The sequence below is a fragment of the Solanum dulcamara genome, chromosome 7 (genome assembly GCF_947179165.1).
Source record: "Solanum dulcamara chromosome 7, daSolDulc1.2, whole genome shotgun sequence".
NCBI classification, from domain to species: Eukaryota; Viridiplantae; Streptophyta; class Magnoliopsida; order Solanales; family Solanaceae; genus Solanum; species Solanum dulcamara.
Genome location: NC_077243.1, coordinates 21,674,702 through 21,746,790, shown reverse-complemented (window position 1 = coordinate 21,746,790; position 72,089 = coordinate 21,674,702). Strand labels below are relative to the sequence as shown.

The 72,089-nt window shown below is 36.2% G+C and overlaps 2 long non-coding RNA genes across 2 annotated transcripts; one reads left to right on the top strand and one right to left on the bottom strand.

Annotated features, from left to right (window-relative positions):
• Positions 1–50,649: 50,649 nt before the first annotated feature.
• LOC129895445 (uncharacterized) lies at positions 50,650–54,031 on the top strand. The gene is made up of 2 exons (XR_008767776.1): positions 50,650–53,206; positions 53,527–54,031. It is a non-coding gene; the product is annotated as an uncharacterized LOC129895445 (long non-coding RNA).
• A 5,060-nt stretch (positions 54,032–59,091) lies between these two features.
• Positions 59,092–61,219, bottom strand: LOC129896383 (uncharacterized). The gene is made up of 3 exons (XR_008767959.1): positions 61,156–61,219; positions 60,545–60,588; positions 59,092–59,214 (listed from the first exon to the last, which is right to left on the bottom strand). It is a non-coding gene; the product is annotated as an uncharacterized LOC129896383 (long non-coding RNA).
• Between the last annotated feature and the right edge of the window lie 10,870 nt (positions 61,220–72,089).

Genomic DNA, 72,089 nt, shown 5'->3' with positions numbered 1-72,089 from the left:
AATATGCAAATCACCTTCGAATTATGTTAGGTATTTTGGGAAGACAAAAGTTGTATGCAAATTTGTCTAAGTATGAATTTTAGCTGCCTTCAGTTTCCTTTTTAGGCCATGTTGTTTCAAAAGAAGGGGTAATAGTAGACCCACAAAATATTGAAGCAGTTAAGAATTGGGATAGGCCTAGTTCTGTGACCGAGGTTAGAAATTTTGTGGGGATGGCTAGTTAATATCGCCGGTTCGTGAAAAACTTTATTTCTAGTGCTACTTACTTGACCAGGTTGAATAAAAAGGAAGTGTCATTCGAGTGGACTGACAAGTGTGAAAAGAGCTTCTAAAAGCTCAAGACTCTTCTTACCACAACACCAATTCTGACCATATCGGTCAAAGGTAAAGATTTTATTATTTATTGTGATGCTTCACATTACGGTTTGGGTGTTGTGTTGATGCAGGATAAGAATGTTGTAGCATATGCATCACAAAAATTGAAGGTGCATGAGAGTAACTACCTGACTCATAGCTTGGAGTTGGTAGCGGTAGTGTTTGCATTGAAAATCTGGAGACATTATCAGTATGGCATTAAGTGTGAAGTATTTACTAATCACTGCAACTTACAATATGTGTTCACCCAGAGGGACTTAAATTTGAGACAGAAAAGGTAGATGGAGTTGCTTAAAGACTATGACATCACCATCCAATACCATCCAGGTAAGGCTAATGTGGTAGCAGACGCATTGAGCTGGAAACCAGTGAGCATAAATAGTTTAGCTTGTTTGGGGATCTTAAGCGGCCCTTGGCTAGAGAGATTCAGGCCTTGGAGGCAAGGTTCATGCAATTGGGCATCTCAGAGAAAGGTGGGATAATGCCAGAGTTGATCTAAGGCCCACTTTTATAGAAGAGATTAAGACCAAGCAGTTTGAGGATGTGAACTTAAATGAAATTAGAGAAAAAGTGTTGATGGGCAAGGATCAAGACTCAACACTTGATGGAGGTGGGGTTCTTCACTTTAGGGGAAAGATTTGTGTTCCCGGGGTAGATGGACTAATTCAGATTATCTTGTCTGAATCTCACGGTTTACGATATTCTATTCACCTAGGAGTGACTAAGATGTATCAAAACTTAAAACGATTGTATTGGTGGCTTGGTATGAAGAAAGACATAATCAACTATGTATCCAAGTGTCAGAACTGCTAATAAGTGAAATATGAGCACCAAAGACCTGCAGGTTTGCTTCACAGAATTCTTATTCTTGAATGGAAGTGGGAGAGAATAGCCATGGATTTTTTGGTGGGGCTTCCCAAGACTTTAGGAAAGCATGACTCTATTTGGGTAGTATTTGACAGTTTAACAAAGTCAGCACACTTTATTCCAGTTAGAGTGAACTATAATGCACAACAACTAGCAAGGATTTATGTTAAGGAGATAGTAAAGCTGCATGGGGTGCCCATTTCTATTATTTCAGACCGTGGTACAAAGTTCACTTCTAAATTTTGGGGTAAGTTGCATGAAGATTTAGGTACTCAACTCACTTTCAGCACAGCTTTCCATCCACATATAGATGGGCAATCAGAAAGGACTATCTAAGTGATGGAAGATATATTGAGGGCATGTGTGATGGACTTCGGGGGGCATTGGGATAAGTTTTTCCCTTATGTGAGTTCTTCAATGACAATAGCTACCACTCCAGTATTGATATGGAACCATTCGAAGCCCTGTATGAGAGGGGATGCATGTCTCTTATAGGGTGGTTTGAAGCTAGAAAGTAGATCCATTGGGGGTTGACTTAATAAGGGATGCTCAGGATAAGGTAAGAAACATTCAAGCTAAGCTTCTAGCAGCTCAAAGTCATTAGAAGGAACATGCTGTCCGAAAAGTAAGGCATATGACATTCGAGGCGGGTGAACAATGTTATATCCCACACTTTTGGGCATGCAGAAAGAGGAAAAAAAATAGTTTTGGCTTGCAAGGAGTAGAGTTGTGAATTATTTTATTCATTTTAATTAGTACCGGTGTGATGTTCATGGAAAAATTGGTGTGAAAATACGGAGGAAGGCCGAGGGCAAAATTGGAAATTTTGGAAACTAGTTGGTGAATTACTAATACGACTTATGGTTTTGTTGGGCTCAAATAATGATAATAATAATAGGAACTAAGTGATTGGGCTTGGAAAACAAAAAAGGAAAATAATAAGAGAGGCCCAACACAAGGAAAGGGCCAAAGTCTTGGAACTTAGCCCATGAATTAAGTGGCTTATATATATATATATATGTTGATGACTTTTAAGTCATATTTATCCATTAAGTTTTCTTTATCAACAAGAGGATTCAAGAGAGTTCTAGAGAGAAAGGAAGAGAAGAAACTTGAAGCTAGAGGAAGAATGGGTTCGGCCAAAGGAAAAAAAAAGGTAAGTCTCCGATTTTGCTTCGCGAATTAATTATCTAAGGTGTACCAAGATGTTATGAAGGTATTGGTAACGTAAATTTATGGTTTGTAGCATCCCAAAAATGTTACCAAACAGCCCCAAAGTTTTAGCCGCGCTAGAAGAGCTTCCGAGGTAAGTTTTGGAGAGTTTCGGTAAAGGTAAGGTCTCTCCTTTAAAATTGGAGTTTATGATGTTGTTATGAGGTGTATTACGTGTTCTAAATATGGCTGGAATCAGAGAAAATGTATAAGGAGGCATGATGTTGGAAACTACTAAATTAAAGTCGTAGTAGCTAAATCGAAGTCACGTAGTGTATGGTCGTTGAGGCGCTGCGGGTGCAGCTGGTTGGATTGTATGTTGCAGGGATTTAAAGTATTTTAAAAAGGGTGTGGTTGCTTCTGGTTGCAGCCACACGACCCCCCGTTTGGTATGGTTAAAGATTTTACGAAATAAAGGTTAAAAACTCTATTTTGGTATCGTAGTTTATGCTAGTTGTTTGGAGCTTGTGTTGTGTAAAGTTGAGGTGATTTGATTGTATATATACTGCTGGTTGTTGTTGTTGATATGGTTGTTGACATGGTGGCCGAGTTGAAATCTCGGGGATGGTGTATTTATAGGGGAGATGCTGTCGAAATTTCGGCAGATTGGAAATTAATTTGTTTGAAGGATTGAGACAAGTATATGGTGATGAATCTAATGACTATGTCAACTCTCTTGAATGTAGAAAAACAAGTTGGACATAAGCGTAGCTAGTAAGGCGCGGCACAGGTACGTAAAGCGAACCTTTCTTTCTTTTGGCATGTCTTTGTCATAAGTACGTAAAGCTTATACTTTCTCTTCTTTTGGCATGTATTTGTTATAAGTATGTAAAACCTTTCTTTCTTTTGGTATGTTTTTGACATAAGTATGTAAAGCATATTCTTTTGATTTTCATGTTTTGACATAAGTATGTAAAGTCCAGAATTCCTTTTGGCATGTCTTTAGCATAAGTATGTGAGGCTTACCCTTTTCTTTCAAGGCATGATCCCAATGTTATGGTTTCATAAGTTCTTCCATATTTTTTTTTGTTTCCAAAAGTTAGGTGTCAATGGTCCCAAGGGAATGACTACTTTTTCTATAACCCGTCAATGTTTTCCAAAATGTCTATAGCTTTCCAAGACAAAGGTTTATAGTATTACAAGCTTTTATGATAGTAACGATAGATATGTTTTACAACGACATTGATGATGTCGAGGATAAGAATATGTCTATGATGGCTATGATAAGAACGGCTTCATGTATGTAATATTTACTCTTCTTTATCTTGGCATGTTTTGACATAAGTATATAGAGCTACACTTTCTTTTGGCATGATTTTTATGAAACAAGTATATGTCATTTTGTACAATTTCAAGGAAGTCCTATTCGTAGAGCCACTAGGATGGTCAATTTTCTTGAGTTTCCAAAAGATATTTTTCTCGTGCTTAAATACATGTATATGATTCCAAAAGTTTTATGTTGATATAATCCATGGTAATTTTTGAAAGGTACTTGACATGACTCTTATCTTGTTTTGTTCATCATAGCTCATTTCGATTATTCTATGAGTCTTGAAAATTGGTCCTATGTGCATATGTATACGATTTGGCGTCTTATGAGATTGTGACCTTATTCTACGTTCTCTTAATATTATCTTTCGTTGATAGTCTCATCCTATAATAATTGTTCCTTCAAGGTGAGACAAAGCGACCATGGTTAGTCTATAATACAATCGGAGGTTACCGACCTTCCGTCACTCCGATAAATATACGACTTTCGTTGGGCTCTCGTGCATGCTGTCTATATGTATAGGTATATATATATATATATGGGGGATATGGGGAGGTGTATATGTGGCGCTATAGACGCATTCCCACCTGATCAGTTGGAGTAATTTTCATCCTGGATGCGGGATGCCCGGACGCAGGAAATATGTGGGCACGCCGACGTTGTTCGGTGATATGACTTCTATTTTCTATGCATATGAAAAAGATATGTTTTATATGATAAGACAAGCATGCATGGCATCCGACCTAAAAGGGCACTCATATGTACAGGTTACTCTCTTATCTCGCTATATGTCTATGATTCTACGATATGGTTGTTCATACCTTATGTTCTTTATTATGCTGATTTTTATGCCTTACATACTCAGTACATTACTCGTTCTGACCCCCTTTTCTTTGGGGGCTACGTTTCGTGCCACGCAGGTACACACAGACAAGTAGAAGCTACTATAGAAGATGTTCCAGCGGGGCTGGCAACTCCACTTGTTCTGGAGTGCTGCCGAGTCAGAGTTTATGCGCTATGATGTTTCGTTCGAAGTTAGAGACTTTGCAGACAGAGTTGTGGGTATAGAGTGTCATCTTTGTAAGCGGCGTCACCAGCCGATATGTTATTATGTCGTATGTTATGAGTTTTATGGGATGATAGATTTTGGAAAAAAATAATTCACGAAGCTTAGTTATGTTTTTCATTTCTTGTTGATGTAAAAGTCTAAGAGATTAAGTATGTACTATGAAGCAGCGGGTTCGCTCGGCTCCAAGCATGGGGTCGGGTGCCCATCACACCCTGTTGAGATCGGGGTGTGACAAACAAGTACTTCTAAAAGTGTGACCCATTAAAGGGGTGATGATATTTGGCAAGAAAGGCAAACTCAGCCCTCACTATATTGGTTTTTTTGAAATTCTTGACTGTGTAGGGCTAGTGGGATACAGATTGTCTTTACCACCTAGATTGTATTGGGTGCACCCGGTGTTTCATAGGTCCATGCTGAAAAAGTACCATGGGTATGGGTATTACATTATTAAATGGGACTCAGTATTATTTAGATAAGGAACTTCAGTATGAAGAAGAGCCAGTTGTAATTCTTAATCGTGATGTCCAGAAGTTAAGGACTAAGGAGATTAATATGGTTAAAGTGTAATGAAAATATAAAGGACATTAATATGGTTAAAGTGCAATGAAAACATCATTCGGTAGAGGAAGCTACTTGGGAGACTGAGAAAGACATGCGAGTCAAGTTTCCTCAATTGTTTGATGAAACAGGTATTACTCTATCTTTACTTTAGCCATGTTTCCCTAGTTAGTCACTCGGGGATGAGTGATGGTTAAATTGGTATATGTTGTAATGACATATCTCCGTCGTTAGCAATAGGACAATGGGGAAGGATTTTTGGGCTAGAAAACTTCGGGTAGTAACTTTCGAAAAAAATAGCTTAGGCCAGACTTAGACAAATTTTGAGTCAGGCAAAGTCTAGGGTGGTTATGTAAATCATGGGAGGTCAAATCTATAATTTGATTAAACATTTTGATAGCCAAGACGATATGAGCATTTACGACTTTGCGAAATTGCATTCGGGTGAGTAAAACTCATGGAACTGAATTTGGCGTGTAGGGCATATTTTAATACGTCCTTGAAAGGGGGTGTGTTGTAAAATGGGGGTTTGGAGAATAAAATATGATCTCACTATTTTTGCATACCCCACCAGAGCAAGATTATTCCTGCCAGAGTGGGGCCGCCAGAGCGGGATGGGTCCCGCCAGAGCGGGGCAATCGTGACTTAATTCGTGAAAAGCCCCAAAAATGATTTTTTCTGCAAAATTAGTTTCTAAAACTTCAAGAGGCAACATAGGGAAAATTTTACCAATTTTTCACAGATTTTCATATTTAAGGTAAGAATTTTACTCCCTAAATTTATAATTTAATTCCTAGAACCTAGAAAGTGTGTATGGTAGTTATTGGGGGAGGGTTTGAACTGGAAACTAATGGTGGGAAATAGCTCTAGGGTGAGGTTAGGGTCATGGGTTGGGCCTAGGGTGTGAATTATACTATATTTCATGGTAGTTAGACTATTGTGTTGATCCTTTATATGTATTTACTGTTCTCTAGACCAAAAATGAGAAGAACGAACCCGAAAAGGAAAGGCTCTTGCATTGTAAGGTTGTATGAAATTATAACATGTGAAAGATTGCTGAATGTAGTTGAGCTTAAAATTAGTGGACTTATTCTGTAATCGATCAATCTCATCTGGAAGCTTATCTCAAATGTATGGTACTCTGTGATTATTAATGGTTCTAGGATGGATTTTTTTACTTCAGGTCAAGGGCTTGAACAAGGTGATCCACTATCACCATCTCTATTCATCTTGGGTGATGAAGTGTGTTGACACCCAATTTTGGCTCTCTGTACTCAAAATTAACGTTTTCAGGCTACTTGATCGTTAAAGAACACAAAATATAATATTTGTTTTTACACATTTTTTTTTAGTTTTTTTTATTTATAATTATCCTTATTTTTAGCATTTTCATGAATTTGTTTTCTCATTTTTTTTTATAATTTATGAATAAGCATTCTTAGTTTCGTAAATAATAGGATTCTTATCCATGTTGACATCAATCCTCCACAATGCAAATTAATCATCGAGCTTCTCCAATTTAAACAATTTGAAATAATTAATCTTTTAAAAATCCAAAAAAATATATATTTTAAATACTTTAAAATAACTTTGTCATTTTATAATTTTTGAATGATATATATAGTTATATATAATAATTTATTACTTTTTATCATTATTCAAAAATAATCTCAAAAAGATTTTATTTTAATTAATTATTTCATAAATTAGTGTTGACATCCAATTTTGATCGACCTATAACCCATTTTTCGATTGCTATTTAATTAAATGTGTATTCTTTAAATTGTTATTTATTGTATGTTTGAGCTTACATTTGGTATAATATTTAAAATTTTATTATTGTTATTATTATATAAATAATATTATTATTTACTTCATTGGTTATTAATTTAGAATATTGATTCCAATCATCCATCTCCTTTTGACTAATCCTACATAAAGAAAAAGGAAGACAATCTTGTTTTTTTTCTTCTTTCAAAAGAAGACTAACACATACTACTCCCTCTATTATCTTCTCTTTTCCTCCCTCACAAACACATCACTCTCTCCATTCTCTTATCTTTTTCTTCCTACAAAATACACCACTTTCTCCATTATCTTCTCTTTTTCTCCCTCAAAAAGTCTCAAAAGAAGCTTGTCCTTTCATCTAGAACAAAGCAACTCCTCCCTTGTGGTAAGTAAATCAAATTCGATTTTTTGAAACTGCATAGCTGTTAGTAATTTTGACGTATCTCATTGTATAGATCTTTGTTTTTAGTAAATAAATATGTTTTGGAAAGATGAAACACGTACCTACAACTTTTATGTTTATGTTGGAGCCTAGATCTGCTTTTATTGGGTCGAAAAATAGGACGCAACATAGGACAAGTTTTGTCCAGATTTTTTATTTAAAATTCCAGCATGTACAACCGCTAGTATTTTGATCATATCTTTTTGTACAAAATGTATTTTGTGATGATTCTTTTCTTTTTGCAAGCTTAAGACATATATATACAACTTTCATGAAGGACATAAAGTCCAGTTTTGCCGTTTGAAGTTTTAAATTTTAGGTACAACATGAGGTACATTTTTGGTCGAATTTACTGTTTTGATAGCCTTAAGTGTTGTTGTTTGTTGTTGTTGTTGTTGTTGTTGTTGTATAGCCTTAAGTGATAATATGAAATATTACTTCAAATTTATATATAGTTCAAATTGTAATTGGCCAATGAGAAAATCTTTCCGTCTATTTTCGAGGCCTCCCCATTTTAAAAAGACGGAAATTTTAGTTTAAGTTTATATTAGACGTTATATTTTGCAAGTTAAAACAAAGTCCAATAGTGTTAAATCAATAACCTCCGGGGTGGCTCCATCTTCGGAAAACAATAAATAGCTATCGCGATGGTAAATTCGGTAAGAAACTAACAAGTAACACAACTCTATCTCTCCTTTGTTTTTTTATTTTTTTTCATTGTTATTTTACTTTTTTTTTGTTTATAGATCTACTTTGTTTTATGATAGATATAATTATTGTGATGTGTTTCTATTATTTTTTTACTTTATTATTGTTGTCTCCATTATATCTCTTTATTAGTGATGTCTATTGTCATATATGTTTGATTTTGATTATTTTAATTGATTGTTTAAAAGATATGATAGTTTTGATCTACTTTGTTTTATGATAGATATAATTATTGTGATTTTTTTTCTATTATTTTTTTTACTTTATTGTTGTTGTCTCCATTATATCTCTCTATTAGTGATATCTATTGTTTGTTGAGTGAAAATTATTATTTTGTTTTTGTTTGACTACTTTTGTTAATAGTTTAACTTCATTTGTTTTGGCTATATTTATTCATCACTTTTGTTTGTTGGTGGATTATAATTGATGATTAGTGTATACTTTATTTATTTATAGTTATCTTGTATCTATTTTTAACTTTGTTTGACTACTTTTGCTAATAGTTTAACTTCATTTGTTTTGACTATATTTATTCATCAAAGGATTATAATTGATGATTAGTAATAATTTATTTTCTTTAATACATGATTTCTTATTTAATGGATGTTGATATTATTGTTTTTATTCTTTTTGACTATGTAGGATATACTAAAGCTAGGTTGATTCACTTGTCATTAACTTTAGTATTACTATTTTATTTTTTATATTATCATGTGTTTAAGTTAATTGATAAAATCTTCTCACTTATTTTTTTTGTCATATTGTACCTTTATTTTTGTGGGTGTTGGTGCTTGATGATGTAAATATTCACTAGTTGTTTTTTTTCTTTTGTTATTTTGTTTATGTTACTATTTTTGTTGAATTATTGTTGTTGGTTTGAATTTTACGTCTTTTATCTAGTGTATTTCTTATTATGTTATTAATTACACTATTATTGTTTCACTTCTCAAATATCTTATATGTTGTCTCTATTATGTCGATTGTTTCATCAATTATTGGTTGTCATGGCTTTTACGCCATTTTATTGAAATAATTTTATTATTTTTAATTATTATTGTAATTCATCATATTAAATAGAGATTACATCTAATAGGTCGATGAAGAAATTACCGTCGATTTCCAAGGCCTTCCATGTTTATAAGACGGATTTTATTTTTAGTTATTATTATTATTATTATTATTATTATCATCATCATCATCATCATCATATTTATTCCTTACTAACACTTCTATTAAGTCTTTTACAAGTACTCAGAATTGCTTCCTGAGAAAGCTATTCGAATTAAGTTCGAATAATATATTTAATTTATTATTGTATATATTATTGACGTTAGGCAAACATTAGGCCGTTCCTTATATTATTGTTTTAATTTTATTCTTTATGTATATTTCATTACATATTTGCGCAATATTTTCATCTCCTCAATTTAAAAGCTGAGTTTAGCTGGGACCTGCAGTTGTGGATTTCGAAGGATGCTGATACCTTCCCTTTGAAATAACTTGAACCCCTTACTTAGGATCCATTGAATTTGTAGACATTTTTAAATAATTAATTAGTTTCTAATTGTCCTAAAATTATGGTGACTCCTTAAATTAAACTATTTTCTTTTAAAATCTCTTTTGAACAATTGAATTGATTTTTTTATGAATCACCATGACGTTCTAATAGGAATGTAGCACTTATTACAGTTACGCCTCTGAGCTTACTATAAAATAGAATTCTATTTTTTGTAGTATATATACACACATATTCTAAAATTATTTTGATAATAATTTATTCATTATTAATATTTTACCAAGTGTCTGTACATGTATTCAGAGATATTTTCTGCAAATGATATTCAAAATTATTTTTCTTTTCATATGATAAAAGAGTTCTTTGTTCATATGAATAAAGGGTTATTCTTTTAATATTGCATAAAAACTACCTTTTTTATATACATATACCTTTCTCATATTTTTCTACACATAATTGGTGATAATATACTTTACTTACTTAGAACATACTTTTTTTATACATATATTCTTATACAATTTTAGTTTATATATTTTTATATATATGTTTGTTATACTTGCAAATAATAATTTTATCTCCTCCCTTTTTGATGAATTAAGTCTAGCTGGGTACCACATTTTGTGGATTTCGAAAGATGCCTAACACCTTCCCTTTGGAATAATGTAAACCCTTACCTAGAATCTAAACTGGTTTTTCGCAGATTGAAACGTGAGTCATACAGGTCATGCATCAAATAGGTTTTCCTTATTTTCCTTAATAAATTAGGTGGCGACTCTATACAATAATTAATCCTTTTAGAGTCTGTATGTTGTGCTTTATCTAACCTCAGTTAAAAATAGGGCATAACAAAGTGTTGAGTAGAATGTCAAATTGACTTCATCCCATTCTCTATGAGCGCTAAGGGGACAAATATTAATCATCATTCCTATGCAGACGATATTGTGATTTTCAGCAGTGGAAATAGTAGATCCTTGAAATTAATCATGAAGCAAATCCATAAGTACGAGAAGAGCTCTATCCAGAAGGTCAATGATGTTAAAAGCTTTTTCTTAACTTCTCTTAAAGCTGGTGCTTATCAAATCAACAAAATCTCTGATATTACCTATTTCAGGAAGAAAGACTTCCATTTCACTTATCTTGTATGTCCTATTTACATTGGTATGAAGAAGGTCGAATACTTCGATAATATGTTATCCAAGGTTGTGAAAAAGCTTAATGGTTGGCAGGGTAATATGTTATCCAGCGATAGTAGGTTGATTCTGATCAAACATATGCTCCAATCTCTTCCAATCTACACCCTGACTGCTATGAAACCTCCTAAAAGCATTATAAATCTCATGGAAAAGCACTTTTCTAGGTTCTTTTGGTGTTTTAATGGGGACAAGACTAAATATCACTGGAGCTCTTGGAAGAACCTATGTTATCCCAAAAATGAGAGGGGTATTGGTATTAGGAGTATGGAGGAGATAACTGATACTCTCATTATGAAAAGGTGGTGGAGATTTAGAACTCACCACTCCTTATGGTCCTCCTTTCTTAAAGCCAAATATTGTTCCAAGAAATATTCAATTTTTAGGAAATCTTGTGCTAACACTTCTTATGAATGGAAAATCTCATGAATATTAAGAATATTGCAGAACCCAATATGATATGGAATATTAATGCTGCTAACTGTAGTTTCTGGTGGGATAATTGGACATGAAAAGGTGTGTTGGCTAACCTTTATCCTAGTATTAGTACCCCTACCAAAATTCTAGTCAGCAATTTTATTGATGACCACTAGTGGAATGTTAATAAATTAGAGGCAGCGGTTCCTTCTCAGATGGCTCTTCAGATCATGAACATCAACGTTGGTCCCAGATCACAACCAGATTTCATTATTTGGAGTATCTCTCCTAATGGGCAATACTCTAATAATTCAGCATGGAACTTGAATAGAAAGAAGAGACAAAAGAGCCTTTTACTTGCTAAAATATGGCACAATCATGTTCCTTTTAAATTGTCTTTTATTGTTTGGAGACTTATTAAGGGAAATTACCGTTTGATGATATTGTTAACAAGTTTGAAAATCAGGTTGTTTCTAAATGCTCTTTCTAGACAAGGCCTACTAATGAATCCATACATCATGTCTTCATGGAGAGCGACGTTGCTCAATACATGTGGATTACTTTTGGATCACCCTAGGGGATAAAACACCATTCTTGGCTAGTTATAAGAACCTTAACTCATTGGCGGGACATGAAAGCTACTAATATTATTCATAAATTGATTTTGCAGGTTACTCCAATGATGATCCTTAGGGAAATGTGGAAGGAAAGATGTGCTTGCAAGTATGGGAACCAAAAGATCGTGTCTTCAGCTAAGATGAAACATCAAGCTCTTTGGACTCTCAAAGCAATACTGGGAAAAGAGCTTAACCACTATGATTTTGATATGCCATAGATCAAAATTTGTGAAGTAGTTGCACAACTCAAGCCAGTCCCTAGATGGAGGCAAGTGATCTGGGAGAAACCAACAAAGGACACAATTAAAATTAATACAGATGGAAGCTATATTCATGACACGGCCAAAGAAGGAATAGGTGGAGTCACGCGAACATGGGGATCTTGTCTTTGCATTCTCAATTCCTGCCTAGTGTTATAGTAATAATGAAGATGAAGCACTTGTTGCTATGTACAAAGTTAATTGGTGCATCCTGAATAGATTCACCAAGTTATGGCTCGAGTTGGATTCAAAAATTATCACAGATATGTTGACAAATGAGTCTACTAAGTACTTGAAGCTTAAAACCATTATAGATGCTATTCTACATATGTTAAATAAGACTACTTCTCAAGTTTCTCATTGTTTTAGAGAAGAAAATCAAGTGGCGGAATTTATGGCAAAGCAAGCATCAGAGAGAGCTTTTGAGTCCTTTTATCAGTCTTTCCACAGCTTGCCTAAGGAAGTTAAAGGAATTTTCCAGTTGGACAAATCTCAACTCCGAAGTTTTAGATTAAGATACGACAAAGCTAACTTCTATGTCAGCTAATCACTTATAATTTGATATAGGCCAAAGGTTGAGAAAAATAAATGCAGAATATTCTCTCCTGTATAGAACTTCCTTTTGCTCTCTTTATAATAGATTGAGCCATATAATCTGTTTTTGTATCTTAGAGTAAGGTTTGACCCCCCTCTTTTGCACTTCTAAGATATAATATACTCTCTTAGGTCCTCTCACATGAGTAGTTTTTTTGGCAAAAAAAAAAAACTAAACAAAAACATGAGGCTATTGGACTGTTGTATTTTGGAGGGACAAGTCAAGAATTATACTATTGGATTGCTGAAGATTCTCGTTACAACAACAATCTAACCACATTGTGTAAATCAAACAAATCTGAATTAATTGAAGAGTTCAAGGTTTCACCCTTAAGAACATTTTCCTTCAAAAAATCGCTTTATTTGAAATTTTCAAAGTTGGAATTGGAGAATTGTGTTTGGCCATAGTTTTTGCGGTTAATACTTAGATATAAATATATATATATATATATATATTAAAGTATAAAATATTATTTGAACATGAAATATAATTTAAATGCGGTTATTTATGAAAATTTAAAAAATAGGATTTTTTTGAGAAAATAAATTTAAAATGATAAAAATAATAGTGAATACAATTTTGGTTGTTTTCCAAATTCTAAATTTGACTTCAATTTATATTTGAAATTTTTCATATTTTGTCCATTGAACGAAAAAAAAAAATCACTTTATTTGAATTTTTTAAATTTGGAGTTGGAATAAACTGGTTGTGTTTGACCAAAGTTTTTGAAGTTAATAATTAGAATTTAGATGTGTTTTTGAAAAATAAAAAAATTAGGATTTTATTGAAAATAAAATAATTTTTTGAAAAACGAAAAACGTGAAAATAAGGTTTTTGTTGTTTTTCAAATTTCAAATACAACTTTAAGTTGTATTTGAAATTTTCATCGTCAAACACTGTTTTGGAATAACGTAAAATAACTTTTTGAAAAAAGTGAAAATCCTTATGGGCAAACGGGCAAGACCGTTTCACCATGAATATTATTCACTTTTTTTTCCAGAATATTATTTCACTTTATTTGAATTAGAAATATAATACACCAACCTTATTATAAATGGATAAATACACAAAATGTACTCTTTAAACAAACTATTTACTATCGCATACCCCATCCCTAAATAATTTCTTTTTGTACCCATTCATCCCAAACTAATTACCCTCCTGTGCCCCCTTTAGTCTAGGCCTAATTCACGTTTATGATACCGTCATAGTATATATATATATACTATGATAGTATCATTCAGTATTTGTGCAATTTTTTTTTAAATGTTTGATTCCTTAATGATACCAAACATATGCAATATATTGTTATGGTATCATTGAGATTTTAAAAGTGCCTCATTAAGGATTTTTAATATCATGATAATATATGAAATTACCGTGGTAGTATCATTCATGTAATATCAAATGACTTAGGAAAATTTTTATGATACCATCACAGTATATATATACTATGATGATATCATTCAACATTTTTGATGGTATCATGTCAGTATATGATATATACTTAAAGGACTGCTCATTGGTGAATGATATCATGCTATTATATATGATAGTATGTGATGGCATCATTGAGAAATTATGAATTCCTCACTTGAAGGGCTGCTCATTAGTCAATTATGACAGTATATAAATATATTGTTATGGTGTCATTAATGAATAAAAAGTTTTGTGAATAAATGAATAAAGGAAACCTTAGTGCTACCACAATAGTATATTCACATACTGCAATGGTATTATACATGGTTTGAGGAGTGTTACTAATTATATGAAATAATCCTTAATGATACCATGACAGTATATGATGGTATCATGGAGATGTCGCTGAAGGATTGAAGTAGATATCAATGATACCATGACAGTTTATAGATATATTGTAGTGGTATCATTGTGGACTGAAACAAACCTATCAGTATATTGATACTACGATGGTATCATGGTCACCAATCTCATGCTTTAGGGGTATGAATTGTAAAGGGATATTTATCTGTAATTATTTTGCTTTTATGGGACTTAGTTTTCCCAATCTATATATATAATACAATGTTCTTTTTCATCTACAAGATATGCTTTTCATCCTTCTCATCTTCACAACACAAGGAATAAAACATTCTTTATATAAGTGTAGAATTTTTTCCACAAGTAAAGTCAGGAAAGTAGATAATAATTTGAAGTATATTGGAGTGATTAGTAGGATATAAATTATAATACAGAGAGCATGTCATAGTAGTTACATAATCAGTTATTAGGAATAATAACATCACTGTTTCACTTAATGCCCATTAATATATCATGCACGTAACATTTTAATTTTCATATTAACTAACATTTAAATTACAAATAACACCAATAATATGTTACATTTTACCTGTGCACACAAATAGAATTGTTTCAATACATGTGTTTCAACTCATCTTGGTCCTCTTAAGTACTCATTAATCTAAGCTAAAATGCAAACTAAGACGTTATAGTAATTAATTTTCTGTAGTACTGCATATTGTTGTAAATGTTCATGAATTATACAAGTGTTACACGCCTTGTTCCTCTTAAATAGCACTCTAAATTGTTGGTGCAACTAAACAAAACACGTCACAAAAGAGCTGTAAATGTAGTTCAAGTTCTTTTACTGAGTTTTGAGTTGATAGTTGAGCATGGAGAATTCATGATCTACTGCGTGTTTGTATTCTCTCCAGTTGAAGTTCCACATTAATTAGGTACGGGAATATTTATCCAATTATTTTTTTACTTCAGTGTTGACATAGAGAACATCTAACAATACATTTTGTAGTTTGCTACTTGAAGAAAATGATTAAAAGTAACTTGACTTTCTATTGCAGCCAGACAGACTAGAACGTGCCCTAATAGAGGCATATGGAGGCCGAGTTCAAGGAATTCTCAGCATATATAGGGAAACAGGTAACTTGTTTTTCCTTTTAAGTGATTTCTCCATGCAATGACATTATTGAAGTTGTCAATTGAAACATCACTTGTCTCCATACAATTAAAGCTTAATATTTTGTCTCGCTAGATTTCTTCCTTGATTTAAGGAGATTAGCATCAAAATTGTTGCTTTATTTGTGATTTACTTTAATTTTAAGGGGCTCAGAATGCAGATTGCCTCACACATTGGCAAGTGTATTTCCTCTTCAGACAGTAATTAATATTCACTCCTCTATAGAACCAATCACAACATTGAGCTAATAAAGTTTTAACTGGTTAGATATAGAGAAGACTGAAGCAAGCTAAAACACCATTATGGAAAGCTACAAGTTTCAAAGTCACCCTAGCTTAGCTTCCTGCAGAAGTAATCAATTAGTTAAGTTCTAGTGAAAAGAGGATGTGCAGATTAAATAAATTTCTATCATATGTCTTTAGATATTTTTTTTGTAAAAAAGGATCTCATGTTAGTAGGGTATTATATATCATGAGATAAAGTACAAGAGGGTGCTTAGACTTACCTCAGAATACAATGCAACGATAAAAAAAAATTATCTTTACAAAAGGAGGGTTAGGAGACTAAAATCTATATACTAACCCCCCGAAATATGAAACTAATCCATATTTAGATAACAGGATACTCAATGGCAAGAGGATCCTTGTCATTCTAGTTGTTCCATTACAAACAACAATTTCCATTGTTCACTTGCCATGACTTGGAGGGAGATCTTTCATATCTTTCGAGATCCACCCTACAATATGGGGGTAAAAAAGCCAAACTAAGTGATTTTAGACCTTATAAAAAGAAAATTGATTCTTGAACCCCTTTCACACTCATGTCACGTCGAGGTACTGTGGAAAAATAAACAGCAAAATTCAATCCAATGTTTTTTTTGTGCAATTCTGAATGTGAAGTAAGTCTTCGTATCTTATTGGTGAAATTGAATACTTGAAATTCAACAGATCCTTTCTTTTCTTCTTGAGAAATAATTGAAATGATAGAATTTTATACCATAAATGAATTTCTCCTTTCTTTATTTTACAAATATAGATTTTTTAAAATTTTATTGATCAGTAATAATAATGTCAATAATTTGAACGTGATATATAGATCTAATTTCTTTATGAACCTCTAATTTTATCCGTCACCATCTCTTTAAGGCTAGGACTTCACTTTGTTCTTCCATAGACTTCTATTACCTATTCCTCCTTCTGATTTGGAAAAACATAAATTTCGCTAAGATCTATAATAGTATTTGTTATGACCATATGAAGAAAGTTGATGCCTTCAACTATTCTAGTAACCAAGTTCTTAACTTGAAGTTTAAACATAATTCACAATTAAAGAACACACTAATTTAATCGTGGAAAACCTCCTTGCCAAAGGACTAACAACCACAACTTCAATTTCACTAGCACTTCAAAGTTTATGATTACAAACTAATAACCAAAGAAACAATCTATAGTACCTAACTTCAAACAATTCACTCAGATTGTTTCTAAGTGTAAAAACTCTCACAAGAAGTCAAACCCTCTCATTGTCACAAGACTCTCAATAAAACAATAAAAACAACCTAACTCTAATCCTTGACGAACAACTTTGCTTCTGCTTAATGCCTTTAAACACAGGTCAATCTTTATGCGTGCAAAGGGTGTTGAACTTGTCCAGCCAACATGTCATTTATAGATGCAAAATAATCTTGACCTTCTCTCAATAGGAAGCCTTTTCCTAGTTGAACGCAAACTTGATGGGAAGGAAATAAGTCTTTCCTAGTTGAACATTATTTCCTTCTTTGCCTTGGACTCCTGTTGTATTTCAAATTCACTCAGATTGTTTCTAAGTGTAACAACTCTCACAAGAAGTTAAACCCTCTCCTTGTCACAAGACTCTCAATAAAACAATAAAAACAACCTAACTCTAATCCTTGACGAACAACTTTGCTTCTGCTTAATGCCTTTAAACACAGTTCAATCTTTATGCGTGCAAAGGGTGTTGAACTTGTCCATCCAACATGCCATTTATAGATTCAAAATAATCTTGACCTTCTCTCAATAGGAAGCCTTATCCTAGTTGAACGCAAACTTGATGGGAAGGAAATAAGTCTTTCCTAGTTGAACATTATTTCCCTCTTTGCCTTGGACTCCTGTTGTATTTCAAATTCATACCATACACGAGATTTACCAAAAATAGGTTTTATCTAATTATCAAAACTTGTTGAACAAGTATTCTTCAATTTCCCCCTTTTTGATGATGGCAAACATATCTACCACAAGGGTCTATTGTACGCAGCCTTACCTTACATTTCTGCTAGAGGTTGTTTTTAAGGTTTGAACCCGTGACCTCCTGGTCACATGGCAACAACTTTACCGGTTACTCCAAGGCTTCTCTTCATGGCAAACATATCTAATTTTTTGGAAATCAAGAAGCTATATCAATATTAATAATATGATATTTCTAACATAGACCTGCAATACCTGCAATTATCACACAACAACAAATACGCACATACAACAAGAGAACTCTTCCCCCTTTTGACATCATCAAAAATAGGAGTAAGCGAATAAAATGTTAAGTACAAATATACAGGACACATAGCCACCTGCAATAGAAGCACACTTAAGAAACAAAAGTCATGCATTCAAGGAGGAAAAAAGAAAACTAAGGAGTTAAAATATCCAACCTACTCAAGATAGGCACAATTTTAGCCACATTATGGCCCTAAATAAAACATTACTAAATATACACAAAAAACTTAAAATATTGTCTTGTCAAAAGATAACCAGGAAAATGAACAAATTGTCCTTGGGATAGGGTCAAGAAAACTGTATAGGAAGACTTGGCAAGATCAAGTGGAGGGTTTTTCTTTGGGGAGAAGGTTCATCAAGGCTTGAATATGCTGGAGGTGTTTGCTCTGTTGCTCAATCATATCAGTCTTTAAGGAGTCAAATTGAGCTTGTGATGCATCCAATTTGTCCTTTAGGCGAGCATTTTCTTGCCTTAGCTCAGCAATCTCCTTCAATGCAGCCTTCAAATCCAATTGAGATTGTGCCATAGGACTAGAACTTTTTTTCTTGGAGACAGACGTAGCTACACAATCACATTCTTCTAATATAGACAGAGTAATCCTGTCATTCCTTGTGCCAGCTACCCTTTTTCCCAAGGACACGCCAAAGCTCTTGAATACCTATGTTAGCAAAAATCCATAAGCTAGCCCATGAAGACCAGTCTTTGGTGCATTCACCCTCCCCATATGTTTTATTATGAGTGTAGGAAGATTAATCTTTTCATTGAGATTAAGGGGATTCATAATACCCATGTCTCTAAAGCTAGCTTCATGATGTCTCCCTCCCCTAGAAAGTATCTCTTTATTCACAATCTCGAACAAGAGTTTATAAGTAGGAGACATTTCCCCCTTCAATACCTTCCTTTCCACTTTGATTTCTTTTCCTTGCAAGAACTTGCTTGTAAGCAGACAATCCTCATCCTTTTCCATACATATTCCTCCAAACCTTTCAAAGGAACAATCAGAATTTCCCCTAATTTTTCACAATCAAAAACTATATCTACCCCCTTGACCATACTTCTCACGACCAAACCATCAAAACTCTTAAAATTAGCATAGAATTCAATAACCTCATCTTATGAAACATAGGATTCAAAGAAACAAACAAATGATCCCAACCCTAAAACCTAAGTCTACCCAGCAAGCTTTGAACAAAGGAATTTGTCATTACCTCGTTATCCAAAACTCTTCCTTTGAGAAATGTTTGGGTTGCATAGTATGCATGAGGCCCTAGACATAGGTACTTATCGTAATATTTGTTTCTTCCAACCTGTGGAGTGCAAACCTCTTCCTCAATTTCCTCTTCATCAACATCGATTGGTTCATCATCATCAACAATATTTTTCTTCCCCTCGGCAAACGAACTCTTAACATCTCAGCTTCATTTAGGTCATCAACAACCCTTTTTTCTAGTAAATGGTACTCAAGGAGGGAGAGATGGAGATGGTGCAGAAGACACTGAGGGTTTTGACCTTTTTTGGGGGGTTTGATGACCTTTTTTTTATAGTTCCTGAAAAAAAAATGGACTCTATTCTAGTGTACTTAGGGTTTGATATAATATCATCATCACTGTCTATTTTGACGTTGTCAGGAGATGAGGGTTTTGACTCTGTGAGAGGGGAAACAGTGGATTTGAGTTCATCAGATGTCCAAGTGTAACTTAGGGAATCAGATTTTTGAGGTGTGAGAGATGGTGATGGTGACCACGATTGTCGATTGGTGATTTAGGTGGGAAAAATGGAAGCTTAGGCGATGGAGGGAGTGAATTCTATTCTTCCTGAGTTGTGGAGGGGACATACTCCTTATCATCGGAGTAATCAACTAGTCGGACTGAAGATTTGGAAGAAGAAGATGTCATTGATAGAGGTAGGTCTTCATTGTATGAGAAAGATGCTAGAGTTCCTCCTTTTTTTTAGAGTTTAGAAGAAGGTAGTGTGTTCTGGAGAGGGTATTTCTTTTGTGATCAAGAGGAAAGTGGAATTAACTTTTGCTATTTTAGGACATAAATTAAACATCACTTTCCATTTTTGCTATTTTTAGTCTATATAAAACTATTTTTAAAAATAAAAATAATTTAAAGTAAAATCATAAATATGAGCAATTAGTTCTCTTGAACTTATTACCTAAAAAATATAAATGAAGGAAAAAAATAGAAGGAACTTTCAATAACTCCCTTAAATATTGAACAATTAACTTATTTTAAATATTAAATAAAAAAATAATTCTTATGTGATAAAGAGAAGATGTATTTATATTAGACGTGTCATTTTCATGACTCAGAAACTGAAAAGTGGTTGTTGCACCTTGTTTTCACACTCAAAAAACAAGTACTAAGTCTTAACCCAATATAGTTTCTCTCAAAATCCCTCTTTTGTCACTAGTTTCTTCCTGCCACACGAATTACAAAAATATATGTATTAGACAGTTGTATCATAAGTTTTAGGTCATTTACGAATTTCTTCCTGACACAGAGATTATAAAAATACATGTATTTAACACATGTATCATGCGTTTTGGGTCATTCACAGGTTTCTTCTTGCCACATAGATTACAAAAATACATGTATTAGACACTGCTAGGATATACTATTTATTTATTTATTCGATTCAATAAAGTGTTAAATTAAATAGATCACTTTGTCATATATGTGTCCTCAACTTATATAGTAGATGATTTGGTGTATAGAATTTGAGCTTATACACAAAAGATTAAATCATCGGTTCTCATAAGTTAATAGTTATAGTTCACAATCGTAGATGGAAACTTGGAAAAACCATCAGAAAGATTGTAGCATGAGATTGAATGTAATTTATCTTGATTATGAGAATGATATAGTTCTAAATTCTCGTGCTAGTGTATTTTGTATGTATTGAACAAGATCGAGTAGAGATAAATGTTTTAGACTAACAGATAAGAACATATTCTCTAAACCATTAAATGTACTTATATTCTGAATCTTGATATAACGATTATGAGCTGCATATATTAATTATCATTTTGATTTATTAAAAGGTGAGATTCTGAGATGGATCAATATGCCTGGTAGATTGGAAGATAATGATATATATTGGTGAAATAATTAGTTAGTTGATGGAATCCATGTCTCAATATAGAGATTGATGATACACTTTTTTATGATAAGCTTATAAGTTTTCATGTGCATGCAAACCCAGCCGGTAGATTTATGAATTTGACGCATAAAATAAGTTAAGTATTGCTCTAAAAGAAATTAATCAGTGAATTAAATTTGTCAGTAATTTAATTTATATATGTAATCTTAACATGGAGAATTCCATAAGTGTTTAATAGAGAATTTTGAAGTATAAATAGGGAGTGCAATTACGAATGTTCAGTGGAATAATTTGTAATTTATTATGGTAAGAATAATTCAAAGTAATTTTTGAAATTATTTCCTTAATAAGAAGCCTCAGTAATTAATTTTGTGGTCCCTACAGTGCCCATATTTAACTAGAACTCAAAATTTTATTTTCTAGGGGGAAAAAGAAAAGTAGCGTGGTTTTTTCTCCTAGAAGGAAAAGGATCGTGTCTTTCCTCTCCTTTTTGGATTGGGGAGAAATCTCTATAAATTGGAGTTTTTCTAATCAAGAAAGACAATCACTTTTCTATGCAATAGTTGTCCACCCAAGCATTGAGAAAGTTTGTCTGTTAATTAATTTGGGATCAATGTAGAAGATCGTAAAACTGGAGTCTGACTTGCTTCAAGATATCTCATCACACTTAAAGAGGTATTCCTTGAGATAATTGTAACCCTGAAATTCATTTTTAGAAATTTTCATAAAAGATCATTTTACCCCTCCCAGTAGTTTTTTCAAGTCATATTTGGTTGATATCTAATGTCGGTTCCGTGATTTTTTTGAAAAGTTGAGATTTTTGGTAAACTTTGAGTTTTAGAGGTTTAGAATGACTGAAAAGTTGTATTTGAGGTCATTCGGAGTGTCAAGTTCCGTACCAGAATTCCACCGATTCCATCAATTTTGAAATGTTGAAATTGGTCTAGGAGAGTTAAAGGAATCATATTCGGGGTCATATAGTAGATTTGAGGGGTTGAGTTGGAAATATTTGAGTTTTTGGCAATAGGCATGACTTTGATCAACATTTAGAGATCAGTTGCTCGGAATAGAATTGCGATGACTCCGTTAGATTTGGAGGGTGATTTTAGGTCTACGGAGAGTTCTTGTGTATTTTTCAGAAGCTCTGAGGGCGTTTTGGTCATTTGAGGCATAAAGTTGTTTTAGTTGTGACTTTTCGATTTTCGAATCAAGGAAGGCTCGAAATCAAATTTTGATGGTTTCGTCGAGTCCAGAACATCTACTTTAGTAAGGTTGCATATATGGGTTGTCTACACGGGATCCTGAAAGAAATTCCAAGGGTCAATTCGAAACTTTGAGACTTGGTGAGTTGAAACTTCAATTGATGCACTGGTGCAGGCCTCGCGATAGCAAGAGGGTGGTCGCAATCGGCGACTGGCAACGCTCGCTTAAGCAAGCCTCTTTCACAAAAGTGAAGGTAAGAAGGGGAGGTGAAGTGCCGAAAGCGAAGATGCGAGGGTCGCAAAAGTGATGTAATACCCCTCAAAAAGTTTCCCTAAGATTCGGACCCTTCTTGTATATGGGTAGAGTCAAACCTGAGTATTGAGGGGCATATGCATGAGCTAGGATGAGTCCCCGAGAAATTTAAGGATGTTGGAGGTGATGTGGGGTCACGAAGGACCCCTAGGACCAAGCTAAGTCCAAAAGATTCGTCGTGGCTAAGTTTTAGGATGAGTTCATATGAGGGGTCGACTTCTAATGATCCTATCTTCTGAAAGACGACAATCTGGGTGGCCTACGACCCATCAAATTAAATGTCGTCGAGTCTTCTTTCCAACGCCACCAAGAATGTAATTTTTGGAGTTCGGAATCAAAAGATATGACGATCCTAAGATGAACTAGCACAGTAGAGATTTTCAGGCCTGGGTTGCAATGGCTGGAAAACTGAACTTGGCGCCGCAGTAGCGCGACGCACCACTATCGCGCCAAAAACATGCCTCAGTAGTTTGGGCTCTGGCGCGGCGCGCCACTAAAAGGTGTGCAGGGTTTTTCAAGCCAATATCCAGAACCCAGAAAATATTGGCCTTGGCGCTGTAAGGGCGCGACGCGCCACTATCGTGCCAGAAACATGCCTCAGTAGTTTGGTCTCTGGCGCGGCGCGCCACTGCAAGGTGTATAGGTTTTAGGCGTAATCTGCCTGGCGTTGTAATGGCGCGATGCGCCACTATCGCGCCAGGTGCATTTTTGCCTATTTTTTAGAACTTTGAGAAGGGGCAATTTGGGAATTGTCCCAAATTATATATGTATCCTCCTTGAGCATTTGGAGACACATTTTTTAGCCCCCACTCTCTCTCTAGAAAAGCCCTAGAAAACTCTCTCCTCTTCATCTTCATCTTCTTCTTCTTCTCCATTTCCAATAATAGATTGTTCCAAGATCTTCAAGACTTCAAGTTTTCCATTGAAGACCCAACAACAAGGTTTCTTCAAGAGTCTATTCTAAGGTATGTAAGGCTATCTAAAACATAGGTTGAGTCCACCCATGTGCCCTATACCTTCTTTAAGGATAAATGCCCATAGAAATGGAGTTTCTTGCTAGGGTTGTGTTCAAATGAGTTTTGTTCTCCATTAGAGTAATTTTTGCTATGTTGATGAGGTTTAGTCAATAACTCCCAAAAAGAGTCTTTGCGTGAGTATGAGTTGATGAAGATGAGTTGTTAAATATGTTTTATTGATTTTCTTAGCTATGTGGATTATGATAAAGCATGCTATTTTCTTAAAAATGATGCTTATCTTGAATTGTAGATTTAAAGCCTTGGAATTGTGATGAGATTCAAAGATTGATTAAATGAATAAAGGAAATGATTGGTTATGTTTACATGTTGCTATAAATGTGCCTTTAAATTTCTCTTTAGAAAGATGTGATTTAGGGATGATTGATTGAGCTAGAGTGGATGAGTTGACAAGGTTTAAATAAGACTTGTCGATATGATTTGATTGAGTCGATTGGATGGAGTTTTATGAGTATTGAGTCTTGGGAGGAGTATCGAACACCAAATTGGGTAAGAGTAAAGTCCATACTCGAACCTAATAACTACGTCGCCAAACGTAGGAGGGGATTGAACTGTTAAAGTCGGATGTTTCCCTAAATGTTTGTCCTGACATTATAGGACTTGGTTGGATTGGATCCATGATTGGTTGACTCATTCATGCCCTGGCAAAGTATGAACGGATGCGGCAACAACGTCGGCTTGTTGTACTGTCACTGGCTCATAAGTGACGGTTGTCGGATAAGAGAAACTCCCACATAAGTCTTGATAGTACTCTGAGTCGGATTGAGTTGAATGGTATGTGATTGGTCCCGTCTAAACCGTATTCTTGTTTAGATCTAGGACACTTGATTGAGTTGCTATTTTCTCTTGAGTTGAGTTCTGATAGAATTGATGTTTTGAGTAGCCCCTTTTAAAATTTCTTGTCGAGTTGATGGTTGTTTGGCCTTCGGCCCTAATTTATAAACAGTATTTTATTAATTGAGTTTTCCACTAAGAGAAGGTGATTGAATGAATGTGTGAATGGACCAGGTGGTTTGCTCGGGGGTCAGAAATGGCCTTCGAGTGCCGGCCACGCCTAGGGTACCCTCCCAGGGCGTGACAAACATGGTATCTGAGCCCAGAGTTCAAGAGTCCTAGGGAGTCTATGAAGCCGTGTCTAGTAGAGTCTTTCTTATAGGCGTGTTGTGCACCACACTTATAAGCAGGAGGCTATAGGACATTAGGAATTGTTTCACTTCTTTCATACTCTGACTTCGTGCGATAGAGTTAAACTCTATAAAACTTCCTTTCTAATTCGTGCGTTTATACATTACAGATAATACCTCCTAAATGTACGGCTAGCTAGAGAAATATTGATAACACCGAGATGCCCCAGTCAGAGGTACGCCCAGCAAGGGCTAGAGGCCGACCTGCGAGATATGCGGAGACACCTTAAGTGCATGCTACTCCGCCTGCAACCACATCAGAGGCAGAATTTTGAGGGGCAATTGCAATGCTCACTCAATTAGTGGCTACCCAAAATGGTAACCAGAGTTCGCCCACTCTTAGATATAGTCCCCAAGATTCATCTGTTACCGCCAGAATTCGAGACTTTCTGAGAATGAATCCGCCAACATTCACGAGTTCGAAGGTTGATGAGGACCCCCAAAATTTTATTGATGAGATGTGGAAAATTTTGAAAGCTATGCATGCTACTGAAATTGAGGGGGTTGAGTTGGTGTCTTATCAACTCAAGGATGTGGCAAACATCTGGTATAACCAATGGGAGCAAGGTAGGGGTGAAGATGCTGAACCTGCTAAGTGAGATGAGTTTGAGGGAGCTTTTCTTGACCACTTCTTTCCTCGAGAGTTGAGGGAAGCGAAAGTGGAAGAATTTGTGAATCTAAAATAAGAAGGCATGACTGTTAAGGAGTATGGCCTGAAGTTCATCCAGCTGTCCAGGTATGCTCTAGAAATGATCCCAGATATGAGGTCAAAGATGAGGAAGTTCATCTCCGGGTTAGGGAGGCATATGAAGAAGGAGTGCAAAACGGCATTGCTAATCTCCGATATGGATATTTCCAGACTAGTGGTGTATGCTCAATAGGTGGAGGATGAGAAGAAAAAGGACAGAGAGGAGCATCTGAACAAAAAAGCAAGATCAACTTGGCATGAGAATGAGCAGAGGCAAAACAAGGGCAACAGCTCCTTCTTCCAGAAGAGGCCTCCCAATTATGCCTCATCTATCGCAAGTGCACCTATGCCGCAGAACAGGTATGACCGGCAAGGACAGAGTCGCTAGAATTTCAGACCCCAGGGTTCTCAATCACAAGCTAGCGTCGGTCAAGGTTCGCAAGGGAAGCCACCATGCGTCCAGTGTGGTAAACTCTATTTGGGAGAGTGTAGAGCAGGGAGGGCCGGTTGTTATAAATACGGCTAAATGAACCATTTTCAGAGAGAGTATTCGGCATGGGGAGACAGGGCCCAGTTCTCTACTACCGCACCACTGACTAGGGGTGAGCAGAGGGGCACTACTTTAGGCACGAGGGGAGGTATGAACTGTTTATATGCCATGGGTAGTCGCCAAGATCAAGAGAACTCTCCAAACGTTGTGACGGGTATGATTCGAGTCTCTTCTCTTGATTGTTATGTATTGATGGATCTGGGTGCCACCCTATCCTTTGTAACTCCTTACGTGGCTAGTAAATTTAATAAAATTCTTGAATGTCTTCTTGAGCCTTTCAGTGTAACCACTCTTGTGGGTGATTCTGTCTTAGCTGAGAGAGTCTATAGAGATTGCACTGTGTCAATTCATCACAGGGATACCTTGGCTAACTTGGTTGAGTTGGACATGGTTGATTTCGATGTGATCCTTGGCATGGATGGGCTTTATGTCTGTTATGCCTCTATTGATTGTAGGACTCAGGTGGTTAAGTTCAAATTCCCGAACGAAGCTATCATAGAGTGGAGGGGTAGTCCCGTTATGCCTAAGGGTAAGTTTATTTCTTACCTTAGGTCCAGGAAGCTAATCTCGAAAAGGTGTAACTATCACATTGTCCGAGTGAAATATGGTCATGTTGAGTCTCCATCTCTCGAGTCGATCCCGATTGTCAATGAGTTTCCCGGCGTTTTTCCTGAGGATCTACCTGGAGTCCCTCCTGATAGGGAGATCAACTTCGGGATTGATGTTCTTCCTGATACCCAGCCTATCTCAATTCCTCCATATAGAATGGCCCCAGTAGAGTTGAAAGAGTTGAAGGAACAGTTGAAGGACTTGTTAGATAAGGGATTCATTAGGCCGAGCGTCTCACCATAGGGTGCTCCAGTCCTATTCATGCGAAAGAAGGATGGGTCCCTTCGAATGTGTATTGACTATAGGCAGCTGAATAAGGTCACCGTAAAGAACAAATACCCTCTCCCTAGAATAGATGATTTATTTGATCAACTTTAGGGTGCTACGTGTTTCTCAAAGATAGACTTGAGATCCGGCTACCATCAGTTGAAAGTGAGGGAATGTGATATTCTGAAGACCGCTTTTTGGACTCGTTATGGCCACTTTGAGTTTTTGGTCATGTCCTTTGGGTTGACAAATGCCCCCGCAGCTTTCATGGATCTCATAAATCAGGTGTTTAAACCATATCTTGATATATTTGTGATTGTATTCATAGATGATATTCTGGTCTACTCCAAGAATAAAGAGGAGCACGCCTATTATCTTAGAGTCGTTTTACAAACTTTGAGGGACCAGGTATTGTATGCAAAGTTCTCCAAATGTGAATTTTGGCTTGCATCAGTGGCCTTCCTAGGCCACATTGTATCTAGAGATAGTATTCAGGTTGACGCTCAGAAGATTGAAGCGGTAAAGAATTGGCCCAGACCCACATCCCCGACAGAGATAAGAAGCTTCTTGGGTTTGGCTGGCTATTATCAAAGGTTTGTGGAGGGATTCTCATCCATATCATCACCATTGACTAAGCTGACTCAAAAGAAGGCTAAGTTCTAATGGTCCGATGTTTGTGAGGAGAGTTTCTAGAAATTGAAGACCGAGTTAACCACTGCTCCTTTCCTGACCTTGCTCGATGGAACAGAGGGCTTTGTGGTCTACTGTGAAGCATCTAGAAGTGGTTTGGGTTGTGTGTTGATGCAAAGAGGGAAGGTGATAGCCTATGCTTCAAGACAGCTTAAGGTTCATAAGAGGAACTACCCAACTCATGACCTCGAGCTGGCAGCTATGGTGTTTGTGCTTAAAATCTGGCGCCACTACTTATATAGAGTGCATGTTGACGTATTCACCGATCACAAGAGCTTACAATATGTCTTCAGCCAAAAGGAACTCAACCCTGAGGCAAAGGAGATGGCTCGAGCTACTTAAAGACTATGACATGAGCATCCTCTACCATCCAGGTAAAGCTAATATTATTGCTGATGCTCTTAGCAGGTTGTCTATGGGTAGCACTGCCCATGTGGAGGAGGGAAGGAGGGAGTTGGCGAAGGAGGTACATCGATTAGCCCGATTGGGAGTTCGACTCGAAGAGAACAATGAAGGTGGAGTAAACGTTTGAGATGGGGCTACGTCCTCACTTGTAGCAGAGGTAAAGGAGAAACAAGATCAGGATCTTATCCTCCTCCGGTTAAAAGAAGTTGTTCACAAACAAGGGATGATGGTTTTCACCAAAGGGGGAGATGGTGTGTTGAGGTACCAAAGTAGATTATGTGTACCTGATGTCGATGATGTTCGAGAGAGGATTATGGCCGAAGCACATAGTTCCAGATACTCTATTCATCCAGGCTTTACAAAAATGTACCATGACTTGAGGGAAATCTATTGGTGGAGTGGGATGAAGAGGGATATTGCGGAATTTGTTTCCAAGTGCCCGAATTTCCAACAGGTGAAGGTTGAGCATCAAAGGCCATGTGGTTTAGCCCAAAACATAGAAATTCCAGAATGGAAGTGGGAGATGATCAACATGGACTTTATTATAGGCTCGTTGAAGTCCCAAAAGCAACACGATTCCATTTGGATGATTATGGATAGAATGACGAAATCAGCTCACTTCTTGGCGGTTAAGACTACTGACACCGCAGAAGATTATGCAAAGTTTTATATACAGGAGATCGTCATATTGCATGGGGTCCCTTTGTCTATCATCTCAGACAGAGGAGCCCAATTCACTTCCCAATTTTGGAAATCTTTTCAGAAGGGATTAGGTTCGAAGGTGAACTTGAGTATAGCCTTCCACCCCCAGACAGATGGCCAAGCAGAGCGCACCATCCAGACATTGGAAGATATGTTGAGGGCATGTGTGCTTGACTTCAAGGGAAATTGGTATGATCACTTACCTCTCATAGAGTTTGGATATAACAATAGCTATCATGCAAGCATCCAAATGGCTCCTTATGAAGCTTTGAATGGGAGGAGGTGTAGATCTCCCATTGAGTGGTTTGAAGTTGGTGAGATTGAGTTGATTGGGCCTGACTTTGTTCACCAAGCCATGGAGAAGGTGAGGGTTATCCAAGACAGGCTAAAGACATCCCAAAGCTGCCAAAAATATTACACCGATGTGAGGAGGAGAGACTTGGAGTTTGAGGTGGGTGATTGGGTGTATTTGAAAGTGTCACCCATGAAGGGTGTCATGAGGTTTGGAAGGAAAGGGAAGCTCAGTCCTCGATATATTGGTCCTTACCAGATTTCGAGGCGAATTGGGAGTGTTGCCTATGAGTTGGAGTTACCTTCAGAGCTAGCCTTTATTCATCCGGTGTTCCATGTTTTGATGTTGAAGAAGTGCTTGGGTGATCCCTCGTTGGTAGTCCCCATTGATAGCGTTGGAATTAAGGATAGCGTATCTTATGAAGAGGTTCCGATCCAAATTTTCGATCGCCAAATTTGCAAGTTGAGGAACAAAGAGGTCGCCTCAGTCAAAGTCTTGTGGAGGAACCAATTTGTTGAGGAAGCCACATGGGAAGCGGAGGAAGCCATGAAATCTAAATATCCACATCTATTCGTGCCTACCAAGGAGAATGATGAAGGTAATGTTAATTTCCTTGACTTGAATTCACTTGTGCATTATGAGTTTGATTGGTAATTTGTTTGAGAAATTGATTATTGATTGACTGAATTCTGATTGTGATTTGTATCCCGAGTCCGTTCTTGGTCACTCGTCATTCGAGGATGAATGATCCCAAGGGGGAGATAATGTAACACCCCTCAAAAATTTTCCCTAAGATTCGGACCTTTCTTGTATACGGGTAGGGTCGAACTCGAGTATTGAGGGGCATATGTATGAGCTAGGATGAGTCCTCGAGAAATTTAAGGATGTTGGAGGCGATGTGGGGTCACGAAGGACCCCTAGGACCAAGCTAAGTCCAAAAGATTCATCGTGGCTAAGTTTTAGGATGAGTTCATATGAGGGGTCGACTTCTAACGATCCTATCTTTTGAAAGACGATAATCTGGGTGGCCCACGACCCATCAAATTAAAGTTCATCGAGTCTTCTTTCCAACACCACCAAAAATGTAATTTTTGGAGTTCGGAATCAAAAGATATGATGATCCTAAGATGAACTAGCACAGTAGAGATTTTCAGGCCTGGGTTGCAATGGCTGGAAAACTGAACTTGGCACCGCAGTGGCGCGATGCGCCACTATCGCGCCAGAAACATGTTTCAGTAGTTTGGGCTCTGGCGCGGCGCGCCACTAAAAGGTGTGCAGGGTTTTTCAAGCCAATTTCCAGAACCCAGAAAATATTGGCCTTGGCGCTGTAAGGGCGCGACGCGCCACTATCGTGCCAAAAACATGCCTCAGTAGTTTGGTCTCTGGCGCGGCGCGCCACTGCAAGGTGTATAGGTTTTAGGCGTAATCTGCCTGGCGCTGCAATGGCGCGATGCACCACTATCGCGCCAGGTATATTTTTGCCTATTTTTTAGAACTTTGAGAAAGGGCAATTTGGGAATTATCCCAAATTATATATGTATCCTCCTTAAGCATTTAGAGACATATTTTTCAGCCCCCACTCTCTCTCTAGAAAAGCCCTAGAAAACTCTCTCCTCTTCATCTTCATCTTCTTCTTCTTCTCTATTTCCAACAAGAGATTGTTCCAAGAGCTTCAAGACTTCAAGCTTTCCATTGAAGACCCAACAACAAGGTTTTTTCAAGAGTCTATTCTAAAAGTATGTAAGGCTATCTAAAACATGGGTTGAGTCCACCCATGTGCCTTATACCTTCTTTAAGGATAAATGCCCATAGAAATGGAGTTTCTTGCTAGGCTTGTGTTCAAATGAGTTTTGTTGTCCATTAGAGTAATTTTTGCTATGGTGATGAGGTTTAGTCAATAACTCCCAAAAAGAGTCTTTGTGTGAGTATGAGTTGATGAAGATGAGTTGTTAAATATGTTTTATTGATTTTCTTAGCTATGTGGATTATGATAAAGGATGCTATTTTCTTAAAAATGATGCTTATCTTGAATTGTAGATTTAAAGCCTTGGAATTGTGATGAGATTCAAAGATTGATTAAATGGATAGAGGAAATGATTGGTTATGTTTACATGTTGCTATAAATGTGCCTTTAAATTTCTCTTGAAAGATGTGATTTATGGATGATTGATTTAGCTAGAGTGGATGAGTTGACAAGGTTTAAATAAGACTTATCGATATGATTTGATTGAGTCGATTGGATGGAGTTTTATGAGCATTGAGTCTTGAGAGCAGTATCGAGCACCGAATTGGGTAAGAGTAAATTCCATACTCGTACCCAATAACTACGTCGCCAAACATAGGAGGGGATTGAACTGTTAAAGTCGGATGCTTCCCCAAATGTTTGTCCTGACATTATAGGACTTGGTTGGATTGGATCCATGGTTGGTTGACTCGTTCATGCCCTGGAAAAGTATGAACGGACGCGACAACAATGTCGGCTTGTTGTACTGTCACTTGCTCATAAGTGACGGTTGTCGGATAAGAGAAACTCTCACATAAGTCTTGATAGTACTTTGAGTCGGATTGAGTTGAATGGTATGTGATTGGTCCTGTCTAAACCGTATTCTTGTTTAGATCTAGGACATTTGATTGAGTTGCTATTTCTCTTAAGTTGAGTTTTGATAGAATTGATGTTTCCTTTATGTCCTTCTATTTGGCCATTTTATATACCAGTACATTCTACGTACTGACGTCATTTGGCCTGCATCATTTCATGATGCAGAGACAGGTACCAGAGATCATCAACCGGCGCTCCATTGAAGATCTCTACCCCCTCCCAGCTAGCGGTGAGTCCTCCTAGTTCTGGAGGATGTTGAGCTCTTCTTGTATAGTTCTGATGTCACTTGTTTTATTTTGATTGTTGGTAGCCATGGGCTTGTCATGGGCACCTTCCAAATTGTAGATAGAGGCTTCATAGACCGGAGTGTAGAAATGTTGGATTGCTTTTGAGTAGCCCCTTTTAAAATTTCTTATCGAGTTGATGGTTGTTTGGCCTTCGGCCCTAATTTATAAAAAGTATTTTATTAATTGAGTTTTCCACTAAGAGAAGGTGATTGAATGAATGTGTGACTAGACCAGGTGGTTCATTCGGGGGTCAGAAATGGCCTTCGAGTGCCGGCCACGCCTAGGATACCCTCCCGGGGCGTGACAAGTGACCAAAATATCGCGAAAGTGACGGTTCGCTCAAGCAGAAACAAATTACTTAAGCGACACCTGACAGGGGATTTGGCCTAGGTTTATGCTATTTTCTCGATTTTTGAACTTTAGATCTCGGTAGGAACGATTTGGAGAAGAATTTGTCGTGGGATTTCATTAGGTAATTTATTTTGACTCTATTTCATCATTTCCAATGATTTATTGATGATTTTAACATGAATTTGGGGGTTTCAATGGGTGAAAATGGTCTTTTTTCAAGAACTTGTGAAAAATCTTTAATCATTGATTGTGACTTGATTTGGGTTGGATTTTTGAAGCGGTTTTCACTAGTGAGTTCCTAAGACTAAGAGGAACAATTTCATCCAAAAATACGCAGGTTTAAAGCCCTATTTTGCGAAGTCGGATTTTGAGCCTTTGACTCTCTTTTCCATCGAATTTCATATTCTTAGTATTGTTGGATTTGGTTTCTGATTGTGAAATAATATTTGAATAGATTGTGGAGATTCAGAGTATAATCGAAAAGGCAAGGCACACATAGTTTGATTGATCGCGTCTTGGCTATGGCAAGTGGACACTTAAAACTCTGTGAATATCTTAAAATTCTCGAATATCCCATTGTATATGTATTGGGGCGTAATAAGTATGAGGTTACAGGTTTAATTGTGATATGAACTAATCTAAAATGAATAGACGGGGTTAATAAAAAATGATGTGTGATATTGTTGAGTATTGAATCTTACTTGCCGTAATCTAGATATCTATGTATATTTGATGAAATACTTGATAGTCCAATTGTGATTGCGGTTTGTCTAAATTGATTATTCCTCATTACTTATGTGAGCATACTGTTTGCATTGGTTCTGAAACACAGTGATGAGAGGCATATGATTGTGAGACCGAGGTTAGTTTAGTTCAAAGATATGATATTGTCGAGGTCATTTCTTATTGAATTATTTAGTATGGACTGTTAGTTTGGGCTGATTTCTATGCAGGTTGTAGTCTGGAGGCTCGATTGGATTGGAAACGGAGTTCATGATTCCTATTAGATGTACTTAGTTTTTCTAGTTAGCTTGCTGGGTACCGTGTTGTTTGGTACTTACCCTAGCTTCTACACTTATGTAGGTTCTGAGTCTGGACTTTGATCACGTCTCTTTTTGATCATTCAAGGCTTCTGGGAGTTTGAGAGAGGTAGTCATTGATATCCAGCAAACTCTCGCACTTCTTGTATTTTTATGCTTTACTCTATTTGAGATTTGAAGACATTAAGATTTGTACTTTATTTTTGTATCGTTATTTTAGCGGCTTGTACATGTGATATCCAATCTTTGGGGTGTATTTAAGTTGAAAGACTTCCGTTTTTGTTTATCACTTACCTATTTAGACTGTTTCTGCTTTATTCTCTGTAAATATTGAGTTTTAGGCTGACTTGTCTGGTAGAAAAGGACAAGTGACATCTCACCCGGATTTGGATCGTGCCATTAATTTTCAACATACTTTGTATGTGATGTGTATTTATGGTTGTTGTCTATAAGTCATGTAAGCAGTAAAATTCTAAAATACTTCCGTTGTGTGCTATTTTCCAACAGACACATGTATCATATATTTCGGGTTATTCACAAGTTTCTTCCTGCCACACCGATTTAAAAATACATATATTAATTATAAACACATATATCATACATTTCGGGTCAGTCACGAGTTTTTTCTGCCACACAAATTGCTAAATACATGTATTAGACATGTATCATACATTTCGAGTCATTCAATAGTGTTCCTTCCTACTACACAGATTACAAAAATTCAATAATTGTATTTGGCACTTTTCCACACGTCTCCTATAAATGTCAATCTCTCTGTAACACTTGCACCAACAAGAATTAATCTCAGTAACGATTCTTCCAATAAATGCTGTAAAAATTCGAACAAGAAACTTCTGCAATCGAAGATTTTTTTGTCCATATATATCCCTCTTTGTTGATTTAATCTTCCTCATTAATGTTGGTTTACCAAAGCTCACGAATACTATTTCTAATTCAGCAACATCAAGGGCAGGCGCATCAAAAGAACTAGTTTCGGCTTCTACAATCAAAGTTTATAATTTGAGGTTGGTGTAGTTAAAAACAGAGTTGAGATAATAAAAAATATGCCGAGTCTCCAACTTATTCACTATACAAAACATAGTAATTTTATAATAAAGAAAGATGTTTTTTTTGATAGTGAACTAATTTGAAGTTGTTTGAGTTACATGAGGTTATTGGACATGTCAAGAATTATAATATTGGATTGTTGAAGATTGTCGCTCCAACAACAATCCAACCACGTCGTGTAACTCAAACAAATCTGAATTAATTGAAGAGTCAAAGTTATTTTCCTTCAAAAAATCACTTTATTTGAAATTTTCAAAGTTGGAATTGAAAAACTGTGTTTGACCATAGTTTTTGCGGTTAATATTTAGAATTTAAATATATTTTAAAATATATATATAAATATTATTCAAAGTGTCACGACCCTGACTTTCTGTGACTGACACCCATACCAACCCACCAGTGGGAGAACCATTTACACAACCCAAGATAACACATTTGTGGGATATAACAGTTAAAGATTTGTGGAAGCAAGAATAGTCAAGAATTAATACTGAGTCCCTATAAACTCAGCGAACAATCTAAAAAATAAACTGAAATGCGGAAACATCCTAGAAATTGAAAGTCGTCTATACCAAAACTCTAACCAAATATTAGTCTAAGAAAAGGGAATACACTCCCAAAACGTAGTTATGAAACTAAACAGTGTTTGAAAATCTTAGTCTTGAAAAAAGGACTAGAACAAAGAAGAGTCTACCGCAGCTTGAAAGAAACACCTCACCCTTGAACTCGAATGAATCTCACTCCTCTAAACAAGGTCTCTTCACAGTCGGCTGAATATGTCATGTACTCAAAAAAAGATAGAGCAAGTGTAGTATCAGTACACAACACAACAGTGTACTGGTAGGATCACACGTTTAGCCAATAAACGGATCATAGATAAGTAAACTCAACAAATTAACACATATATATACAGAATAAGTTAATCGTTGCCATCTCAAATAATATTCAGCAAGATCACAGTTCCACAACTTTAAGATGATGTAACTTCACATAAAGGTCCTCTCATGAAACCTACAAATATTCAACTTTGAGTCGAAACGTAACACTCGATCCAAGATTTGTGTCGGAATATGAAACCCAATACAAATATGTGTTGAAACATGACACCCAATCCAATTTATATGTCAAAATGTGACACTCAATCCCAACATACAAACAACCACAATTTCATTCATTATTCATCATTATATCACCAAGAATAGGTTCATCACAAAATAGGCCAGCAAGTGATCATTTCATATATAATCTAGCATGTTTACCTATTCATATATACATGCATATTATGAATCAATTTAACAAGTATATGAAACACATACGAGAAATAAAACTATCACCTACCTCGAATTTGAGCTTCAACCACTCTAAGATACAAGAGATTTCCCATTTCGGGTTCTTTCTACTAGTTCTTGATCTAAAAAAGAGGCACATATACACAAGGATAAATGAAATAGCCTAATTCACAAGAATTATAACATAACTCTATCCTAGAAAAAAATCCATGATCCTAACCCCACCCTAGGGCTATTTCCCACCATTAGTTTCAATTCAAACCTTCCCCTAATGATTAGCAATCATAGTTTCTAGATTCTAGGAATCAAATAATGAGTAGAGGGAGTAAAATCCATACATTAAGCGTGGAAATTCGTGGAAAATTAATGAAAATCTCCCTAGGTTGCCTCCTGTCATTGTAGAAATTATTTTTGCAGAAAAAGACCATTTTTGGGGCTTTTTCTGACTTAAGTCACGACTGTCCTGATCTGGTAGAACCCATCCCACTTAGGAGGTCCCACTCTGGTGGGAATAATCCCGCTCTGTCTGGTTGCATGGAAACTGAGAGCTCGAATTTTGAGTTGCAATCCCCCATTTCGCAACACACTCCCTTCCAAAGATGTATTAAAATATACCCTTCATACCAAGTCCAATTCTAGGAGTTTTACTCGCCCGTATGTGATTCTACAAAGCCGTAAATTCTCTGTATCATCCTAAGCCTCACCTGACTCAAATAGGCTAAATTTTTCTGAAATTACTACCCAAAATTTTCTGGCCAAAAAAACTTCTCCATTTTCCTATCCATAATGACTGGGACAGGTCATTATAATAGATATCAATTTATCCATCACTCAGGCACGAGTTATTAACTAGGTAAAACATAGCTAAAGTAGAGATATAGTAGTACCTGTTTCATTGAACAGTTGAGGATACTTGTCTCGCATATCCTTTTTAGTCTCCCAAGTAGCTTCCTCCACCGAATGATGTTGCCATTGCACTTTAACCATCTTGATTTCTTTAGTCCTCAACTTTCGAATATCATGATCAAGGATTGCAACTGGCTCTTCCTCATACTGAAGTTCCTTGTCTAATAACACCGAGTCTCATTTAATGATATAGTCCCCATCCCCATGATACTTCTACAGAATTGATACATGGAACACCGGGCATACCCTAGAAAAGCTAGGTGGTAAGGCCAATCTATACGCCAAACCCCATACAATCAAAAAATTTAAAAGGGCCAATATAGCGAGGATTAAGTTTGCCCTCCTTACTAAACCTCATTACCCTTTTAATGGTGACACTTTTAGAAGCACTTGCTTACCAGGATTGAATTTGATATCCCTCACCTTACGGTCAACATACTCTTTTTGACGACTTTGAGCTGCTAGAAGCTTAGCTTAATTGTTTCTTACCTTATCCTGAGCATCCCTCACTAAGTCTACCCCCAATGGCTTCACTTCTCCAGCTTCAAACCACCTTATGGGAGACATGCATCCCCTCTTATAAAGAGAATTAAATAGTGCCATATCGATGCTAGAGTGATAGCTATTATTGTAGGAGAACTCACACAAAGGCAAGAACTTATCCCAATGTCCCTTAAAGTCTATCACACATGCCCTCAACATATCTTCCAACACTTGGATAGTCCTTTTTGACTGTCCATCTGTCTGTGGATACAAAGTTGTACTGAAAGTAAGTTGAGTGCCCAAGTCTTTATGCAACTTCCCCAAATTTTAGAAGTGAATTTTGTGCCTCGGTCTGAAATGATAGGAAAGGGCACCCCGTACAGCCTTACTATCTCTTTCACACAAATTTGAGAAAACTATTGTGCATTATGGTCCACTCTAACCCGAATAAAGTGTGCTGACTTTATCAGCCGGTCGACCACCACCCAAATAGATTCACACTTTTCCAAAGTCTTGAGAAGTCCAACCACAATGCCCATGGCTATTATCTCCCGCTTCCATTTAGGAATGGGCCTTCTTTGTAGCAACCCAACAGGTCTTTAGTGCTCATATTTTACCTGTTGGCAATTTTGATACTTGACTACATATTCAACTATGTGTTTCTTCATACTCGATGACCAATATCGATGTTTCAAGTCTTGATATATCTTAGTTACTCCCGGATGAATAAAGTATCGTGAACCATGGGATTCAGATAGGATTTACTGAATTAAGCCATCTATTTGGGGAACACAAATTCTTCCCCTAAAGTGGAGCACCCCACTTGCATCAAGTGTTGATTCTTGAGCCTTTTTCATCAACACCTTCCCTCTAATTTTATTTAAGTTAATATCCTTAAACTGCTTGTTCTTGGTCTCTTCTATAAAAGTGGGCCTTAGATCAACACCAGCCATTATCCCACATTTCTCTAAGATGCCTAGTCTCATGAACCTAGGCTCCAAGGCCTGAATTTCTCTAGCCAGAGGCTGCCTAAGGATTCCCAAACAGGCTAGACTACCATGCTAATCGGTTTCCAGCTCAACGTGTTCGCTACCACATTAGCCTTACCTGAATGATATTAGATGGTGACATCATAGTCTTTGAGCAACTTCATCCACCTTCACTGTCTCAAATTCAAGTCCTTCTGGGTGAACACATGTTGTAAGCTGCGGTGATTGGTAAACACCTAACACTTGACTCTATACTAATAATGCCTCTAGATTTTTAGTGGAAATACTACCACTTCTAACTCCAAGTTATGAGTCGGCTAGTTCTTCTCATATACCTTTAACTGTCGAAAGCATAAGTTACAACGTTCTTATCCTGCATCAACACATCATCCAAACTTGAATGTGAAGCATAACAATAAATAATAAAGTCTTTACCTTTGACCGATAGGGTCAAAATTGGAAGCTTTTGAAAGCTCTCTTTGCACTTGCCAGTCCCCTCGAATGGCACCTTTTTTTAGTCAGTCTGGTCAAGTGAGTCGCAATAGAAGCAAAGTTCTTCATGAACAGGCGATAATAACTGGCTAGTCCCATAAAACTTTTAATCTTGATCACAGAACTAGGCCGAACCCAGTTTTTAACTGCCTCAATCTTTTGCGGGTCTACCATTACCCCTTCCCTTAAATCAACATGGCCTAAAAAGGCAACTAAAGGCTACTAGAATTCACACTTAGACAATTTTGCATACAACTTTTATCTTCTCAAAACACCTAAAACAATTCGGAGATGGTCTGCATGTTCCTATTCACTCTTTGAATAAAACAATATATCATCTATAAATATTATCACAAACGAATCCAGGAACGGCTTGAACACCTCATTCATCAAACTCATGAAGGTTGCAGGTGCATTGGTCAGCCCAAAGGATATCACCAAAAATTCATAATGCCCACACCTGGTTGTAAAAGAAGTCTTGGTCATATCCTCTAGTCTAATTTTTAATTAATGGTATCTAGAGCTGATATCAATTTGAAAAGACTGATGCACCTTGCAATTGATCAAAAGGGTCATCAATACGAGGCAAAAGATATTTATTTTTTATGGTCACCTTATTCAGTTGTCAGTAATCAATGCACATTCTCATACTACTATTTTTTCTTAACAAACAACACCAGAGCACCCTAAGATGGAGCACTAGGATGAATGAACTCCTTATTAAGAAGGTCCTGGATCTGAGCCTTAAGCTCTCTCAACTTTTTCGAAGCCATACGGTAGAGAGGAATGGAAATTAAATGAGTACCCGACTCTAAGTCAATATAGAAATCTATATCTCAGTCAGGAGGCATACCAAGCAAGTCTGAAGGGAATACTTCTGGAAATTCACACACTACTAGGAGAGGCTCAATAGAAGGATACTTTACATCCACATTTTGAATATGGGACAAATAGTCCAAACAACACTACCCTACCATTTTTCAAGTCTGGAGAAAAGATATGACCTTAGCTAGCTTAGGCTTCTACACCCTTTCTCACTCTAACCTTTCCTTTCCTGAGATCTCTAAAGCCATAGTTTTTGTATTACAATTAAGAAAAGAAAAATAGAAGAACAACCAAGTCATGCCTAACATCACATCAAAATCTGTCATATCTAAAATCACTAAGTCAACCCAAGTTTGGTATCCCATAAACATCACAGAGCAAGCATGATACACATGAGTAACTATGACTGACTCTCCAATAGGGGTAGAAACGTGAACAAGGGCATCTAGCATATCACAAAGTGCATCAAATTCCAAAACATATTTTATAGACATATAAGAATAAGTGGAACCCGGATCAAATAAAATAGTAGCCATCCGATCACAGAAAATAGTAGTACCTGTGACAACTATGTCAGAAGTCTCTGGCTCGGTCTTGCCTGGAAATGCATAAAACTGAGTTCGCTCATCCTGACAAGCTACCTCCCTGCCTGGCTGAGCTGCTCCTCGACCTGTACTACTATTACCTTGGCTACCACGGCTTCTTGGATTTCCTCCTCACCCACCTTATGGACGTCCTCTACCATTTCTCCCCTCAGCTACTAGTACTACTACTTTGGTCTGCTGGGGTGTTAAAACTGTCTCACGGGGGTGAGGACGCTCCTATGTATATGTCCCAGCTCTCTATAATTAAAACACTCGCAATCAAAACATGGACTGCTACTTGGGAATGATGCTCCCTGACCCTTATGGGTGGGATGCTACTATGGAGTACCTAAAAAATAGCCAGTAGAAGTGGGCAGAGCTGACTGAATTGGCTGATCTGCAACTATTGGCCTGCCTTACCCTCTAGAATAGGAACCTTGGAAATTATTTGCGCTCTTGGGCTTCAAAGCCAAATAAAGTCCATAACTTCATGCCTAATGAAATCATATAGACGGATAGTACCTACAACTCGAGGTTCAATCCCTTCACAAACAACCTGATCCTCTCCTCTTCTATAGTGACCAGCTGAGTAGCATACTTGGACAATGCATGAAACTTGGCCTCATAAGCACCCACTGATAACCCTCCCTGCTTCAGTGCAATAAACTCATCCTTCTTTCTGTCCCTCAAAGTATAGGGCACATATTTTTCTAGGAACATGGCATGAAACTGAACCCAAGTGAATGGGGGAAACACTAACAAACGATATTCTACATAAGCCCTCTACCACTGTTTGGCCTCAATCTTCAGATAAAATGTCACAAACTCTACTTTATGCTGATGCATTATACCTAGTATATGCAACCTCTTGTAGCAATCAAGGATAAACTCATAAGCATCTTCATTATCAGTACCATAGAAGACTGGAGGTTTGAGCTTTAGGAACTTGGAGAGCATGTCATGCTCAGTACACGTCACCACTGGAAACATGAGTGGTCTAAAGAAAGCATCAGTGCCTACCACCTCATCTGCTAGCTGATCTACAGTAGCAACAAGACGAGCAACAAAAGTTGGTGCTGTGAAAATGGCTTTAGTTCCAGCCAACCCACTCAAGAAAGCCATGATCTGCTGAGCTATTATGGGGTCTAGAGGGGAAATACAAGCAGCCCTAGTTTAGGTGTCTTCTTCCTACTCAGTATTCCCCTCTTCTTCTCCAACTTTTACATTTACCTCTAACTCATTATGGGGAGCGGGAAGGGCCTCACCTACCGGCACCTTTTCAATCTAGACCTCTACTCTGGGAGGTGCTACTCTCCCCCTTCCCCTGCCGCATCTCCCTCTCCTGCCTCTACCTCGACCTCTCCCTCGAATAGTGGGCTCTTCCTCTAGCTCCACTAGAGCTATGAGCCATACACCATTATAGCATATGTTAACCATTTATAGGTAAGAAAGTGAAAAAGGTTAGATACCAATTTGGAATACTAGATACCAATTGGAATCGAATTATAACACGAAGAAAAGAAGATAACAAAACTTTTCCTAAAATTTCATAGCTCCTCGAAGAAAATTACAAATATCTCCGTACCATTCTGTAAGATTCTACTAGACTTATTTTGGTACAATGAAATCAATGAACCTAGGCTCTGATATCAATTTTTTCATAACCCTAGTCCGCCGTGACTAGAACCCACACCAACCCACTAGTACGAGAACTATTTACGCAATCCAAGCTAACATATTTGTGAGATATAACAGTTATAGATTTATAAAAGAAATAATAAATCAAGAATTAATATTGATTCCCCATAAGATAAACGAACAATCTAAATAACAAGCTGAAATAAAAAACATCCTAGGAACTGAAAGTCGTGTGTACCAAAACTCTAACAAAATATCAGTCTAAGAAAAGGGAATACACTCCCAAAATGTAGTTATGAAACTAAACAGTGTTTAAAAAGCTTAGTCCTAAAAAAGGAATAGAATGTAACACCCCATTTTTTTTTCCGCCAAGACTCGAACCGTTCTTCTTGTGCGTGTAGGATCGAACTCGATGACTTGTAATTTCATATATGAGCTAGGATCAATTCCTATGTATTTTAAGTGTATTAGATGTGTTTTAGGATCATAAGGGATCTCTAACACCAAGCCAAGTCCAAAGAATTTCTGCCATCTAAGTTTCCGAATGAGTTCATATAAGGGTCAACTTCAAATGACCATATCTCTTAAAATATAATGAATTGGGTGGTTCATGACCTATCAAATTAAATATCTTTGAGTCATCTTTCCAACGCCACCAAGATTGCATTTTTAAAGATTCGGAATCAAAGGTTATGACCATTTTACTACAGACTATCACTGCAGGAATTTCAGGCTTGGGGTTCCAGTGGCGCCCACGCCACTATAGCGCCCAAAACTAGCCTCAGTAGTTTGTCCCTTGGCGCGATGCGCCACTATTGCAATTGTAGGTTTTTGGATGTGTTTTGCATATTTTTTTGGAGAAAAGGCCTTTATGGACCTTTCCCACCCATCCTATATATAAAACACGACCCTAGCTATCACCATTTCCTCCCCATACATGAATTTCTAAGGGTTTTCTCTCCAAAAACACCCAAGAACTTGAGGGAAAGAATTGGAGAAGAGAAGGAGGGCTAGAGTTCAAGTTTTTCAAGTAAGGCCATCAAATCTTTGAGTTGTTCTTTAAGTCAGGTATGTAAGGCTAACCTCAAAATATGAATTGAGTTCTTTCATATGCCCCATAGATGTGTTGGATGAAGATTGTGAAAGGCTTGAACCTTCTATGAAGGTTTTCTTGAATTTTTCCTAAATTATAGAATACTTTTTATATACTATTAATTGATTGATGATTTTCATGATTTGAATTACTAAATAGTTTTCTTTCATATTATTGACTACAAATGATTTTTGTACATAAATTCATATGTATTGATGGTGTTCTTGAATGGAGTTTTGTTGAGAGTATGGATTCATGTTTCATTTACATGAAAACCAAGATGAGATTTCCTTTTTGGTCATAATTTGTCTTGAGGTTGAGATGGATGGTTTTTTTGTATATGTATTAATTGGAATGAAAATAATGAATTGGGATAGTTATGAATGTGAATGGCATAAAAAAAGAAATGAAACATGGTTAGAGCTAGAATGTCATTTTTGTTTCTATAAATGGAATATATAATTAAATAAGAATTTTGGAGTAAGATGTTTGATAATGATGTGAATGATGATGTTTGATGATGATGTGAATGGTGGTTATTTAACATGGGTAGAATGATGAAGAGGTATGTTGATGATGATGTTTGAGGTGAAATGGATTGGAGTCATATGAGTATAAATTATTGTTTGAGAAGGAGTTTTAAATAAATGATTTGTGAACATTTTTGCATAAACTATTTATACATTATTTTGAGTTTAAAGAATGATTATTTTCATCTTGGATTTAAAAAGAGTTTAAGCAGGAATTGTGTTTGAGAAGTCTCTAAATTATTATTTTTGAATATGAGTATTTTGAGTATAAAAGAGTTAAACATTTTTACATTAAAATGTCTATTTTAAGTTTGAGATGAGGAGTTAAAATTATATTTTAAATGCATCTAATATTTTCAGCATTCATTGAGTTGAGATGGTATCAAATTCAAAAAGAAGAGTTTGATGATTGAGATGAGTTGATTGTGAATGAAAGTCCAATGAGACCAGATTGAATGAGTTTTGAAAAGAGTCCAATGAGACTAAATGAGTTGATTTGAAATTAAGCCCTTAGAGACTAAATGCGTATTTTGAGTATTTTACTCACTTGATAGATATGAGCATATTAAGTCTTAGGAGGAGTATCGAGCACCGAATTGGGTAAGAGTATAGTCCATACTCAAACCAATAACTACGTCGCCAAACGTAGGAGAGGATTGGACCGTTAAAGTCGGATGTTTCCTAAATTACTGTCCTAACATGATCATAGGACTTAATAGGTTATAGATCCATGATTGTTGATTCGTTCTTACCCTAGCAAGGTATGAACGGATATGGCAACAACGTCGGCTTATTGTACTAACACTTGCTTATATGGTGATGGTTGTCGGTTAGAGAAACTCCCAAATTGAGTGGATTGTGCATGATATGATTGGTTTGATTGTGATTATAGATAATTGAGTTGAATGGTAAAACATTGTTAAATTCTAATTTGCATATCTATTGAGTTGAGTCCTTTGACTTGATTGTTGAGTTGATTGTATATGATTGGATTGGATTAGATGATATGTGATTGGATTAGATTAGATGATATGTGATTGGATTGAATTAGATGGTATATGATTGGATTGGATCATATGGTATATGATTAGATTGGATCGGATTGTATATGATTGGATTGGATCGGATTGTATATGATTGGATTGAACTGATTGTATATGATTGGATTGGATCGGATTATATATGATTGGATTGGATCGGACTGTATATGATTTGATTGAACTATATTGTACCTGATTGGATTTGATTAGATGGTATATGATTGGTCCTTATCTAAATTGTATTCTTACTTTAGACTTATGACACCTTGATTGAGTATCTCTTATCTTTATGACATGAGATATTTGAACCGGTATTGTTTCATTCTGTCATATTACATACTCGTACATTCCACGTACTGACGTCCGTTTGGACCTACATTGTTTCATGATGAAGAGACAGGTTTAATAGATCATCAATAGGCGTACCATTGAGGATCTATTCACAATCAGCTTATTGGTGAGTCCTCCCCTACATTCGGAGGACACCACTTATGTTATTCTTGCATTGAGTTTAGTCTTTTTCATTTTGATTTGAGGTAGCCATGAACCTATCATTGGCACCAATTAGATAGAAGTGATAGAGGCTTCATAGACTAGATAGTGATGGGTTGATTGAGTATTTTAATTCCTTGAATTTTTCTTGTCAAACTATTTAACGACATAGATTGGAGTTCGATTTGTTGGCCCATAGCCTTTGTTCTTCGAGATAGATTGTTGATTGGGATTTGCCCACTTAATTACCTATTTATTTTAAGTATTCTGCTGATTGAAAGAATGATTGGATGTGTGATCAGGTCAAGTGGTTCGCTTGGGAGTCAGAAATGGTTTCTAAGTGCCGGCCATGTCTAGGGTACCCTCCCGAGGTGTGACATAGAACAAAGAAGAGTCTCCGATAGTTTGAAAGAAATAGCTCACCCTTAAACTCGAACGAATCTCACTCCTCTAAATGAGGTCTCTCTGTAGCTGACTGAATATGCCCTATACTCCACAAAATACAGAGTAAGTGCAGTATCAGTACACAAAATAATAGTGTACTGGTAGGATTATGCGGTTAGCCAGTAAGCATATCATAGACAAGTAAACTCAACAAATTAGCACATATATATACAAAATAAGTTAACCATTGCCATCTCAAATAATATTCAGCAAGATCATAGTTCCATAACTTCAAGATGATGTAACTTCATATAAAGGTCCTTGCATGGAACCTTCAAACATTCAACTTTAAGTCACGACTGTCTCGCTGTGGTGGGACTCATCCCGATCTGGCGGGAATAACCCTATACTGATGGGTTGCACGGAAATAGAGAGCTCGGAGTTTGAGCTCAAAACCCCAATTTCACAATACATCCCCTCCCAAAGACGCATTAAAATATACCCTTCACATCAAGTCCAATTCCAGGGATTTTACTTGCCCGAATATGATTTTGCAAAGCCGTAAATGCTCTGTATCGTCTTGGCTACCAGCTTACCCACTCAAATTAGAGATTCGACCCCTCCCCCCACCTTCTCAAATTATAGATTCGCCCCCCCCTCCCCCCTTCCTTCCGTCATTCACATGATCACCCTAGACCTCACTTGACTTAGAATTTGTCCAAGTTTGGCCTAGGCTAAATTTTTCCAAAGTTACTACTCAAAATTTCTGGCCCAAAAACCTTCCCCATTGGTCTATCCATAATGACGGGGACAGGTCGTTACAAAAACATGAAATACAATCTAAATGGGGTTATTTAATAAAAATAAAAAAATTAGGACTTTTTTGAAAACAAAATAAATTAAATTTTTAAAAAGTAAAAGTGAACACAATTTTGGTTGTTTTCAAAATTCCAAATACAACTTCAAGTTATATTTGGAATTTTTGGCTTTTGTCCATGAAAAATAAAAGAAAATATCTTTATTTGAAATTTTTAATGTTGAAGTTGGAATAAACTGGTTGTGTTTGAGCAAAGCTTTTGCAGTTAATAATTAGAATTTAAATGTATTTTTACAAAAAATGAATAAAATATTATTGGAACATAGAATATAATTTAAATGAGGTTTTTTTTTTGTGAAAATAAAATATTTAGCAATTTTTTTAAAAAAAATAAATTAAAAATAAAAAATGTGAAAACAAGGTTTTGATTGTTTTTCAAATTACAAATACAACTTCAAGTTATATTTAAATTTTCATGGCCAAATATTTTTTTTGGAATAAAGGGAATAATTTTTTGGGAAAAAGTGAAAAATTATCATGGCCAAACGGGCGATCACTGTTTGGCCATGAATATTATTCACTTTTTTAAAAATATTATTTCACTTTATTTGAATTTTAAATATATACAATCTTCTTTTTTATCTACAACATATACTTTTCGTCTTTCTCATCTTCGCAATACAAGGAATAAAGTATTTTTTATATAGGTGTAGAATTTCTTCCACAAGCAAACTGTTAGGAAATTAAGATTTATCTAAGAAACTCCTACTTAGTAGATATTTTTATGTAGTAACCAAGTCTTTTATTTAAAACTATGTGGTGGTTAGTTGGTCACATATGTATTGTGTGAGTTTTTTTTCTGTTTGTTTTGTGGTTTGTAGTCCTCATACACACACTATATATATGTGTGTAGCCTATGTAATTAACAATCTAGAAATAAGAAGAATACTTAAAAAAATTCAGTTTTCTCTTCTTCTTCCCTGCAGTTTTGTAGCAATTTACAACTACATTTTATTCACTGCTTTAACTTTCTATTTTCTAATCCTTCTTCCCCTTATTGTAACATGGTATCAGAGCCCATTTCTTACGGGATCTGAATTTGTTTTTTTATTGATTGGCTTATCTTTTTTTAAGATTTTTTTCTTGGATCTGTTTTCTAGAAAACATGACACCAGAAAATCAACCAACGACGGGTCCTCCGATTTTTTTTGGCGATAATTATCATATTTGGGTCATTTAAATGAAGGCCTATTTGAAGGCTCTCAACTTGTGGGATGTCATTGAGAGAGGAGAACCTATTGTCCACTCATTGAGAGACAATCCAACTCTCAATGATATAAAAAAGTATGATGAGTTAGTGACTAAATCTCCAAGAGCTCTCACTTGTATACATTCCAGCTTTACTGAAGTAATGTTTACAAGGATTATGGCTTGTGAGACAGCCAAAGAAGCCTGGGATAAGCTAAAGGAGAAGTTTGAAGGCAGCAATAGAGTTAAGTCCGTTAAGGTCTTAGCTTTGAAGAGACAGTTTGAGCTCTTGAAGATGAAGGATTCGGATAGTGTGAAAGAATACTCTTCCAAACTGATGGATATTGTGAACTAAATAAGGATACTTGGTGAAAACTTTTCAGACCAGAAGGTTGTAGAGAAGATCATGGTCAGCCTTTCAGACAAGTTTGAATCAAAAATCTCAGCTATTGAAGAGTCTTGTGACTTGACTACTCTTTCAATAGCTAAGTTGATCTCTAAATTGCAAATCCAAGAGCAACGGATAACCATGAGAAGCGAAGGGATAGTCGAAGATGCCTTTCAAGTAAGGCATGAATTCAAACAATAAAAGGAAGAAAAAAGTCTCTTTAGACCACTTTGGATAGGTGAAATCTGGTGGATACCAAGGTGAATCGTCGAGGAGAGGTAAATTTCCACCTTGTGGTATTTGTAAGAAGACAAACCACTTGGAGAAGAATTTTTGGCAGAAGTCCAAGAGGTCCCCTATTCAATGCAGATATTGTAAGAAATATGGGCACATTGAGAATTATTGCAGGCAAAAACAAACTCAAAGTGTTCAGTCTTTCCAATAAGTAAATTTTGCGAAAGATCACCAAGTTAAAAAAATAGAGGAGGTATTCATGGCTTCACACACATCACATGTTGATCGATGCAATTGGTATATCGATAGTGCGTGCACAAGGCATATGGCAATTGATGAAAATCTATTTGTTATCTTGGGCAGGTCTGATAGGACCAAAGTAAAGCTTGGAAATAGTGCACTGGTGCAAGCTCAAAGTAAAGGGTCCGTAAATTTTCCTGTCGATGAAGGTATGAAAATCATAAATGATGTTCTTTATGTTCCAAGCTTACCTCAAAACTTGTTGAGTGTTGCTGAGTTACTTCATAATAATTACTCACTTATTTTTAAGGATAAAAAATGTGTCATTTATGATCCTAAAGGTTGTGAAGTGTCTAAAATTAGCATGATTGGCAATTCCTTTCTAATTTCATGCTATTCTGCTGAAAGTTGCTCTTTCAGTGTTGAAATGAGTGATACTTGACTTTGGCACAAAAGATTCGGCCATTACAACCTTAGTTCATTGGTGTATATACAATTCAAGGGTATGGTGCTTGATGTACCCAAAATTGACATGTGCCGAGATGTTTGTGAGTCATGTCAATTTGGTAAATTGCATAGACGATCCTTTCCTTAAGGAAGTCTTTGGAAGGCGAAGGAAAAGCTAGAGTTGGTTCATACAAATATATGTGGACTAATAACCTACCTGAGCTCCAAGCAATTGTAGAAGGATTATAGCATAATTCCTGACTTTCGGAAGGAGAATCCATGGAGATGGCCTAAAATCTGTGGGTTGTAGCCTTCCTTGCATTAAGAATCTCTTCTCCCCTTCTCTCCAAGCCTAGAACAGCTTCTTGGGGGTTTCTAAGGTAACCCTCATCTATTTTAGCACTTAGCAAAAGAATGAGATAATAAAAAGATGCGTCTTTTATATTCTGGATCGTTGGATCTCACTCTGGCAGCCCAAATCCCTCTCTGGAGGCCCAGCACGGAAAGTTCTCAGTAAAATGGGAATAATTATTTACTCCAAAATACAAATGAGGCAAATTTGGTGGCATTGAAAAGAGCACTCACAGACCTTTAATTTGATAGATCATGGGCCACCTAATTCTTTATAGGCTGAGAGTTATGGTCATTTGAAGTTGACCCTAGTTTAAATTCAAATCCGAAACTAAATTGAAAAGATACTTTCCACTTAACTTTGAGATAGGAGCATAGTATGACCGTAATTCATAGCTAATGCACTCGCATATCAAGAAATTGATCCTAGTTTTATGACGAATGAGATTCCTATATCTTTACGGCAGATATTTTTAATAATGACGGGCTAGGTCGTTATATTTTTTGACCAATCTTTTAGGAGGAAAAAAACTATTTTTAAATTAGAAGCAGAAGGCTGAAAAAAAGTAGTTTCTCCCCCAAAACTATATTTTTTAACAGAATTTATGAAATTACACTTAGAAACATTTTTTCTAAAGCTTAGACAAACATTAATTGTTGTTACCAACTATTAGTCAAATAAATTACTTCTCACCAAAAGTATTTTTCGAAATAAGCTTAATATTAGAAACAAACTATAAGTCCTACAAAGATATCTAAGCTTATTGTAAGTCTCAATACAAAATAAATTGATATCCCATTGTAGGATAACTTGGTTAGTAAGAGGAGAGCCAAAGCAACCAAATTAACCTCTGATATATTATATCTAGCTTGATCCTTGGAGCACCTTCCTCTATCGAAGATAGAACTTATATAAGCTAGGGGTTTTATAAATGGTAACATAATTGTGAAATTTTTTTAAAATTAAAGTCACGTAATCATTTTTTCTAATAGAAAATTTACAAAATTTTCACCATACTAACATAAAAATCATAATCACTCAAAAAAATCAATCTTGATGTGAATGATATTTTTTACTCTATATTTTAACTCTTTAATTTTAGGGAACAGAACACTTATATCCCAAAAAGGGAAAGTATTTATCTTTAAATGTCCTATTGCTTTCATACCCTCTTTTTATTTTAAAATGGCATAGATTTATTTTAAAATATGGGGTATCAATATATCGACGGAGTAAGTCTGATCCTATATGATATCGATAGGATATCAATATACTGATAGAGTATCACGGAGAATTAAGTTCATTCCTATATGATACCGATATGGTATCAATATACCGATAGAGTATCACATATGATTAATTCATAGCAGTGATGCTGACGTCATGCGCGAAATAAGAAATAAGAAAGTGGGGTAAGAGGATAAATAGTTTAAGTCATGGGTCCATTAAAGATAAATAGTTTGGTTTGGATCTAATTTGAATAAATAATTTCACAATTAGATTTATCTTGTGTAGTTTTTCCTTATTTTTAATCATATAAATAGACTCAACTAAAAGAGAACTGAGCCCACCAGAACCAATTTTTGAAATGTGTTAGTATATATTGGGAAGAGTATAATTCTTTTGGATGGTAAGAAATAGAATTTTATGGAGTAATAGTTACTATTACTAGTTATGAACATTGAAAATAATAATTTTATGACAATTTTTTTCAATTCATTTATCCTTTTAGTTGTTCGATTGATTAGAGTTGTTTTATTGGAGTATCTTACGTAAGAATCTAAGAAGAAAAAAGGGGGAGGGTATGTATAAGAAGATGTATACTCATAATCAAAGAGTTCTGAAGATAATAATCACTAGTATTATTATTTTGTCACCTATATTCTGAAAGAACCAAGTTCCTTCATCAATTATGTAAGTAGGTAAAGTGTCAAATAGTATATCAATACAAGAATTTTTACATGAAAAAATTCTTGCTCAATAGAGACAAAAACCATAACTTATCTCCAATATAATTTTCCAAACTCTCTACTATAACTCGATCTATTTTAGGTTACAACATTTTATACTCCTAATAAATTGACTCTAACAACACCTACTCCAATTCTCAACAATTCTCTCTAATCATTGGTACCTTTTCCAACTCATTCAAACACTCTACCTAGTCTATGATGTCCCGTTATAATATAAAATCAACACTTAATATAAAAATTTATGAATGTACATAAAGTTTTGGGACCACAAAAATCAAACTATTACAACTCAAGAATATTCATGAGAGTTAGTTAGTTATCACAATTAGTTAGTGTGTCATGATTGATTAGTGGATGATCAAAGCTAGTTAGATTAATAACTAATTAAAGGATGAGTTGGACAGAGCTGGAGTAGTCTATAAATACTTACATTGTACTCATGCTTCATAGACTGAATGAAATATCAAAATCCCTTTCTTCTCTCTGAGCTACTCTGTTAGATTTCCGCCATTGATGTAGCTCAAATTGCTAAGGCTAACATGATATCAGAGTAATCGTGACTGGATCACACAAGCTCATACGTAAATCATCAGTAGCCTTCATCATGTTCTCCAACTGGGGTCGGAATCACAATCACAAACAGTTACCGATCAACAACCTCAATCAGTTGCTGAAAAAATCAACAACACTCATCCGTTGTATGTTCATCCCTCTAATACCCCAGGATCGATACTCATTCCGACGAAATCAAGGGTAGCTCGGTGCACTAAATCTCCCGCTATACGCAGGGTTCAGGAAAGGGCCCGACCACAAGGGTCTATTGTACGCAGCCTTACCTTGCATTTCTACCAGAGGCTGTTTTCTAGGCTTGAACCCGTGACCTTATGGTCATCTGACAGCAACTTTACCAGTTACTCCAAGGCTCCTAACAAAATTAACGGGATCGGAAAACTATGGTTTGTGGCATATATCTATGACCATTGTGCTACAAGCTGAGAAAATTGATATTTGTCATAGGTACCTGCTGGAAGGATCAATTTATGATGAATTGCATGAAAATTGGGAGACTTGTAATGCGATCGTGTTATCATGGATCATGAACACGGTTTCTGCCTCTCTCCTTAGTGGAATTGTATACTTATCTAGTGCGCATCTGGTGTGGAAAGATCTAAAAGAGCATTTTGAAACGGTGAACCGAGTCCAAATTTTCCAACTACATAGGGAAATAGCTATGATCTCGAAGGGCATAGATTTTATTGCTATATATTTCACTAAATTGAGTGAACTTTAGGCTGCATATTATGCCCTAGTTCCTACTCCTGGTTGTGAATGCAGCAAATCGAAAGAGTATATCAAACATTTATAGAGGCAGAGATTGTTTTAGTTTCTCAGTGGGTTGAATGAGTCCTATGAACAAGTTCGTCGCCAATTATTGTTAAAAACTATGGAACACTCATTGAATCAATCTTATGCTATGTTAAACGAGGATGAAAATCAAAGATCTTGTCCTTTTCTAGCCTTGACAAGCAAAGGAGAACCACTGCCTATGCAATTTAGTAAGAATCAGTCGTACAAAGGTAAGAAGCCTTTTATCAAATGTGACTGGTGCAGCAAAGGCGGATATGTTCGAGATTATTGCTACTGGTTGATAGGTCATCCTGGACAATCTGAAGATCCTACAAGGGCTCATGATGATGAAGATAAGAAGAAAAAATATCCAACAAATACTGAAAAGAAGCCTTACCACCAACAATTTGATAAAGCTGTTTAATTTGCATTTTGAGAAGAAGCGGAACTTTGCAGCAAACAATGTTATGAACGACAACAGAAGAGCTGAGGTTAATGATTCTAATGGTCCTGGGAAGACTAGACATAGTGGACAAGTTTTTTCTGATGAACAGTACAGACAACTACAATAATTGTATGGGAGGAATGGTCCTAGGTTCTCTGATGAACAGTATAGACAGATTCAGGACCTCATGAATGAGAAAAAGGAACCAACTGATCATCACGTCAACCTAGCAGGTACTGTTACCTCATTATTTGCTGAATTTGGTTCAAAAGAGTGGATCATAGACTCAGGTGATACACACCATATAACATCCTCTATTAACATGCTAAGGGACATAATTAAACTCTCATGCTCTAATAGTCCACAAGTTTATTTGCCAAATGGAGGAAATTCTGACATCACGCACATAGGATCTGCTTATTTTCTAGGGTATATGACTGTGGATAATGTCTTGTATGTTCCAAATTTCAAGTATAACTTGATTTCAGTCTCCAAACTAACCAAGAGCTTATCCTACTTTATCACATTTTTTGCTGATTTCTGCATATTTCAGGATCTTTACAGTGGCGGAGTGAGGGGGATTGGTAGGGAGGAAAGAAGTCTATACATTGTCAAGCAAGGTTTTAAGGGTGATTGCTTCATTAATGGTGCATTGATATCCACAGTATCAGCTAAGAAGTCAATATGTACTGAGCTATGGCATCAAAGATTAGGACACTCATCATTGCAGGCCATGCACATGCTATGAATAGTTCAGAAAAGTCTCTTAGATGTTGCTGCAACTAAAGTCTCTCCTATATGCCCTTTAGCTAAACAAAGTAGATTAGTCTTTCCTCATAGTATTTCTAGAAGTACGAGATCCTTAGAACTGGTTCATCTTGATGTTTGGGGTCCTTATATGACACCTACTCATGATGTGAAACACTTCTTCCTTACAATTGTTGGTGACTACTCTAAATACACTTGGGTTTATATGTTGCAGATAAAGAGTGAAGTAATCACTGTATTGAAGTCTTTTTTGTGCTTAATAAAGACTCAATTTGATGTTGTCTTGAAAATTGTTAGATCAGACAATGACACTGAATTTTTTAACGTCGTGTGTCATGATTTGTTTGATAGTTATGATATTGTTCATCAAAGTAGTTATGTTTATACTCCTCAACAAAATGGTATAGCTGAAACAAAGCATAGACACATTTTGAATGTGGCTAGAGCACTGAAGTTTCAGGCTCATATTTCTACTACGTATTGGGGTGAATGTATCTAGGGTGTTGTTTATCTCTTGAACACACTTCCTACTGAGATTTTGCAAGGTCATTCTCCTTATGAGTTACTCTATGGTAAGGTACCTTCTCTCACTTTAAAGAGTTTTTGGTTGTCTTGGTTATGCCACCAACTTGGTGAATTCTGATAAATTTGATATCAGGGCTAGGCATGCTATCTTGATGGGGGTAATCTTCTGAAGAACATTGGATCTAACAAGATAAACAAAATAGAAGAAGCAGAGGAGAGAAGAAAGTAGCTATAGGAGACATTAAGTTTCTGCCATTAGAGAGAGACTTGAGCGATTACAATTTTGTAGAGTAGTCTAGAATGTTCCTATTCCTTACTATATATACATGAGTTAGTTTTTTAATCTTGACAGTTGTACAGTAGATATTTAAATAGTTAACTAATCACTTATTAGTTACAATAAACAAATAATAATCTTGTAACAAACTATTCATGTCACAGCTCCTACTTCATCACTCTCCCTCAAGATGGTAGGTATAAAAACATCTAATACTTCCAGCTTGGAAACCAAATACTCATGTTGTGACCTACATAATCCCTTTGTCATAATATTTTCTTGTTGTTCATATGTGCTTAAAAACAATGGCTTGATCAGTCCCTTTTGAATTTTTTCTCTAATGAAATGACAATCTATCTCTATGTGTTTTGTTCTCTTATGATATAATGTATTTATTTCTATATATAGTGCAACTTTACTGTCACAAAAAGCTCCACTGGCATTTCCAACTCTTCACCCAATTCTTTATATAGTCCAACAATTCATATTATTTCAGAAACAATGGAAGCCATGCTCTTGTACTCTGATTCTGCTGAGCTTCTTGAGATGGTTATTTGCTTCTTTGACTTCCAAGAAATCAAGGATTCACCATGTTTGATTAAGAAACCTGTAACTGATCTTCTAGAATTTGGGTATGATGCCCAATCAGCATCATAGTATCCTATCAACTTGTTCTTATTTCTGCTACTCATCAAAATTCCCATGGCTGGCTTCCTCTTTATGTACCTTACTATCTTTAATGTTACTTTCATATGAGATCTTTTGGGCTTCTATAAAAATTGACTCGAAGTTTGAACTGCAAAACAAATATCTGGCCTAGTTAGTGGTAGGTATAGTAATCTTCCAATTAACCTCTGATATGGTCTTATGTCCTCTAATATTGGATCACTTGTTGATCCTGCTACTTCATCCACTTCTGTGGTTGTCAACTTAATATTGGTGTCCAATGGTGTCCATAATGGTTTAGCTCCAGTAACACCCACTTCTTCAATCATTTCCAAAGCATACTTCCTTTGGTTCATCAATATTCCCTTTTTTGATCTACTAAACTCAATTCCTAGGAAGTACTTTAGATTTCTAAGATCCTTGATCTTGAACTTAGCATGCAGTTCTTTCTTGGTTTGTTCAATCAGTACCAAATCATTGATAGCTATCAGCATATCATCAGCATATACCAAAATTACAACAATTTGTCCATGCTTTCTCTTGATAAACAATGAATGATCTAAGCCACTTTGGACAAAACCAAAAGTAAGTAAGGCATCAGTAAGCTTCACATTCCATTGTCTACTAGCTTGTTTAAGGCCATATAGGAATTTGACTAGCCTACACACTAAGCCTTCTGACTTCTCCTGGCTAGAAAATCCCTCAGGCAGGGACATGTACACCTCATCATACAAATCACTCTGTAAAAAGGCATTATACACATCCATTTGATGAATGTGCCAAGGACAATTTATTGTTATAGATAACACACTTCTCACTGTAACAATCTTCACAACAGGGGAAAAGGTATCCAAGTAGTCAAGTCTCTCCCTTTGATTATAGCCTTTTGCAACCAATCTTGCCTTACATCTTTCAATTTGACCATCAGCTTTGAATTTCTCTTTGTAAACCCATCTACAACCAATAGGATGTTTACCTAGAGGTAGAGGAACTAACTTCCAAGTACGATTATCTTCAAGGGCCTGAATCTCTTCTTGCATAGCTTGGATCCAATGTAGATCTGAGCAAGCCTCATGATAGGATTTTGGTCAGTAATACAAGAGAAATCGGTTAAGTACTGCTGATATAAAGGAGAGAGATTGGCATGACTCATCACATAAGAAAGGGGATATGGAGTTTTTGCTGCAACACTGTTGGAAACATAATATGTCATCCAAGTAGGCTATTTTCTTAGTTCGGAAGAAGTTCTAATAGTTGGTACCTCAATGGAAGGTACAGTATCAAGAACAACAAGAGTAGCAGGAACTGCACTAACAGGAGTTCCTTCATCAGGAGAATAATTCAAGAAGGCAGAATCAGTAAATACCTCATTAGCATGTGACTCAGATATAAAAGGATCTGTAGAAGTATTTAGGAAGATAGGACCAGTGTGTGTCTGTGTCTTAAAAGGAAAAATATCTTCTTTAAAAAGCACATCTCTGAATAAGAAAAAAGAGTGAGTGACAAGCTATATAATACATAACCCTTAGTCACTAAAGAGTACCTCATGTGAACTGCAGGCACAGCTCTTGGTTCAAACTTATCACCTGAAGGAAACTTCTTGGCATAGCACAAACATCCTAAAGTTCGGAGATGATTAAGATAACCTCTGTGACCATGAAATACCTCAAATGGTGTTTTGCCTTTTAAGGCAACAGAGGGTAATCTATTTAGCATATAAGCAGCCCCTAAAACACAATGCCCCTAAAACTTCAAAGGAAAAGCTCCTTGAAATCTGATTGCTCTGACCAACTTCAAAATGTATGTATGCCTTCTCTCAACGACTCCATTCTGTTGAGGAGTGTAAACACAACTTCTTTGATGCACTATACCATTGTCCAGAAATAACTGTACATATTCAGAATTAACAAACTCAGATCCATTGTCTGTCCTGAATATTTTAATGATCTTATTAAACTGAGTTTGGATCAACTGTATAAAGTTTCGAAGCACTACTATAACATCACTTTTAAGTTTGAGCAAATATATCTAGGTCATACGTGAATGATCATCAACAATAGTCAAAAACAATCTATATCTATCAATAGTTTGAACATGAAAAGGACCCCATACATCCAAATGCATCAAATCAAAGACAGTAGAAGACCTAGTGTCACTAACATGAAAAGGCATTCTAGTGTGTTTAGCAAGAGGACACAATTCACACTTATCTAAACCTTGTTTGCAATCACCATGATCAATATCTAGTAGCTTCTGCATTGCACCAACAGAGGCATGACCCATTCTTCTGTGACACAACATAATATCTACTGTATTCTTTGTAGCAATCAATCCTCTGAGCAGTTGTTGCTTGTCTTGTATTCCTTTTATTCTGTGCTTCAACAAATAAAGACCTTTCTTTTCTCTACCAATCTCCAACACCTTCCCACTTGAGAGGTCCTGGAATATGCAAAATTCAGGAAACAAATTGACTGAACAACATAACTCCCTGGTTATCTTGGTGATTGATAATAGATTATATCTAAAGTCAGGTATATACAACACATTGCTTATAGTTTGGCCATCAATTATTTCACAACTTCCAGTATGAGTGACATTTACTACTTCACCATTAGGTAGATGGACCTTTTTATCACTAACAACAGTATGTTCTTCTTGCAACAACTCTTTATTAGATGTCATATGATTTGTAGCTCCACTGTCGACTATCCATTCCTCTCTTTTATCTTTTACACAAGATATCAAATAGTACATGATTCCTCATTTACATTCACATAGGATGCAAAAATGTTACCTTCCATATTAGGAGGTTCTGCAATTGACAATTTTCCCATGATTGCTAAAGAGGTTTCCTCTTGATGTTCCTTGTCCAAAAATTGCATCAATCGATTATAGTGATAAGGATCCTCTAATAACTTCATCAACTGATTGTAATTACTCTGAGAATCGTGAGGTAGAACTGCCCCTCTGTAAACCTCATTGTCAAGTGTTTTGCCTCTGATTCCTTCTAGCAATTTAGCAACCTCTTTCTTCACATTATATGCTCTTCCTCTAGGTTCTTCTCTTCGTACTTAGTATCCATTGTTTCTAAGATCTCCATCACATGTATGAATAGTGTTGGTAATATTTGGTTTCCTTTAAAATTTGTAATCTAGAGGATAACCATGCAACCTATAGTAATCCATTTTTAAATGACTTTTTAACTTGCAATAATCACATTGCACATCCATATTCTTCTTGAATCTATTAAAATTTTCTCCTCGACTTGTCATGGGAGCTGTTATTTCCCTAGTCATAGATGATCCAGTCACATTGACCATAACTTTTTGACTTTCTCATTCAATCATCATAGAGTAGGCTTAGTTAATGGATGGGAGTAGAACTAACATCAAAATCTAACCCCGAGATTGTTCATATGATTCATTCAGTCCCATTAAAAATTACAGCAACTTTTGTCTCTTCATAAACTCCTCAAAATTGCGTGATTTCTTGTAATTGCATCTAGGAAAAGGGTCTAGGCTATCAAACTCAACCCACAGTAAACGTAACTTTATAAAATACTCAAAAATGCTACTCGTACCTTGAGTTGTTGTTGTAATTTCTCTATGCAGCTGGAAGATCCTTGTCACACCCCGATCTCAACAGGGTGTGATGGGCACCCGACCCCATGCTTGGAGCCGAGCGAACCCGCTGCTTCATAGTACATACTTAATCTCTTAGACTTTTACATCAACAAGAAATGAAAAATATAACCAAGCTTCGTGAATTATTTTTTCCAAAATATATCATCCCATAAAACTTATAACATACAACATAATAACATATCGGCTGGTGACGCCGCTTACAAAGATGACACTCTATACCCACAACTCTGTCTGCAAAGTCTCTAACTTCGAACGAAATATCATAGCGCATAAACTCTGACTCGGCAGCACTCCAGAACAAGTGGAGTTGCCAACCCCGCTGGAACATCTTCTATAGTAGCTTCTACTTGTCTGGGTGTACCTGCGTGGCACGAAACGCAGCCCCTAAAGAAAAGGGGGTCAGTACGAGTAATGTACTGAGTATGTAGGCATGAAAATCAGCATAATAAAGAACATAAGGTATGAACAACCATATCGTAGAATCATAGACATATAGTGAGATAAGAGAGTAACCTGTACATATGAGTGCCCTTTTAGGCCGGATGCCATGCATGCTTGTCTTATCATATAAAACATATCTTTTTCATATGCATAGAAAATAGAAGTCATATCACCGAACAACGTCGGCGTGCCCACATATTTCCCGCGTCCGGGCATCCCGCGTCCAGGATGAAAATTACTCCAACTGATCAGGTGGGAATGCGTCTATAGCGCCACATATACACCTCCCCATATCCCCCATATACATATACATATACATATACATATAGACAGCATGCACGAGAGCCCAACGAAAGTCGTATACTTATCGGAGTGACGGAAGGTCGGTAACCTCCGATTGTATTATAGACTAACCATGGTCGCTTTGTCTTACCTTGAAGGAACAATTATTATAGAATGAGACTATCAACGAAAGATAATATTAAGTGAACGTAGAATAAGGTCACAATCTCATAAGACGCCAAATCGTATACATATGCACATAGGACCAATTTTCAAGACTCATAGAATAATCGGAATGAGCTATGATTAACAAAACAAGATAAGAGTCATGTCAAGTACCTTTCAAAAATTACCATGGATTATATCAACATAAAACTTTTGGAATCATATACACGTATTTAAGCACGAAAAAAATATCTTTTGAAAACTCAAGAAAATTGACCATCCTAGTGGCTCTATGAATAGGACTTCCTTGAAATTGTACAAAATGACATATACTTGCTTCATAAAAATCATGCCAAAAGAAAGTGTAGCTCTATATACTTATGTCAAAACATGCCAAGATAAAGAAGAGTAAACATTACATACATGAAGTCGTTCTTATCATAGCCATCATAGACATATTCTTATCCTCGACATCATCAATGTCGTTGTAAAACATATCTATCGTTACTATCATAAAAGCTTGTAATACTATAAACCTTTGTCTTGGAAAGCTATAGACATTTTGGAAAACATTGACGGGTTATAGAAAAAGTAGTCATTCCCTTGGGACCATTGACACCTAACTTTTGGAAACAAAACAAAATATGGAAGAACTTATGAAACCATAACATCGGGATCATGCCTTGAAAAAGAAAGGTAAGCCTTACATACTTATGTCAAAGACATGCCAAAAGAAGGAACGGTTAGCTTTACATACTTATGCCAAAGACATGCCAAAAGAAAGAAAGGTTCGCTTTACGTACCTGTGCCGCGCCTTACTAGCTACGCTTATGTCCAACTTGTTTTTCTACATTCAAGAGAGTTGACATAGTCATTAGATTCATCACCATATACTTGTCTCAATCCTTCAAACAAATTAATTTCCAATCTGCCGAAATTTCGGCAGCATCTCCCCTATAAATACACCATCTCCGAGATTTCAACTCGGCCACCATGTCAACAACCATATCAACAACAACAACCAGCAGTATATATACAATCAAATCACCTCAACTTTACACAACACAAGCTCCAAACAACTAGCATGAAACTACGATACCAAAATAGAGTTTTTAACCTTTATTTCGTAAAATCTTTAACCATACCAAACGGGGGGTCATGTGGCTGCAACCATCAGCAACCACACCCTTTTTAAAATACTTTAAAGCCCTGCAACATACAATCCAACCAGCTGCACCCGCAGCGCCTCAACGACCATACACTACGCGACTTCGATTTAGCTACTACGACTTTAATTTAGTAGTTTCCAACATCATGCCTCCTTATACATTTTCTCTGATTCCAGCCATATTTAGGACACGTAATACACCTCATAACAACATCATAAACTCCAATTTGAAAGGAGAGACCTTACCTTTACCGAAACTCTCCAAAACTTGCCTCGGAAGCTCTCCTAGCGCGGCTAAAACTTTGGGGCTGTTTGGTGACGTTTTGAAATGCTCCAAACTATAAATTTACGTTACCAATACCTTCATAACATCTTGGTACACCCTAGATAATTAATTCACGAAGCAAAATCGGAGACTTACTTTTTTTTTTCTCCCCCAAAACCGAGCTCTCTCTCTCTAGCTTCAAGTTTCTCTTCTCTTCTTCCTCTTGAATTTTCTAGAACTCTCTTGGGATAAGAATGACTCTAATGAGTCATAAGACACACATATATATATATATATAAATATCTTCCATCACTTATCCCTTATTTGAAAATAAGTCCCTAAATTATGAATATAGACAAATGACCCCTTCTCCATTTTTTTTTCTAGAACCTTCTTTAACAAATAAAGATGGCTTAATTGCCTTGCCATGTACACTTTGGTTCATATATACTCATCACATGGTCATAAAAGAGTGGGGCCCACATACACCTCTTACATGAATTTTCTTGAACACTTTGTGAAATTTCCATTTTACCCCTAGCCTTCCACAATATTATCATAGGCCACTTTGCGAATTTTCCTTTTTGCCCTTAGCCTTTTCCAATATTTCCACACTACTAATGTTCATAAATAATATTCATAACCAACTTGTATAAAAAAAAATTGGAAGATGGTCATTTCCTTCACTTTACCACGGCTACTTTAAAATATCCAACTGTATAAAATACGGGATATAACATCCTCCCCCCTTTAGAACATTCGTCCTCGAATGTTCAACTGACCTCATGGGGTGTCTTAATACTTCGGGAGGGTTCCTTTTATTGTTTTCCTTTTCTTCATGCCTATTCCTTATCCCCACACTCCATTATCCTTGTACCCGAACACCTAGGTCTTACACGAGTCCTCATTCCATGTTATGGGTTTCTTTTTCTGGTACTTGAGAGGATTGTGATCCCTCTTTGGCCTTATATAATATGGTCTCGCGCATTATCGGTGATTTTTCTCGGGAGTTTCACCTACTCTCTTTATTTCCCAAATATCGTTCCACCAAAATTTTCAATCTTAACCTATAGTCAAATAATAGCAGCGTACGTTGCAATAATTGTACCCTTTATTCTTGCTGTCGCTCGATCTTTGGTATCCTTGTGTGATTATTGCCTTCCTTACCGTGACACCAGTTGCTGGAACTCACATGTCCATCGATACAATCATACGTGAGACATCCTTCACATTCATATGTACATGTATATATTTACCATCGACTAGCCCACAAAATACTTCCAAACGTTGTTCAAGCATATCCTTATTCCAGAGCTGTGATGCAATTTCTATCTCTTCACCAGCCTAGTCTACCTCGTCTTACGCGACCTCTTAAGGTTTCCAGCTATTCCATAAACTCTAGTTTTTCCTTAGGTTACTCTAACCTCTCATTTGTCTCTTACGTCTGGATATATAGAATTCTTGCATACTTCCCAGGGGGTCACCCATCCTAGTACCACTCTTGCCCAAGCACGCTTAACCTCGTAACTTTGATGGAATCGGGTGCATTAATGCCGATATAATCGCGTCCACTTCCTCATATGACCTTTATCACATCATCGGGAGCGAATCAAGGTCTTACAGGTTCTGAGATACTTTCGTAACACGTCCTTCTTTTACAAATATTGTTTTGCCCTTTTTGATTCTCAATCTTCCCCTTTTGCTTTCGTGCATGACTATCTTTCGTTCTTGACTCCCAGATTCCCGAGGGTAGTGATCGCATTTTCATCGCCATAACCTCTCTAAAACAACGCATCTCACTTATTATTTATTTACAGTATTTCCTTCCCACACTTATTCCTGTTAGGCGTACCCAATATGGCAAGATCTCCTCACCACGCCTACTATTCAAAATCTGTGCGTAGAAAATATCAATAGTACTTCACAGAACATACAACTATATGACACATTCCAGCCATCCAGTATTTTCAGTTTCAGGTAGCAACGCAGATATATCCAGACTCACCTCTATAACTCGCCATATCGTCACTCACCTCCTTCAGTCGCGTATAAGGCTCATATAAGGAATTTCTTTTCCTATGACTTGGCTCTATCGCATGAAGTAGGACGGAAAGAAGGTCGATAATTCCTAGATGCCCCGCATCCTCCTGCTTATAAATGTGGCCGGCTTCACATCTATAAACAAGACTCTACTGGACATGACTTTGCAGACAACCCTTAGATCGACCTGCTCTGATACCACTTTGTCACACCCCGATCTCAACAGGGTGTGATGGGCACCCGACCCCATGCTTGGAGCCGAGCGAACCCGCTGCTTCATAGTACATACTTAATCTCTTAGACTTTTACATCAACAAGAAATGAAAAACATAACCAAGCTTCGTGAATTATTTTTTCCAAAATATATCATCCCATAAAACTTATAACATACGACATAATAACATATCGGCTGGTGATGCCGCTTACAAAGATGACACTCTATACCCACAACTCTGTCTGCAAAGTCTCTAACTTCGAACGAAACATCATAGCGCATAAACTCTGACTCGGCAGCACTCCAGAACAAATAGAGTTGCCAACCCCGCTGGAACATCTTCTATAGTAGCTTCTACTTGTCTGGGTGTACCTGCGTGGCACGAAACGCAGCCCCTAAAGAAAAGGGGGTCAGTACGAGTAATGTACTGAGTATGTAGGCATGAAAATCAGCATAATAAAGAACATAAGGTATGAACAACCATATCGTAGAATCATAGACATATAGTGAGATAAGAGAGTAACCTGTACATATGAGTGCCCTTTTAGGCCGGATGCCATGCATGCTTGTCTTATCATATAAAACATATCTTTTTCATATGCATAGAAAATAGAAGTCATATCACCGAACAACGTCGGCGTGCCCACATATTTCCCGCGTCCGGGCATCCCGCGTCCAGGATGAAAATTACTCTAACAGATCAGGTGGGAATGCGTCTATAGCGCCACATATACACCTCCCCATATCCCCAATATACATATACATATACATATACATATAGACAGCATGCACGAGAGCCCAACGAAAGTCATATACTTATCGGAGTGACGGAAGGTCGGTAACCTCCGATTGTATTATAGACTAACCATGGTCGCTTTGTCTTACCTTAAAGGAACAATTATTATAGGATGAGACTATCAACGAAAGATAATTTTAAGAGAACGTAGAATAAGGTCACAATCTCATAAGACGCCAAATCATATACATATGCACATAGGACCAATTTTCAAGACTCATAGAATAATCGGAATGAGCTATGATTAACAAAACAAGATAAGAGTCATGTCAAGTACCTTTCAAAAATTACCATGGATTATATCAACATAAAACTTTTGGAATCATATACACGTATTTAAGCACGAGAAAAATATCTTTTGGAAACTCAAGAAAATTGACCATCCTAGTGGCTCTACGAATAGGACTTCCTTGAAATTGTACAAAATGATATATACTTGCTTCATAAAAATCATGCCAAAAGAAAGTGTAGCTCTATATACTTATGTCAAAACATGCCAAGATAAAGAAGAGTAAACATTACATACATGAAGTCGTTCTTATCATAGCCATCATAGACATATTCTTATCCTCGACATCATCAATGTCGTTGTAAAACATATCTATCGTTACTATCATAAAAGCTTGTAATACTATAAACCTTTGTCTTGGAAAGCTATAGACATTTTGGAAAATATTGAGGGGTTATAGAAAAAGTAGTCATTCCCTTGGGACCATTGACACCTAACTTTTGGAAACAAAACAAAATATGGAAGAACTTATGAAACCATAACATCGGGATCATGCCTTGAAAAAGAAAGGTAAGCCTTACATACTTATGTCAAAGACATGCCAAAAGAAGGAACGGTTAGCTTTACATACTTATGCCAAAGACATGCCAAAAGAAAGAAAGGTTCGCTTTACGTACCTGTGCCGCGCCTTACTAGCTACGCTTATGTCCAACTTGTTTTTCTACATTCAAGAGAGTTGACATAGTCATTAGATTCATCACCATATACTTATCTCAATCCTTCAAATAAATTAATTTCCAATCTGCCGAAATTTCGGCAGCATCTCCCCTATAAATACACCATCCCCGAGATTTCAACTCAGCCACCATGTCAACAACCATATCAACAACAACAACCAGCAGTATATATACAATCAAATCACCTCAACTTTACACAACACAAGCTCCAAACAACTAGCATGAAACTACGATACCAAAATAGAGTTTTTAACCTTTATTTCGTAAAATCTTTAACTATACCAAACGGGGGGTCGTGTGGCTGCAACCAGAAGCAACCACACCCTTTTTAAAATACTTTAAAGCCCTGCAACATACAATCCAACCAGCTGCACCCGCAGCGCCTCAACGACCATACACTACGCGACTTCGATTTAGCTACTACGACTTTAATTTAGTAGTTTCCAACATCATGCCTCCTTATACATTTTCTCTGATTCCAGCCATATTTAGGACACATAATACACCTCGTAACAACATCATAAACTCCAATTTGAAAGGAGAGACCTTACCTTTACCGAAACTCTCCAAAACTTGCCTCGGAAGCTCTCCTAGCGCGGCTAAAACTTTGGGGCTGTTTGGTGACGTTTTGAAATGCTCCAAACAATAAATTTATGTTACCAATACCTTCATAACATCTTGGTACACCCTAGATAATTAATTCACGAAGCAAAATCGGAGACTTACTTTTTTTTTTCTCCCCCAAAACCGAGCTCTCTCTCTCTAGCTTCAAGTTTCTCTTCTCTTCTTCCTCTTGAATTTTCTAGAACTCTCTTGGGATAAGAATGACTCTAATGAGTCATAAGACACACATATATATATATATATATAAATATCTTCCATCACTTATCCCTTATTTGAAAATAAGTCCCTAAATTATGAATATAGACAAATGACCCCTTCTCCATTTTTTTTTCTAGAACCTTCTTTAACAAATAAAGATGGCTTAATTGCCTTGCCATGTACACTTTGGTTCATATATACTCATCACATGGTCATAAAAGAGTGGGGCCCACATACACCTCTTACATGAATTTTCTTGAACACTTTGTGAAATTTCCATTTTACCCCTAGCCTTCCACAATATTATCATAGGCCACTTTGCGAATTTTCCTTTTTGCCCTTAGCCTTTTCCAATATTTCCACACTACTAATGTTCATAAATAATATTCATAACCAACTTGTATAAAAAAAAATTGGAAGATGGTCATTTCCTTCACTTTACCACGGCTACTTTAAAATATCCAACCGTATAAAATACGGGATATAACAATCCTGGAGCCATCAACCTTATCAAAATGCTCTTTCAGATCATTCCATACAGAGCTTGCATTAGAAGAATACACAATTCCACTTAGTAACTCCTTTGATACGCAATTCATTATCCATGATAGAACTATCGCATTGCATCATTCCCATAGATCTGTCAAATTTGTACCAAAATTAGCCTTCTTACATGTTCCATTGATGAATCCCAACTTATTGCGTCCAAGTATGGCGATTCGCATCGAATGACTCCAGATTGAGTAATTCTCAGATCCCGTTAATTAAATAGAAATCAATACCACTCTGAAAGTGTCTGATTCATTCAGATGCAGTTGATGATTATGACTCAGCTTCTCTGACAGCTCATTGTCCAAAACCTCCACCATTGTTCCTTTTACTGATTTTGACAATTTTGATCTTCAAAACAGCTCAATCTAGATCATATCAATAGCCACTTGCTCTGATACCATAAAGAACACTGGATCTAACAAGATAAAAAAAAATAGAAGAAGCAGAGGAGAGAAGAAAGTAGCTACATGAGACATTAAGTTTCTGCCATTTGAGAGAGACTTGAGCGATTACAATTTTGTAGAGTAGTCTAGAATGTTCCTATTCCTTACTATATATACATGAGTTAGGTTTTTTAATCTTGACAGCTGTACACCAGATATTTAACTAGTTAACTAATCACTTATTAGTTACAACTAACTATTAGTTACAATAAATGAATAACAATCTTCTAACAAACTATTCATGTCACAGCTCCTACTAAATTACTTGACTGTGCTACTAAGCAATTTTTTATAAGCAAGGATGTCATCTTCAAAGAGCATTTGTTTCTTTTTACTCTTTCTTCTAGCAAAGTCTTAGTCTATCCTCCTCATGATAGGGGGGATATGTCACAAGTAGATCATGAGATAGACGACCATAATCTTGTGGATGCTGTGGTAAATCATGAGATAGAGGGTAATGAAGGTGTGACAAAAGACATGGAATGTGATGTGAAATATGCAGAAGATACTATGGAACATGTCAAAGATGCTATTGAGAATCCAGCAAATGAAGACAATGAGTATGGAGTTGAAATCAATCTTGATCCTCCTCATGATGTATTAATTATAGATGTTATTACAGATGCACCAGCTCTACGAAGATCTAGCAGGACCCTTAAACTACCATTGTCGCATGAAGATTGTGTTACCACAAAAGGAAAGTGCAAGTCATCTTATCATGTATCCAATTATGTGTCTTATCACAAGTTATCTGCAAAATATAAGAAAGTATTAGCTAAATTTTCAGCAACAGTTGAACCACACACCTTCCAAGAGGCCTCTAAGGATGATAAATGGGTAGAAGCAATGAAGCAAGAGGTCAAAGCTTTAGAAGAAAATAATATATGGGATATAGTTAGGGATGTCAAATGGCGGGTTTGGTGGAAATTGAGAATATTAAAATGAGTTGAAATAAAAATTAGGTTAGGTCCTGACCCGCCCAAATTTACTTTGGGCTCAAATGGGTTGGGCTCAATCGGGCTAGAATTCGGGTTGGGTTATGACCCGCTTAATCTCAATAATTTTAACATATTATTATTTACCTATTATAACCACAATTTAAATTTTAACTCAAGAAAATAAAGATAAAAATTTACAAATGGATAGATTAATCCTAAAAAATATAAAATAGATAGTAATTCATATATTTAATATGAGAACATACATTTACACCAATGCAAATAAAGAGCCTTAAAACGAGTTGAAATTGGAGATTAAATTGGGCTCAATTGAAGATTCTTTTAAAATGGGTTAAGGCTTTAATTGGTTGAAATTGAACCTAAAAAATTATCTTGAGTCCAACCTACAAAAGCTCGGACGGATTGGACGGGTTACCTATATTTGAGCTCATTTTGACACCTCTAGATATAATTGATCTTCCAAAAGGTAAAAATGCCATTGGCTCTAAATGGGTATATAAGATAAAATACCAGGCCAATTGAGAGGTAGAAAGGTATAAAGTCAAGCTATTTGCCAAGGGATAAAGCCAAAAAGAGGGACTTAACTATCTTGAGACCTTTTTCCCTGTGACCAAAATGGTCACAATTAGGTCAATTATAGCTCTAGAAGCATCTAAAGGATGGAATCTATGTCAAATTGATGTATATAATGCCATTTTGCAAGGAGATTTAGATGAAGAAGTTTACATGGAACTTTCACAAGGTTTTGAGAGACAGGGGAAGAGCAAAGTGTGCAAGTTAAACAAGTCTTTTTATGGGCTGAAATAGGCATCAAGGAAGTGGAACATCAAATTGACAGAAGCTTTACTAGATGCAGGATATTGCCAAAGGAAATATGACTTCTCAATGTTTACCAAAAGAAGGGACAATGACATAGTGATTGTATTAGTCTATGTAGATGACATTTTGATCTTAGGTAGTGGTGAGGCTATCATAAATGAGACAAAGGAGGTACTGCACAAGAGGTTCAAGGTCAAGGACCTGGGAGAATTAAAGTTCTTCCTTGGCATAGAGGTCTTGAGGTCCAATGAAGGGATCATGTTGAATCAATGGAAATATACTCTTGAGGTGATATTAGATTTGGGATTAGGAGGAGAAAAACTAGTGATTACTCCCATAGATGTGAATCAAAAGTTCACTTCAGCAGAACGTGATGAATGCACCGAAAATAAAGGTGATGCACTGCTAGCAAATGAACATGATAGCAAAGGTTAATTGGGAAGTTATTGTATCTGACAATAATAAGGCCAGACATAAGTTTTGTTGTACATACCCTAAGTCAGTTCATGCAAGCACCTAAGAGGTCACATTGGGATGCAGTATTAAGGGTGGTCAAGTATCTAAAGCAAGAACCAGGTCTAGGGATCATGTTAAGCAGTGATGCAGTTGATTCATTGGATTGTTTTTGTGATGCAGACTGGGCTGCTTGTCCGAACACTAGAAAGTCAGTCTCAGGCTTTCTTATCAAATTTGGAAAATTCTTGATATCTTGGAAATCAAAGAAGCAACATATTATTTCCAGAAGCTCTGTAGAAGCAAAATATAGAAGTCTTGTTGCTGCAACATCTGAGGTGGTATGGTTATTGGGATTGTTCAATGAGTTGGGAATTGAAGTGAAGGCACCAGTTGATATGTATTGTGACAGCAAAGTCAGTAAATTTCATTTTTCATGAACGCACTAAGCACATAGAGATTGATTGTCACTTTGTGAGGAACAAGATTAAAGAAGGAAAAGTGCAGACTCATCACATTAGAACCAAAGATCAACATGCAGATATCCTTACAAAAGGACTTGGCAGGAGTCAACATGTATAGTTGTTAACCAAGCTAGGAATGCTTAACTTGTTACAACATCCAACTTGAGGGGGAGTATTGAGAGTTAGTTAGCTATCACAATTAATTAGAGTGTCATGATTTATTAGTGGATGATCAAACTTAGTTAGATTAATAACTAACTAATGGATGAGATGGACACAGTTGGAGTAGTCTATAAATACTGAGATTATACTCATGCTTCATAGACTGAATGAAATATCAAAATCCCTTTCTTCTCTCTGAGTTACTCTGTTAGATTTCTGCCATTGATGTAGCTCAAATTGCTAAAGCTAACAATGAACAATATGAACACTTGATAGGAACAAGTTCTTCTCGTTGTAGCAGTCTTCTTCTTCTTCATGACTCTCAGGAAAAAAAACTCTCTCTTTATATGTGAAATCTCTATTATGTTGCGGTCACTCTATAAAACATCAAAACGTTACTTTATATAAGAGTAGAATAGTTGATTGAATTTCTCCTAATCCATTTTTAGACTTTCCAAGAAATTAGTTCTTACTTGACTTGGCTTGTGTACAACTAAACTTCTCTTTAGTCCGAGATAACCATGTCTTAAACTTATGTTCCAAGTAGAATTAGATTATGCCTTAATCCTAATTCTCTAAGGTTTTCTTTTGTGAGCATGGAACAACTTCTCCTGCATAGACCAAACAGTCTCTGGTTCTTATCAAATGAGCCACATGTCACCATCAATGAGTAGTCCATTTTGGATTATTTTTGCAATTTCCACTACTGCCACTTTTGGACATAGTTGTAATAAAAGGCCGACACTATACATAGTGCCTCCACAAGATTGATGATTGATGATTGATGATTGATGATTGATGAAAGATTTCTATCTTGTAGTTCTAGGTTAGTTCTCTTAGCTAGATTATTGTAATTCCTTAAGTTGAATCATGCCATTTACTTCACATTGATTCACTCACTTGTGATTCAACTAGTATAGATTATTGTAATTCCTTAGTTGAATCATGTCATTTATTTCACATTGATTCACTCACTTGTGATTCAACTAGTATAGGTGCTTTGATTGAATTCAATTGGAAGGTGTTGGTAACACCTCCAATATTGCTCATAAATTCATTATCAATTGTGTCTTGCTTCTATGTTTTGATTATTTCTCTCCCTTGTAATTTTCTGTAGAGTTTCCCAATTGGAATCCTATCATGTTTTTTAGTTTGGTCACACCTATTAAGAAAATTACTTACTCCTAAAAAATTTAAGAAGTGTTGCATTAAAGCAAGAAGTGATTTTTTAATAGTGTAAAATTCCATGTATTAATAAAAAGGTAATTTTGAAAGAAAAAATTCTTGATTATCACTAATTTTGAAACGAAATAAAAAATAAAAAATACCACTTATTCTATAGGGAAATGTACAAAAATTTTACTAATTTAGAAGATAATTACTTAGATACACTCTAGTTTGCAATATGACAAATCTTACAACATTTTGGTGCGTCCAGATACATCTATATATATGTATCTCAAGATACATGGGGTCAAAATTAAGTGTAATTTATTTTAGATACATTAAATCCAAATGAATTGGCATGGCATGTATCTGGATACATAGACAAATCTCACTAGCCTCCCTCCCATCTCGCTCGCCACTCTTCTCTATATATAGTATCTCAGATATATGCGAATCACACCAAATACATATGGATACATGTATCTAGTGTAAATCTAGAATGATTCGCACGTAACTAGGATATATGACTATATCGCTCGCCTCCCTCCTCATCTCACTGATCTCTCTCTCTATTTTTAGTATATATGATAGCAAAAATATATGTATTCAGGTGTATCTTCCTCAACATATGACAGAAAACTCTTAATTAACAGTAAGATACGTAATTATTTAAAAGCATAGATAGAATTAATATATATGATATGGATATATGTATAATAAGATAGTTTCTCCTATTTTAAAACGAGTGGAGTATTATAAGCAAAAAGGCCAACTTGTGGGAAATTGAAGAATGATGTCTTTTTCCCATTATGCGTTCGAGCAGATAATCCTAACAATGGAGTAGATATTTTCAGTGTTTTCTCCTCTTGAAACGCAACGGAGGACTTTCTTAAAAGCCAAAGCCATCAAAGTTTAGTCAAGCCCCATCAAGGACTTTGTTTTGTGGAATTGCCAATAACTTTTACTTATACTTAATATGTAAGGGCGAAATATTACACGCCACTTGATAGTTGTTATATATTATTTCATAATGTATTATAATATATTATATTATATTA